We start from the raw sequence: 72,089 nt of genomic DNA, 5'->3' as shown, positions 1-72,089 counted from the left end.
ATGTATGTATCTATGTATGTATATATGTATGTATGTATGCATGTATCTATGTATGTATGTATGTATGTATGTATGTATGCATGTATCTATGTATCTATGTATGTATGTATGCATGTATGTATGCATGTATGCATGTATGTATGTCTCTGCTATATGTGTGCTTATGATGTATGATGGATTGTGTCATCTTGCCCTCCATTCCTTCCAATGGAGTGTTTCTATATATATTCTTCAATTAGGAAGGAAAGGTTATGCCCTTTCTAGCGGTCATTGGCTCTTCAAAAGGGGTGCCCTTTCACAATGTCTTTTCTACTTCTTAACAGAGTCGCTATTTGTATTTAATCATTGTTAATATAGACAAATTCATGCTATTTTTGTTTATGATTTTTTTTTTTTGCTTATATCTACTCTTACAACTCAGAATCGGAATAATATTGCAATGGATGGATACCCAAATCATTCTCAACATGCCTCTTATTTATACCTTTCAATTAACACCCCTTCATCAAAGGTTGCAACTTTCCTAAGCAAATCGGCTAGCAACAAGTTTAATTATATAATTTGTATTATTCCCAAAACTTGTCCAAAGTTGGGTGCTTCATAATGGAGGTCAGCACTAGCAAAGTAAATTTAATCTAATTTAAAACAAAAATAGGTTGGTCATAAGTCTGATTTCATTCATCTTGACTTGAGTCAACCCTCCTTGAACACCCCAAATATTAATTGGCTTTATCCTTAGTCATCCCTTTGCATTTATTTAATCATTTGCACTTAGCTACATAGATTTGTGACTGGGTTTAAAACTCTTGTGACCAAGGGTTTAAGATAGTTGCAACTAATGGTTTAGGATTGTTGTGACTAAGGGTTTTAAAACTACTGAGACCAGGGGGCATGATAGTCTACCCTTCCCAAAATTTCTTGTCCTCAAGCAATGATAGTTTTAACCAAATATTTTTTAATGTGAGGATCCCTAACTAATCCTTGAATATTTGTTGTCCCAATGTTTTTATAATGTCATAGATAACATTATAGCAAGAACTAAAGATGAGGATTGGAAGCATGACACACATCTATGACCTTAAATGCAATGTTCCTTTGCAGGTGAATTCATATCTCTTTTGGTTCACTCTAGTTATTCTCATAGTCTAGATCAACTATAAATAGAAAACTCATGATGATAGGTGTATGTTTATATTAATCATAGATATACACATCATGTATGAACCAAACATGGAGCGCACACATAAAAACATGAAGCATACACATGGATATATGCAAACACGGAGCATGCACACAAATACATGTATTGTTAGATTCCTTCTTATTTACTAGAATGCATCCATTGATTTATCTTTACCCTATAGGCTGGTAGGATCATTCTCTGATACCACTTGCAATGTACCATTTTTGGGATCACCTTATTCTTTGCCCTAAATTCACAAATACAAAATGAAACAAGAGCAAAACATAGAGGTATAATCTTCACTCAAGAATAAGATGAGATAAGCTTGTTTTGGAAACCTGCAAGCAAATTAGACAACAATGTAGATATTACTCATGAAATATATCCAATTCCAGGGTTAGGAAATATATACATATCAATCTACACAACAAATCTCAATGTTTGCATGGAAACTCAACCATAATGAGGATTGTGTTGGGAAATATGATGAGGTGCCCCAATTGTCCTCTACCCTAGGCCCAATAGTAGGATCTTATCCTTTGTGGCCTCACGTGGTCCTTAATTGATGGTCCTTAACCATCATCATTAGGTGGTCTACCTAGTGAGGGCTTTACAATGTTCCCCTCCATCATGTCAACCTCTCACCTCTTAAGATCATTTCACTTCAATAGTTGAAATGTGGAGATAATAAGGGAGTTGCAATTGGGTGCCCTTGACCCTCAACCCTAGGCCCAAGGTCAAGACCTTATCCTCCTTGGCCTCATGTGGTCCTTAACCAATGCTGCTTAACCATCATCATGAGGTGGCCTCGTGGTCCTTAACCATCTTTATGAGGCACCATACCTAGTGAGGAATATTTCACCATTCCCCCTCCTTGCACTCTCTTCCTTCCTTCCACATGATCAATAAGTGTATGGATATTTAGATTCAATCATATATATAGACACACACACAAGCAATATTACTTCTTCATACCACAGTAATATGTACTATATTATAACAGATCGCCTTGTTATAAATATTGTAGTCACATAAATTTGTCCAATTAAATTAAATGAATATTCCCTATTTATTTGATTAAAAATCCACTAGCCATCAGTTAATTAAATTAATATTTAATTAATTCACTATTTAAACATTCTCCTATTAATTAAATAAATTATTGAATTTATTATAATTAATTCATTAAACCAAATTCAAAATCAATTAAATGAATAAATCATATTTATTTCATTTAATCCCATTTTCCTCTTTTAAATAAATTAAATAAAACATTTATTTAAATCATTTATCCCCCCCACTTGCATTTTCCTACAAATGCAACTTGCACACATTTATTGAAATAAATGAATTTTATTTTAATAAAATCCTATTTTCCCTCACCCACCAAATCCGCTTGCAAGCCTAAACCCCTTCTAGATTCTTCTAAACCCTTCCTAATTAGCCTAATCCATCCCCTAATTATTGTCACATTCATAAGCAACTTGAAGTCACTTCTCAAAGACTTCAAAGCCTTTGAAAATCATTAAATGCTTTGTGTGTTCAACAAGTTAACCTCCAAAGTCTTCCAAGACCATTAATGGCTCTTACATAACCATTTATGGTTTATTCAACTTGCACTCATGTGTCTCCTCAAGAATTTATTGCTTTGACCATGGTTATCCCTTTTGCCTTTTCACAAGAGTTTATCCATTGGATAAAAGCTTTATTCTTTGATTAAAAAAATTATTCATTCAACCTAACCTTGACCTTAACTCCCAAGTTAACTCTCAGGTCATGTCAAGCATTTAATGCTTATTCCCTCTCCTCTCAACCTATCTCACATTGACACTTGTCATCCTGGGATTGGGTTGAAAGCTTTCACATGGATTGAATATCATTCAATCTTGACCCTTGTTGAGATTACTCAATATCAACCATCCATTGCTCCATTTTTCCTATAAATAGAGCCCATTTCTTCATAATCCAGATCCTAAAAACTTGTATGCATCTAAGTTATAGAGAATTTTAGAGAGAATTTAGCATAAATCACTAATATCTTGTCATTTTGGTTAAAAATAAATCATTTTAGCATCATAGCATTTAGTATTAGCTTTTTATTCACATTTAGAGTAAATACTTCAATCTCAAACCTCCATAAGCATCCATAGTGCAAAAAGTTGTTGAGAGCTACACTAGTTTGGAACTTGGAGAGGAGAGGAACAAAGGAGAAGGAGTTAAGAGCATGTTAGGAGGCATTTGGAAATGTCTCACCATATTTACTTTCCTAGTTAAATATTCTCTCATGCTTTTGGTATCTCTTTTGATATGCCTGTCTAGGATAATCTTTTGTGGCTAACACTAACGTTTTTCTCTTGTATGTGTGTGTGTTGTCATCGAACAGATTTTCTAACCCTTTTTGCAGAGCATCATTTGGTGAACCCGACGTGAATCCAAACACCCAAAAACATTAAAAAAAAAAAAACACAACTAACTTGTTTGCGTGTTGAGCTTGACACACAGGTCGTGCTTTAGCGCTTTTGATCACGTTGTAGCACTATTGCAACTTGACCTTCTAGTGCTATTGTCTCAAGTTTGGTGCTATTGACCTTTATTTAGCGCTTTTGTGATTGTTTTGGCGCATTTGTGATCATTTCAGCGCTTTTGTCTTTGTTGTCAGAATTTTTCTTTTTCTGATGTTGTTTTCATATTAGCGTCTTTGTGTTAAATAGCGCTTCTGTTTGCACACAGAATGGCATTATTGTAACAGAACGTTGTAAAAAAAGGACCATGTAACTGAAAAGTAATTTTTCTTAGGCTTGTGGAAGCCCTCCCTATTTTGGATTTTACTAACCACTTGTTCCTTGTGCAGGTCTAAACTAACTTCATTTACTTGTTTAAAAATGAAAATTTTACATTTGGTGCTATAAAATTGAACAAACAAATTTTCATTTCTTGCAAGTTAGGACACAATCTGTTTTGGTGCTATAAAATTGAACAAATTCATTTCTTGCAAGTTAGGATACACTCTCCTTTTGGTGCTTAAAACAAGACAAAAACAAATTTCCTTTTATTGCATCAAACTTAAGTAAAACTCACAATCCACACTTCAAATTTTGGTGCAAATAAAAGGAACAATCCATTTGTCTCATTTTGCAAGTAATTTACTTCATGCATACATGTTTCAAATTAAGTTGACCAGGATTTAAAATTCTAGTTTACTTAAACACATTGCTTTTGAAGTTAAAAAGAACCTCATGGTTGTTGGAGCAACATCTTCAAATAGATAAAAAATCATTGCAATGACAAGTTGAAAAGAACAAGTGTATTTTTTGTTTGGCACACTTGTGCAAAGTTTGTCGAGTGGTCCTACTTCTAACACACACTATCCTCTCCCTTAACTTTCATGGTCCTAGGTGCAAGAGAAAAGTGTTAGTAACACTCATATTTTATATTTTTAAGAGAGGTCTGCCAAGAGACACATCACTCTTGGGAACGACCTTGCACGGTAAATCCTTCAAGCCGCTATAGAAATCAGGTGAGAGAAAGTTGTAGCCTTGGGTATAGTTGTTCCTATAGTGTAACTTGTCGAAAGGACAAATGGGCCCCGCCACAAGTTACAAGGCTCTTAGGTGAGTCACCGCAGAATGAACTTATGTCCAAAGACATCAAAAATTACTAAACACCTTTAAGTAGTAGCCCACCCATTCTATTGGTTGAGGATATTTGTGATACAATTCAGTGCAAGAGCATAGATGGTTTTGCTCCCAAGATACTCACCATACATATTTCCTTGAGTAGAAACATAGCTTTTTGAAAAGTCACTTGTAGCTTGATGGAAGTGACGACTCCCCCATCATAGGGATCATCTATTTGTTATGCTTGTGCAAGACTTAGTATATCACATCCTTACCTGCTATGGCAAGATTCATAAGGTATGTAGTACCAAAGTCAAAGAAATATCAAGATGTGGGCTGAATTTATCGCAACTGGCCATTTGACCTTAGGGATGAAAAGTGTTTGAAGTGTTTTCATTTTGAGTCAAGACCAATGCAAATTGAGCCGACTTCAAGCTTTGAAAAACACCTAAAAATAAACTTAAAGGAAATGATCATAAAAAGTCCAAGGAGTGGGTTGATCTAGACCCAAACTTATTTGTGCCTTTTGAGACAACATTCTTGTGTTTGTGTGCTTGCTTTGTTTTCTTGTCAAAGAATCATCCTAAAAATAAAAAATTCAAAACAAGTATTCATCCAACACAAACATTTCCAAAAAGATCAAAAACAAAGAGCAAGAGTATCAAACTATATGACCATTCTTCACATCTTGAGAAAGAAGAATCTTCATCAACACATCAACTTGAAAAGAAGACCATTAAGCTCAAAGGATTTAATCAAAAGGAGGAAATTCTTCTATCTAAATAGACAAATCTTTGTCTCTCATAGAGCTTTTCTACGTCACATGTGTCTTTATCTTCAAGGAAAATCAAACGAATTTGATCAAGAGTCATTAAACCGCAGAGCTTTTATGAAATATAGAGCTTTAAGTTATCACAAAAACCAAGGAGGCAAGATCAACCCCGACTTCTTTCCAGACATTTGTATCACATACAATGTAGCTCGAGAAATGCCACCAACTCCTGAAAGAGAAGAGGAAGAATTTGTCCCATATGTGACACAAAGCTTTTATTGAGGTTAAACATTTCGTCCATTATCATATCCATATCTCATCAACTCCATCCCAACTCTCCACACACTCAAGAGGTTTATGTCCTAAGTTCTATTTTCAAAATTGCTTGAATCACACACAACAAATCACTTTTTAGAATGTCTCTACATCTAGGATAAGCTCTTCCTAAGAGACATATCTATGCAGGTTAAAACTAGTCTATGAGTGAATCCTTTCATTACTAGGTAGTTAAGTCTGTAACACATCTCAGATTTCTCTAAACCTTATCATATCAAAAACCTTATAAAAAACAACAAGCAATTCAAAAAAAAAACTTTGGTAGCATCTACCTTTTAAGTGCTAGAGATCCATATGCAACACACCACACCAACCATAAATCTTTCATTTCATCAACAACTCATCATCATTTTCACCCAACTTCAACAAAAACTTATAAACAAAATGGCTCATACCAGGTCACGATCTAGACAACAAGAAATCGAAGAGGAAGAGGAGGAAAATATCAATGAGTTCCAAGAAGCCCTTGGAGGAAACGTAAATGATGACAATCCAGGCACTCCTACTCCTGCGGTGATAGAAAGGGCGCAACACAACCCTCTCTTCAATAGGATTTTTGATGAGATACTCAAGAGTAATGTTGATGCTCACTTTTTAAAACTTGCTCAAAAAGGAGCCAAACTACCCTCTGACTTTGATCTTGCACAACTAAGACAAGCATCAGAACGTCAAAGTCATAATGAGGATGAAAGAGGTCAAGAGCACATTAGATACAACTTTCATCAAGGTAATCCTCAACCTCCTCCACCTCCAAATGAAATATAAACGTTGCAGCAACAAGTTGAAAATCTCGCCCAACAACTTCGTAGTGGTGTAAAAACCAATCAATTTTCACTCAATGACATTTGTCCCTATCCCTTTGACAGGAATCTTCATATGCCACCTTTTCCGCGAGGGTTCAAAACACCCAAGTTTGAAAAGTATAGAGGAAAAGGAGATCCTCGTGATCATGTTAGAGAATTCCATTCAGCTTGCCTCGAAGTGGCATATGAGGATACATACCTAATGCACCTTTTTCCCCAAAGCTTGGGAGGAACAACCACATCATGTTTTTCCCAATTACCAGGTGGCATTAGGACATTTGAAGAGTTAATCTAGAAGTTCTTGGCACATTACTCACACAACATTGAACGTGATATCACCATGGCTGATCTATGTAACACTAAACAAAAACCAGGTGAACTATTTTTAGTCTTTCTGCAACGATGGTGTCAAATGTCTAGCAGACGTTCTCTTTAGTTACCTAAACAAGAACTAGTGGAAATATTTATTTCCAACTTAAACGAAGAAATGGAATTTCACTTGGATGTAAAAGACACAGACTCTTTCAATGACATGATCACCAAAGGCTTAAAATGTGAGCGGGCTCTCATCAAGAAAGGACTTATCAAAATCTACAATGAACCAAAGGATAGCCCTCGTCCATGCTTCAATAGTGAAAAACCAAGATTTTGGAACAAAAACAAAAATATCATCAACGATGGGGTTGTGGATGCAAGAACTATCAAAAGTGCCCAACCTATAGTTCGATTTACAAGATAGAATCCCCCACCTCAGACTAACACAATTGCTCCTCCAAATCAAGGCCGCATCACATCTCAAGATGAACCTAGACCGCGTCAACAAAAACCAAAGTGAACATACACTCCCTTAGGGGAACCCATCGAAACAGTATTACGACAACTGGTTTCTCAAAATCTGGTAACCCTACCCAAAACATGAAATTATGAACCTCAAGTCAAACCTTCGTGGTGGAGAGATACTGAACATTGTGATTTCCATCAAGGGAGAGGGCATAAGACAAGCAATTGTCACAGATTAAAATATCTTATTCAAGATCTTATTGACCAAGGTGAAATCGAAATCGAAGGACATGACCCAAAAACAACAAATAATAATCATCTTATGTTTAAAAATCCACTTCCATCACAAGATCAAAGGGGTCCTTCCACTTCAGGGAGAAACACAGATGCCACCAATTATATGCAAGCTACATATAATTATACTGTGAATCACCTATATGATGCCAGTGAATAGATTGCAACTATAACCATCAAAAATCCCAGTTCCACTTGCAATGTTGTTACACGTCGCAGCAAGATTACCATAAAAGCAGCTCCACATGGCACTCCATCTATCCCAAAGTAGTATAACCTTGTGGAATAGTTAGACAAAATGCCTGCATTGATATCTATCTTAGAGCTATTGCGCCTATCTCCATCCCAAAAAACAATCTTGGATCAAGCTCTCCAAGAGGCGTCAATCCCTGCAAACCTAAATACAGATCAGTTCCAAGCCATGGTTGGAAATCTAAGATCATCACCTTGTCTCACTTTCTCTGAAAGTGACAACTCCTCCTTCTAGCAACCTCATAACGCCTCACTCCACATTGAAGGGTTTATCAACCAACATAGGATCAAGCGAGTCTTGATCGACAATGGAGCAGGGCTACATATCTGTACTCTACAATTAGTCACAGCTTTGGGATATGCAATAGAATCAGTGGACCCCGGCAACAAGATCACAATCAAAGCCTATGATGATGTCGATCGTTCATCCAAAGGAGTTGTGGTACTACCAATCCGAGTAGGCCCTGTGGTGAAACACATTATCTGTCAAGTCCTAGACCTTCCTTTACGATACAATATATTGTGAGGAAGACCTTGGATACACGTCATGCAAGCTGTTCCATCCACCTACCATCAGTGTATCAAGTTCCCACATAATGGTGTAGAGATCACAATCTTGGGCGATGCAAATCCCTTTGCATATTGTCATAATATAAGTCATCAACCAGAGATTACCGTTCCTAACAATAGAGAAGCCATCTCCTCCACATCATACATAAGTCCAGCCTCTCTTGCCAGTTCAAACACCACTATACCTAAGAAAAAAAAGCTCAAGATGAAAATAGCAGAGGAAGGTCCTAGGGAATACAATTTGAGCCAACTCTTTTGTGTTGGACAAATGCCCACTTCTCCTAGAACACATGGTAAACCTCAATGGTTACTTCAAACACCACTGATCAAGCCAGCATGTACTTTGATGCCTTTCATCCTGGGAAAGAGTCAAGAAGAAGAAACAAGAGATGAGGACTTAGCAAAATGGATCTATAAAGATCCCCTCACCACCAATATTCCACAAGCTAAGCTTCCCACAGATCAGTATGGCAAAGGCCTTCTCATTATGCAAAGAATGGGTTATGATGGTCAAAGTGCTTTGGGACCTTGCAAGAAAGGATGACATGAACCGCTACAACCGGAATTAAAACCCAAGGATAATACAGGACTAGGCTTTCAAAAGGAGATCTTTCCTAGGCTCGGATTCAAAGGAAAACCCAACCAACCTTTATATCAGCCTATTACGAAGAGGTCACCTTTGATTATAAAAGCAGCATCAAACACCATAGCAACTCCCCCAGTGAGGCTAAAAATCCCAGCACAACCACCTACAATACCCATCATCCCACCAATCAAACCAGTGATCCCATCAGCAGCAACAATAACATCAATAGCATTGTTAGCAGTAGCAACTGTATCAGAACCCACAGCAGTATCTACGACACTAGCAGTTCCAGCAGAAGCCACAGAGTCAACACTACCGATACTCCCCGTATCGGATTCATTGATCCCCATAATCCTTCCTGCAGCATCGATCATTTCATCTACAATGGTACATTAATCAATCACACCTGCAGTGTTTAACTCAAAGGACATCCCAGTATGGTATAGTAATCGGATATTGGAAAGTGACTCAGAGACCGACTCACATGAATGGGAGTTTGATTCCATACAACTTAATACTTCAGATGAGGAAGACACATCATTACCTCCACCTCACAAAGACATCCCTATTTACGGAGAAGTACAAATAAATACCTCTTGGGTTCCTGAGCTGGAAACATCTTCCACAGACCCTACGTCACATCCTACGCCAGATTTTGACAGGGAGAGTACCATTAGCGACCTTCACCATAATGTCTTAACCCTCACTGACACATCTAACAAACTCAACATAATTGATGAAGTAATGCCCATTATCCATCCTGAACTCATCAAATGGAACCAACCTAATCCCCCATGTCTTGACCACTTCCAAAAAGATGAGGCAATCATTGACTTTTTGGAACTACGAGATAACATACCAAATGGGGATCACAAAGTCGGATTTGCCATTTAACTTAATAGCGCAGCATACTTTGGGGCGGATGCCAAACCTTTCAGCTGCAAAAATATAACAATAAAACATGGATCTTCTAGTGAAAACCACACCGTGGCACTGTTTGATCCAACAAAAGTAAAAAGAAAGAGCGTATCCAATGGTGAAAACCTCTTTGAGGCACTAGAGGATGAAAGGTTTGACATTCTCCCTGCTAGTACACAACAGGAATGATCAACGATTCTCATTGAGGAAACAAAAGAATACAATGTAGGGACTCCTGAAACTCCTCACCACATACATCTGGCATCTCTTCTAACTCCAGAGGAACAACCTAAATTTATAAAGTTCTTCCAAAAGTGTCAGATCAACTTCGCATGATCATATGCAGACATGCCTGGGCTTGATCCTGAGTTAGTCATGCATCACCTCACCATAGCAGAAGGAGCCAAGCCTGTCAAGCAGAAACTTCGTAAGATGCATCCTCAGATTGCGATATTAGTCAAAGCAGAACTCAAGAAACTCCTAGATGTTGGTTTTATTAGACCAATTGATTATGTAGACTGGATATCCAACATTGTGCCCATCGGCAAACCAAATGGGGGCATTTGTATCTGTACTGACTTCAGAGATCTTAACAAAGCATGTCCTAAGGATGACTTCCCCCTACCACACATCGACATAATAGTGGACCTAACAGTAGGACATGCCATGCTTTCACTTATGGATGGCTTTTTAGGATATAATCAGATAAAGATCACACCAAAGGATCAACATAAGACGGCCTTCACATGTCCATGGGGCACATACTGCTAGAATGTAATGCCTTTTGGTCTAAAGAATGTAGGAGCGACCTATCAACGAGCAATGACCACCATATTCCATGACATGATGCATACTATAATGGAAGATTATGTTGATGACTTACTAGCAAAATCACTCACAAGAGAAGGTCATCTAGACATATTAGATAAAATATTTGATAGACTAGAACAATATCATGTTCAACTCAACCCAAAGAAATGTGTCTTTGGAGTAACCTCAGGGAAGCTTCTAGGATACATCATCTCAAGCAAAAGTATTGAGGTCGATCCAGCAAAAGTCAAAGCAATCATAGACATGCCACCTCTAAAGAACATCAGTCAGCTAAGGACATTACAAGGACGACTACAATCCATTCGAAGATTCATTGCACAACTAGTAGATAAGTGTCACCCATTTACACACCTGCTACACAAAAACATCCGCTTTCAGTGGGATGCTAGATGTCAGCAAGCATTCCAGATGTTTAAAAACTATCTCATAAATACACCATTGTTGATCCCACCAGATCCGGGCAGACCTCTATTACTCTATATATCAGCAACAAGTACCGTATTGGGTGTACTATTGGCACAACACAATGCAGAAGGAAAAGAGTGTGTTGTTCACTACATCTCTCGCACACTAGTTGGCTATGAACTCAATTACACACCTATTGAGTGAGCTTGCCTAGCAGTAATCTTGGCAGCCACTAAACTAAGGCACTATCTGTTGACACATAAAGTACAGCTCATTGCGAAGATCGATCCACTCAAGTACTTACTTAGCAAAGCAGCACTGACAGGCCACTTGGCCAAATGGGTTATGATTCTAAGTGAATTTGACATTGAGTATGTAGACCGTAAAGCTATCAAAGGTCAAGTTATTGTAGATCAGCTGGCCGATGCACCACTCATAGGCGATCATCCTCTCATTTCCAATTTTCCAGATGAAGAGATATTTATGATCACAACAACACAACCATGGAAATTATACTTTGATGGTTCATACACTAGGCATGGCTCAGGGGCAGGCATCCTGTTTATCACACCTCAAGGTGACAGCATCCCGAAGTCTTACAGGCTCACCTTTCCATGCACAAACAACATAGCAGAGTATGAGGCCTTGATCACAAGACTCAGGCTAGCCATACAATGGAAATTGCAAGAACTAAAAGTATATGGCGACTCCCAACTGGTCATTCAACAAGCAACTGATGAATATCAGACTAAAGATGACAAACTCATGTCGTACAAACAAATGGTGGACAAATTAAAGGCATCATTCACTACTATCACCTTTGAGCAGATACCAAGAGATCAGAATCGAGCTGCTGATGCTATGGCTACCATCGCATCTCTCCTAGATCTTCCACATAATTCAACACGCTATGAGTTCTTGGTAGAACAACTTTGGATTCCTGCTTATGATATCCCTGAATCTGAGATGATATGTCGCCTTATCAGTTCTGAATCCCCGTGGTATGGTGAATTCTACACCTACCTCTGTGATCACACCCTTCCTCCTAACCAATCGGATAACCAACATAAAACCTTCATTCTCCAAACCGCTCGATATACCATTATTGTTGAAACCCTATACCGACGCAGTCTTGATGGTACTCTCCTTCGATGTGTGGAACTCATGCAAGCGGTCTGTCACTAGCCAATAAACTCCCGTGCACTGGATACTATTGGCCATCTATAGAAAAAGACTCCTACTACTTTGTCAGAAGTGCAAAAAATGCCAAGTTCATGGAGACCTGATACATGCACCAGCACAGGAGTTGCAACCAATCACAACACCATGGCCTTTTTGTCAATGGGGACTTGACCTTGTGGGTAAAATCCATCCCTCTTCATCTAACGGCCACAAATTCATTATTACTGCCACCGAATACTTCACAAAATGGGTCAAAGTTGTTCCACTTACCCAAGTCACCAGCAACCAGATCGCCTCATTCATCCTCAATTATATCATCTACCGGTATGGTGTACCCATGTCCATCATCACAGATAACAGTCTTCCTTTCAAAAATCAGGATGTCTGTGAGCTCTGTGAGAAATTTCACATCCAACACCACTTTTCCACTCCCTATTACCCACAAGGCAATGGTCAAGCTGAAGCATCAAACAAGAACATATTGAGAATCCTAAAGAAGACAGTCAATGATGTTGGTTGTGACTGGCATGTTCAATTGAATCCAACATTATGGGCATACTGCACTAGCATCTGAACCCCTACAGGCGCAACTCCCTACTCACTAGTCTATGGCACAGAAGATATCTTACCTATCGAGGTTGAGATACCATCTCTACAGGTTTCCTTGCACAATCTCATCGATGATGAAGCCTACAGAGTATCCCGTCTCCAAGACTTAGAGCTACTTGATGAGAAGTGACAAGCTGCATACAATCACCTCAAAGCCTATCAACAGCACATGAGTAGAAGCTATAATCATCGAGTTAGACCTCGTACATTCGAGGTAGGTGATCTTTTTCTTCGAGAAAATCCTCATAACCAACCTAACCGCGAATACCAGGAAAAGTTTGAATCAAACTGGTTGGGTCCATATGTTATCACTGCTGTATTTGGGTCTGGGGCATATTAGTTGGCTACATCAGAAGGAGAACCACTAGCAGATCAGATCAACAACATGCACCTTAAAAAAATTTATACATAAAGTTATATCGAGCATCAGGCTCCCATACATATCGACAAAAACACCAAAAACATTCAGATAAAATGTCCTGAAGAAATTACAAAAAATAAAAAAAGTAAAGAGAAAAATCATGCATCCAAATAGTGAACAACCACTCTGGTGGCACCTTGGGTAAGTACGATGGTGAAAACTTGGCAAACAAGTGCCACTCGTAAAGGCTATGGCTCCATTATCTTTCAGACTTGTTGCGATCACATTCATATCATTCACTTGTCCATCCATCCAAACCATGGCTTGTCATTGATCTGCAATTAAGGATAGTACTTCATGTGTCTTGCATCCCACTTTTTCAGAGTCATGCCTAAAACTGGGGGCAATACCCTTAACCTATTTGATGGAAGTGGATTCTGCATTACTTGTGATTCATTGATTCTTCATTCCAAACTATCTCACAAAATACCAAAAACATTCAAAAATATCTCACAAAATACCAAAAACATTCAAAACTATCTCACAAAATACCAAAAACATTCAAAAACAACCACAAGATCCAAAAACATCGGAAAACATCAAAAATACCAAAAACATGGCAACACATTGTACATACTCATCCGAGCAAATACCAAACAAGCATTGAAAAATACTCGCACGATGATCACTTCTCAAAATTGACCAAACAATCAACATCAACACTCAAACTGTCTTCAACAATGATACATCCTTCCTTACCAAAACAAAGACAAGATGACATTTTCTTTGACAAGAAAATTATGTTTTAAGCTATCAAATACCTAGTTGATTTGTGGATTATTCATTTGTTTATATATATCAGGTTCCTACAACATTGTTTGTGTATCTTCTGCGATTTCTTCCGATGAAGTTCTGGGGCATGTACTAATGGTGTCTAGGTGGGAAGTTCACTAAGCTATGTGATCATAGGCAAAATACAGTCATAGATCACTACGGCTTGCTGACTATAGCGTATACCTCGACCATATGAGCATGAACCATTACCAAGGATCCATATTCTTTATTCTTTATGTATATACTGTCTGCTTATAGGTACAATGCTCTTTCTTTGGTTCCTCCTACCTCATCCAAATTGGATAAAGGTTTTTGTCTCTTATTATGGTATGAACTTGTCTCAGGATATGATCAGCCCAAGATCAAGGAGGACAATCCAAGTCATGCATGAAAGGAGATGATCCTTGTCTGTTCCGCAAGCAATACTCCGGTCCACTTGACCCATTATATCAAGTTGTTTGTATTAACTTGCTATATCAAAATCCATGTAAGGAATACTTAGGTCATCTTGAATCATTATGTCAAGTTGCTTGTATTTCCTTACAACATTTTAAAAGCTCGATGATGAAAAATAAAGCACTATGGATCGTCATTTCATCTCATCTATTTATATTGCATTCCATTGCATACTGTCCATCCATTTACTCACTTATTTACATAAGTTTGCATGTCAAATGTGAACAAAGTTAAAAATGAGCAATTGTGCAAAAATTGAGCTGGTTTTGGATACGATCGCGACAGAGTACTCTGATACATCATCAAGTGCACCATGCAAAGTCTAAAAAACAACCTTGCATTCCTCTATCATCATCCCATCATCATCTCATTACATTTTAGTTGCATTTGCATTATTCTTTAGCCATTCATTAGTATGCATTTAATATCATTTAGTTGCACTTACCACATATAGTTCATTCTCATTTCCTTACATTAGTATCGTTGTATCCTTTCATTATTACCCTCATAACATTTAGATTCACTTGCATAGATAATTATACTTATTTTGCATTTCCTACCATGATTACTCATTACTATACATTCATTTAAACATCCATTAGTGATCATCATTTATCATCATTTCCACACTTATGTATCATACATTTGTTTAGGTTTTCATAAATTGCATACATTCATTTATCTCTTCAATAGTTAAAATGCATTCATTCATCCATTTTATCTCACTAAGGATTCATTAGATTGCATTTATTACCCCTAAGGCACAGTTATTTTTATTAAACATGAGTTGCATTATCATCACATTATCATTTTTCCTTCATCATATTTAGGCATTTAGAATCATAAAACATTGGTTCCTACATTATAGCATATGCATTCATTTAGAAATCATCATTTAAACATTTGTACTTTACATTTGTTTATCCATGTTACATTTATTTTTAACCATCTAAATGCATCTACATAAATAAATCATTCATTCAAAAGCATTACATTAACATCATTACATCTTGTTATCATTATCCCATCATTGTGCTAATATAAGGTACAAACTACTATCTACACCATCATAAATCATCATTTTGTTATGCACACATAAGCATCATGTCATTGCATACATCTAGCATTTTATCCCAAAAACCATCAAAATGCATGCATACATAAAACCTATATCCACATGATTAGCATCCAACATCATACAACAAATGCATATAGACATCATGTAAAGATAAATCATCATAAAAATATGCATATAGGAATCATCTCATAAACACATACATATAGAAAAGTACAAATCACCATCAAGCATAAACATCCATAACATGTCATCAAAATACATATCATCACAAAAATATGGGATCTCCTCATATATATCATCTCATGTATAAGAGTATAATAAAGTCTACAAAATCAGCTACCAAGAGCCATCCAAGACATAGTCCAAAATGACAATATAAATACATGCATGCAAAATTCTCTCTCAGATGCCACTCTGACCAGATGCTGCACCACCATCACCACCTACTCCCCCACTAGTCCCTGCACCATCCGATCTCTCTCTCCGTGGAGGCCCCATCATACCCCCACTAGCTCTTGCACCACCTGACACCTCTCTCCGTCATGGACCCATCACACCCCCACTGCTTTGCATCCTCTAAGACCACTCTGATCTGGCCTGTCGTATCTGTGAATAGCTCAGTGCTCGCTGACTAGCTGGTACCACCTGCTCATATAATCCCCGCCAATACTCTATCTCAGCCTGTGCCCGTCCAAACTGTCTCATCACCTCCCCAGTAGGACCCTGTGCTCCTATTCCAACCTGGACTCTCTCTTGCAGCTCCGCTAATCTCTCCACCGCACCATCCCTCTCCCGCAGCACTACAGTCAGCTCCGACTTTCATACAAATAGCTGCACATCTCTAGCTGCAACCTCCGCCTCTAGATCCTCTACCTATGTCTCGGCTGCTATCAGTCGAGTCTGCAAATGTAATATTAGATGATCCCGAAGATCACCACCCCCTATGGCTCCCTCCCCTCTATCTATCGGTATCTCCCTCTACATACCTCGACCACCTAATCTGACTTCTCCCAGCATCAACGGTCCCTGTGATATCCGCAATGGCAAACCGCCTCTCCCTCTTCGCTAGACTCGACCACCTAAAAAACCTCCTCCACCACCTCCACCATCCCCCCCTCCTCCTCCTCCACCGCCACCTCCTCCATCACCACCATCCCCTCTACCTCCTCCATCTACCATCGCATATACTCCTCCGATACCCCTACATCTACCACCCTCGGTCGTATATCCCATGGCCTCGCCTGTAACATCCAGAACTCTGCCAATGCCTGATCATAGGGTAGTACTGGCCCCCATGCATATCTCTCTCGTATTACCCTAGCATACTCCCCTGATCCCCTAGGCACTCCATGTTGTCATCCAAATTGTCTCATCACTTTGCCCGACACCTATCTCTCTACATGGTAGCATGTCCTCCCAATGAGGAATCGGGTCATAAATACATAAGGCAATGCCTCCGCATCATCCTCCCAGGGCTCACACTCTATATACGGCCTCCAAATAACTGTATCCATGTCATCTAGCACCCGCTGCCACCACTCTAACTTCCCTAAGTGGGGCTGACTCATCATACCGCTATACATAAACATATAGGACTGGTCAACTGCCCAGAATCTAAGACTCACTGGTCGAGTAACTGGTAAGTGCTCCCATGCCCATATATGCAGCAACATCACTCCCACTACCAATGAGCCCCTCCCGTGGTACACTACCTCATGCAGCTCCTGATACAGGTGTGCTAACATGTACGGTCCTCAGGCAAATCGGGTCCCCTCTGTCATCATCTACTCAATAACCTGTCCCCAACCAACGGCCAAACCATGTGATCGTCTATCAGGACACAGTAGCCCCCCAACAATCCCTGACAACATTGTTGGTAATGGCTTGTACAAAGCAGCAATATCCTCCCAGGCTATGGAGCCATCATCAATATAGACATCCTCATCGAAAAATCTTTGTACCGCCAAGGTACCCCACGCTCTATCATAGGTGACCAGCTCCCCTTAAATCAGAATATGCAGGATGTGCCATACATCCTCTAGTGTCACTGTCATCTCCCCCTACGCCAAGTGAAACGTGCATGTCTCACTATGTCAGTGCTCTACCAAGGCTTTCATCAAACCGTGATTCATTTGAATCACGAGCATATGCATAATGTCGTACAGCCCAGTCGCTGCAATGTAATCAATCTCGGCCTCTATCAGCCGATCATGCAACTCTTGTGTGGCGGGATGTCTCTCGCGCAACTGTAAGACGCGCAGATCCTCCTGCACAAGTGCATCAACCATCATCATCAGTTGTTTTGTTTCAAACTTTCTAAAGTTTAAACCTAGACTATCAACAGATACTTTGATCCAGTATCTTCGGGTCTCAACAAGTAAGCAATCATGGCACACTTAGACTTCAACAAGCATTTATCCTAATGACCTAAGTCTCATTAGGGTTGCTATGGTTCAAAACAACTCTCACTCCACATCTCCATCCATTCATCATTGTCATCTGAAGATTATCTGATCAAAACACTGGGGCATCTATCTTTCTACACAAAAGCGTTATTTCCCATACAAAAGCGCTATTTCCCACCAAAAGCACTAATCACCTAACAAAAGCGCTCAATCATCTATCCCACAACGCTTAAACTACAAAAGCGCTACAACATCTAGACAATAGCGCTGCTTGACATCAAACGCGCTCAACCAACTAGGCAATAGCACTCAAACAACAATAGCGCTATACTAACTATGTAAAAGTGCCACTCCATAGCAAAAGCGCTCAATCCAACATACAAAAGTGCCCAACACACAAAAGCGCTAAAACAACTATTCAACAATGCTAAAACTAACAAAAGCGCTCAAAAGACTACGCAATAGCGCCATTACGATACAATAGCGCTAATTCATTGGACAAAAGCCCCAAAACATAGTTTCAACGCTATTGTCTCGACTCAGCTTGGACTCAGCCAAAAACATATAAAAAATGCATAAAATTCAAAATTTCAAATTTGCATACCCTTGGTCCATAGTCATCTGGCTGCTGGAATCGTCGGACTCGCTCAAATCGGTGCTCTGCTACTGGTACCGGCATCCTGACTACTGTTTGTTCCTCCAAAATGTCACTATCAGAGCTCTAATTTCACTATGGTTGCAATAACAAATGAGCATGTTTTCACCCCTTTCTCTCCATATAAACCCTTCATCGTACCCCTAACTTTCCCCCGCTCACCGTCGTGGTCCCCGTGAACTTCCCGAACCTCCCATTTCTCCATTTATCTCCGATTTCTTCTATTTTTCACCAGTATTACTAACTTCTTCTCTTCTATCACCCTGCCAATTTTCATTCTTTTTCGAGAGATCGCCTGATTTTTCAAAAAAAATCGGCCCATCTCTCAAGGCAACATACCACCCATTAAATTAATATTTTATGGGGCATTTCTTCACACCTATTTTTCTTTCTTTGAAACAAGGCGATAAACCGCACCATCTCAAAAAGAGGCAAATGTAGTCACATAAATCTGTCCAATTTAATTAAATGAATATTCCTTATTTGTTTGATAAAAAATCCACTAACCATCAGTTAATTAAATTAATATTTAATTAATTCACTATTCAAACATTCTCCTATTAATTAAATAAATTATTCAATTTATTTTAATTAATTCATTAAATCAAATTCAAAATCAATTAAATGAATAAATCATATTTATTTTATTTAATCTCCTTTTCCTCTTTTAAATAAATTAAATAAAACATTTATTTAAATCATTTATCCCCCCCACTTGCATTTTCCTACAAATGCAACTTGCACACATTTATTGAAATAAATGAATTTTATTTTAAATAAAATCCTATTTTCCCTCACCCACCAAATCCACTTGCAAGCCTAAACCCCTTCTAGATTCTTCTAAACCCTTCCTAATTAGCCTAATCCATCCCCTAATTATTGTCACATTCCTAAGCAATTTGAAGTCACTTCTCAAAGACTTCAAAGTCTTTGAAAAATATTAAATGCTTTGTGTGTTCAACAATTTAACCTCCAAAGTCTTCCAAAACAATTAATAGCTCTTACATAACCATTTATGGTTTATTCAACTTGCACTCATGTGTCTCCTCAAGCATTTATTGCTTTGACCATGGTTATCCCTTTTGCCTTGCACAAGAGTTTATCTATTGGATAAAAACTTTATTCTTTGAATAAAGAATTTATTCATTCAACCTAACCTTGACCTTAACTCCCAAGTTAACTCTCAGGTCATGTCAAGCTTTTAATGCTTATTCCCTCTCCTCTCAACCTATCTCACATTAACACTTGTCATCCTGGGATTGGGTTGAAAGCCTTCATATGGATTGAATATCATTCAATCCTGACCCTTGTTGAGATTACTCAATCTCAACCATCCATTGCTCCATTTTTTCTATAAATAGAGCCAATTTCTTCATAATCCAAATCCTGAAAACTTGTATGCATCTAAGTTATAGAGAATTTTAGAGAGCATTTAGCATAAATCACTAATATCTTGTCGTTTTGGTTTAAAATAAATCATTTTAGCATCATAGCATTTAGTATTAGCAAATTCACATTTAGAGTAAATACTTCAATCTCAAACCTCCATAAGCATCCATAGTGCAAAAAGTTGTTGAGAGCTACACTAGTTTGGAACTTGGAGATGAGAGGAACAAAGGAGGAGCTAAGAGCATGTTAGGAGGCATTTGGAGATGTCTCACCATATTTACTTTTCTAGTTAAATATTCTCTCATACTTTTGGTATCTCTTTTGATATGCCTGTTTAGGATAATCTTTTGTGGCTAACACTAACGTTTTGCTCTTGTGTCTGTGTGTTGTCATCGAACAGATTTTCTAACTCTTTTTGCAGAGCATCAAATATAATCTTGCATTTTCTAGTGCAAATGTAATTATGCTTTGATTACTAACATAATCCTTAAATTTTGCTCGCAAGCCTACTATATATCTTCTCACAAGTCTAATATAATGATCTTCAAATCTACACATAAATCTCCTTCAAAAATCTGCTATAATTTACTCTCGAATCTTGTCTAAACAAAATCTCCTTCCAAGTCGACTATTAGAGTTTGATTCTTCATTGCTTCAGATATGCTCATGCATGACAAGATAACCCCGAATTGCTTCTATTGTTTGTTTGATTGTCTCTGCTATATGGGTGCTTCTACTGGATTATCAATTGTGTCCTCTTGCCCTCCTTTCCTTCCAACAGAGTGTTTCTATATATATTCTTCAATTAGGAAGGAAAGGTTATGCCCTTTCTAGCAATCATGGCTCTTGAAAAGGGGTGCCCTTTCACATTGTCTTTTCTACTTCTTAAATAATTGGTGTTTGTATATAGTTGTTAATATAGACAAATTCATGCTTTTTTTGTTTATGATTTATTTATGCTTATGTCTGCTCTTAAAACTCAGAATGATATTACAATGGATGAATGCCCAAATGAGTCTCAACATAACTCTTATTTATACCTTTCAATTAACATTCCTTCATCAAAGGTTGCAACTTTTCTAAGTGGGTCATCTTGCAACAAATTTAATTAAATATTTTTTATCATTCCCAAACCTTGTCCAAAGTCGGGCACTCAATAATGGAGGTCAGCCCTAGCAAAGTAAATTTAATTTAATTTAAAACAAAGACAAGTTGGTGATATAAGTCTGATTTCATTCATCTAGACTTGAGTTGGCCCTCCTTGATCACCCCAAATAGTAATTGCCTTTATCTCTAGTCGGCCCTTTGCATTTGTTTAATCATTTTCACTAAGCTATATAAATTTGTGACTGGATTTAAAACTATTGCGACCAAGGGTTTAAGATTGTTGCGACTAGGGTTTTTAAACTACTAAGACCAAGGAGCATGACATAGGATATGTTTTTGTCGATAACTCTCAATAACATAATCAAGAGTTAGAAATTGGCAAGGTTGCTCATTTAGGATAAGTTTTCTATCATCTTTAGAGATGAAGAACAAAAGTTTTTGATTCCCCTTTTGGCATCACTTATATTTGTAAAAGTCTGATTTGGTTGACCCAACATTTGCACAATATCATGGATATCTCTTTGCGTTAAAGCAAGGGTGATCTTAACACGTATTAATATGAGGATTAGAAGCATGATACACATCTATGGCCTTAAATGCCATGCTTTTCTAAAATGAATTTATATCTTTTTGGTCCAGTTTCGTTATTCTCATATTCTATAACTAGACCAATCAAAGGGTTCCTCTTTATTTATAATAGACCATACATAGAATAGATATCTAGGATTGACCATACATAGAACAACTATCTAGGGTGAATGGTAATACAAAATAGAGATCTTGTGATGTTAAGAATGTACTTACTAAATCCTAATTGTTTGTGTGACAGTTGTACCTTAACACAATTGTTCGAGAGAAGGTGTAATGTTATGAGTTTGACTGTTTAATATTCATAAAGAAGCTTGACATAGTGACAAATCACTATGTACAATCTAGTTTTGTACTTTATTAGGTTTTAGTACTTGTTTCAATCTTGAACATGATCTTAGTGATGTTTCACTGTGTGATAATGGTAAGCAGATTTGGGAAATGATACTCATTGTTTAGAGTTAGAAAATGGAAGGGCTTCAAGAATGAAGATTATCATGTATGGATTATGACTACAATAGTGGAATATATAATACCCTGAATAATGTTTACTCCACCATTACACATTGTTCATGATTGGTGTACAAAGATGTCTAGATTTATTGCTCCATAAGTTGTGGGATAATTATGTCTAAGTCAATAGTTATGAGACCTTATGACAATTGGTGAGATAATTTTTCAAAAATGTATAGAGGTTGTGTCATTTAAAGAACATGAAAGATATTTGATCCTAATAGGTCTAGACAATGTGAAAAGTTAATAATGACTACACTTGATGTCAATATTGTCTATATAAAGAATAATTGATACTACTTGAATTTCTTGTTGATACATTGGACATGACTAAATTACCATCTAACTTAGAGACTGGGATGTCTTGCTTTGAAGAAGAGATCCAGATACATTAGGAACTTCGTACTACAAGATTTTGGTAATGCCCAATATTTTCCCTGTACACATGATGCTTTTACATTACAACAAATTCTATAAGCTTGCCAAGCTATGTATTTGAACTTTAGGCAATAAGGATTCAATCAGGTGGATTTCAGAAGAGGACTACTAATGCTAGTGATAGTAGTATGAACAAGAATAATGGTAAAGATGATAACTTTCTAATGTTCAACTTATTATTAGTCACGAGGGGGAGGGGGGGAACATGCCCTAAAATATTACATCATCATTTTCTATTAAATTCTAATTGAAATGTCCCCTATCGGGGCACACCTGATTTTTGCCCAAAAGTAATAATTCCAACAATACAATTTGTTTACAAATAGTATTCTATTACTAAATCATATAATAGCTATTGAACTTAAGAGTCAATGAACAATTAACATCAATGAAATGATAAACAACATCACCAATTTAGATCCATTCTATATTTTCACTTCCACCAACCAGCCATATTAGGGATTGGAGGGGAAAGCACGATAGGGTGCTTGGAAACTATTTGTTGTGACTAAGCCCAAGGGGGAAAACACCCAACCAATATAATTATCCCCTTGGCCCACAAGTGGTCAAACCTCCAACCCATCCAACTTGGGGTGGTTTGTTGAGACATGGACCAACTAGGACTCTAACCTAGGACCTTCCATACGCTGCTGGAGTGCTCTACCACTGAGCTACTGGCCCCTCTTGGACCAGTCCATCGTCGATCCGGGTGTGGCTTATTTCCAACACCAACACCCCCCCTTAAGCCACACCTCTCGTGTGCTTGGGGCTCCTAGCCTGGACCTGGCTTTGAAAATCAAAAAGAGAAGATAACTCCCAAAACTATGTCCTCTACTCAGCACTTACAAGCCATGCATCAAATAAGTCTAACTCTTGGGTGATTGACAGCAGTTCATCCAGACACATTACAAGGTTTAGAGAAGTGTTAGACTCCATGGCAGAGGATAATGAAGAGGAAGTAACCATCGAAGATGATTCCTCACATCCAGTTAGAGGAATTGGTTCCTGCACCATCAAACTGAAGAAAGGCATATGATTGCAACTCGAATGAGTATTGTATGTCCCCGACATCAAGATAAATCTAGTCTCCATATCAGCCCTAGAAGATAATGGATACAGAGTAACCTTCATGGAGAACAAGGTGTTGGCTTGGCCAAAAAATTCTTCCATCAAGAAAGCTAAAGTCATTGGTCAAAGACAAGGCTATTTGTATGAGCTATGCACAGAGCCCAACCTAGCCCTGATTCACAAAGCAAAAAATGCAAATGAGGTCTGGCATAGAAGACTAGGCCACCTGAATTATAGAGCTTTGTCATCTATGGGAAACCTTGTCATAGGTTTACCTAAGTTGCAACAATATCATTCAGAGGCATGCAAGGGATGTGCCCTAGGTAAAAATATCAAGGGTGCCTTCCATAATAGTACTAGGAAAACAAGCAAAGTATTAGAGTTAGTTCATTCTGATGTATGTGGACCTATGTCCGCTCCCTCTCTAGGAGGATGTTTGTATTATGTAATATTTGTTGAGACATGGACCAGCTAGGACTCTAACCTAGGACCTTCCATACGCTGCTGGAGTGCTCTACCACTGAGCTACTGGCCCCTCTTGGACCAGTCCATCGTCAGTCCGGGTGTGGCTTATTTCCAACACCAACATGGTCCACTTACATTGTGGGAACCAATCTACTACCTCTTCGTAGCATATTTCCTTCTAAATCACAAATATAATTGCTTGTAGGATGACAAATTGATTAATCTATTAATTATAGGAATTTAGATATATTGATAATTCAAATTAATAAATAAATCAAATATTCATAAGAGATATAATAGACAATAGACTTCACGACATTTTCATACCAAATACTTGCTTAAATAAAAAGGTTGCTTTCCCTGAATGCAAATTATGTATATGAATTTTGATCTTATTGGATCTCTTAATTCATTATCCCTTGCAGTAATTAATTATTCTAATTCAAAGCTAGAATAATTCTCTTAAATTTTGTACTTTACTTATTTCATATGTTGATTTTCTTATCTGCTATTTTTTTCTTTTATTCAATCAAATATGATTCCACGATGTCTTTTACCCAATGGAAATCCTCCTTTTATATCTTCCTTTTGCATGTGGTCATGACCTTTTAGTTTGGAGAGATACAACCCTACAAGGAATTGTTGTCCCTTTTCAAGTGTTATGTAACGGCTACGATTAATTAAGGTAATCGACTAGCAATTACAAAAAGGTTGGTCGACTAGCATTTAATAAGTGTTATTCTTCAATGACCCGAACAGTATTTAGGAGCGTATGATTCAAGGAAATATTTGTTTTTCCTTCTTTGTTATTTAGTTACCTTCTTATGATGGGGCATGACAGATACACTAGCAAGGGATATAATACTAACCTCTCCCCCTAATTTCTACCTAACCATGTGCACATTCCCTAATTCATAATTGAGTGGGGTTAACCCACTTCAAATCCAACAAAATCTCATCCTACATACTCAACCTTTATCTATATCGCCTTTTGAAAAAGACCCCGTGTACATGGAGACATGGGCTCTTTCCCTCAAAGACATAAAAGGGAATAAGAAATTCTCCAATTGTTCCTTTTGAGTAAAGTAGACAAAAATTGCCTTTTTGGCAAATCTTCTAAAGGTACTCCTATGTGTTGTGATGTATTCACACATCGCCCCATTGCAAATGGGGACCCCTACTTTTTGCTTTTGGGGGTTTTTAGAGGTTTGTCTGTTAGCCTTTGCCTTTTGAGTGTTGTCAGGGGGATTGCTGGATAGAAGGCTTTGCTTGAGCAAGGGTTAGTCCACGGGGCCCCAGAATTAGGGTTTCTTTGAGAGTCTTCCTTAGGGCCTGGTTTTGCTCTTGTAGCTAATTATGTCTTGCTTGGTGAGTGAGTATCATTCTTCAAGGTCCAAGACTAGGTCAAGTTGATGAGTGATGAAGTCTGGAATGTCCTGATCCTGAAATCTGGTTGTCTGGAATGTCCTAATCCTGAAATTTGGCTAAGTCTGGAATGTCCTGATCCTAAAATTTGACTGTCTGGAAAACTAAAGAATCCTCCAAAAACTAGATTTTGCAATATAACTCCTGGAGGTTCGAAACCACTCTCAAACATCCTGACAGTATATATGGAATATAACTTAAAGTATAAGACTTAAATGTTATATTCCATAAAATGATCTTGATAGAGAGACCAAAATGTCAAATTTCGCTCCTAACCCTTCCAAAGGGTCCAAAGCGAATTTCGCTCCTGACCCTTCCAAAGGGTCTAGGGCGAAATTCTCCATAAGACATTCTACTTTAACCAAAACCTAGAACTAACGCATTCCCAGGCTTGATTGAAGGTAAAAACGCTTGTTTGAATGAAGAAATGTGAAAATGAAGTCAGGATCTTGGCCAAGAATAGGGATTTCGCTCCTGACCCTTCCAAAGGGTCCAGAGCGAAAATCCTTGAAGACCTAAAATTCTCACTTATCAAGGCCAAATTTCTAGTTCCTAAGGCATGTTTGAAGGTATTTTTGAATGTTCTAGCCTTGTCAAGATTGAAAGATGAAGGATTTTAGTCAAGAAGATGAATTTTGCTCCTGACCCTTCTAGAGGGTCCAGAGTGAAATTCTTGAAAACACTCATTTTTCCTTTAGCAAGAGTCAAGACCAAGGTGGAGATGCATGAGGAAGGATCTATGTTTGCCTCCCAAAGAGGATGAGAGTAGGAAAAGTCAAGGATCCAACCTAAAACATGATTTTTGCTCCTGACCCTTCCAAAGGGTCTAGAGCGAAAATCTTTGTAGCTCTCATTTCCTTTCAAATTTTGACTAAGTGTTGGTTTCTAGGGCATGTTGGGGAATGAATTGGTATGTTCTTGCCTTGAGATAGAGTTGATTGATTTTGAAGAACAAGATTTTGGCCTAAAGGAGAATTTCGCTCTTGACCCTTCCAAAGGGTCCAGAGCGAAATTCATCATAAACTTCATTGGCTACCTTGTTTGACCTTGAAACCTTCTTCCTCAGGTGGAAAATGATCTAAGTTTGCTTCTTGAAGTGGTTTGAAGTTTGAAATGTGAGTAATCTAGCCTAGAATGAGATTTTTGCTTCTGACCCTTCCAAAGGGTCCAGAGTGAAAATCCTCCTAAAGCTCATTTCCTCCTAAGTTTGACCAAATTTTGATTTGCAATGCATCTTGAAGGGAAGGATGGACATCTTGTGGCCTTTGGAAATGTTTAAAAGCATTGAAATGTAAAGGATTTTGGACCAAAAGATGAATTTCGCTCTTGACCCTTCCAAACGGTCCAAAGCAAAATTCCTAAAAACACATATATTTCCATTAAAGGAGGTTTAGTCCTTGGTTTTTTATGGCGTGGATGGAAGTGAGATAGCATGTATTTTCCTCTTGAGGTTGTTTTGAATTGGAGAAATGAAGAATTTAGCCCAAAATCTTGATTTTCGCTCCTAACCCTTCCAAAGGGTCCAGAGTGAAAATCTCTTTAAGATGCATTTCCTTCCTTATTTGACTAAAATTTGATGTCCAAGGCATGATGAGAAGGAGAATGAACATGATCTTGCCTTTAAGAGTGTTTGGTAGCTATGAACTGAAGGATTTTAGCTAAGAAAGGAAATTTCGCTCCTGACCCTTCGAAAGGGTCCCGAGCGAAATTCCTTACAAGCCTACCTTTTGACCTTTCTTAGGCTTAAAACCTTGTTCCTAGGGCGAAGAAAGGTGAGATTCTACCTAGCAATGAAGTTTCAAGTTGAAAGAATGATGATTTTTGGTCAAGAATGAGATTTTCGCTTCTGACCCTTCCAAAGGGTCCAAAGCGAATTTTCTCAAAACCTCTCTTTGCTATCAATTTTGTGCTAGATGAGTGAGGGCTAAGGTAAAATCAAGAAGGAGATGCCCCTGAGAGTGACTTCAAGTTGCTAGAAATCATCAAAGTTGAAGGAATTGAGCCAAGTTAAGATTTTCGCTCCTAACCCTTCCAAAGGGTCCAGAGCGAAAATCTCGAGTTCACCTACTTTCTTTGCAAGGCAAGATTAAAATTTTGATTTTTATGGCCTAGAGAGGAGTGAGGCGAGGTGTCCTAAGTCTTGGAGGTGATTTGAAGTTGAGAGGATGGAGAAATAACCCTAAAACAAGATTTTCGCTCCTGACCCTTCTAAAGGGTCCAGAGCGAAAATCCTAAATCTACATATTCCTTTCAAATTTGTGCCAAACCATGCCTAGACCAAGGTGAAAAATGCCCTTGAGATTGCCCTTGAGTTGATTGTTGTCTCCAAAAATGATGATTTTGGGCTAGAGGAAGAAATTTGCTCCTGACTCTTCCAAAGGGTCCAGGGCAAAAATTCTTTAATCACCTTTTCTCCTTGCAAAATCAAGTCAAACTTGGGTTGGATGAGAGAAGAGAGGTGTTTCCTTGCCTTGTGAGGTGAATTCAAGATGAAATGATGGATGAACATGCTAAAAAACTTGAAAATCGCTCCTAACCCTTCCAAAGGGTCCAGGGCAAAATTGTGCAAAACCTATCTTTTCCCTCAATTTTATGCCAAATCTAGTGTGGATTAGGATCAAAGAAGGCCTTAGGAATGACTTTGACTTATCAATGATTATCAAATTTGAAGGAATTGAGCCAAAAAGTGATTTTCGCTCCTGACCCTTCCAAAGGGTCCAGAGCGAAAATCTTGAAACCACCTATTTTCGTTGCAAGTCTAGTCAAACGTTAGGTTTTCATGGCTTGGATGGGTGCGAGGAGACATGTTCTTACCTTTTGAAGTTAATTGGTGTTGAAAAATGATGGAAATTGGCCCAAACCAAGGATTTCACTCCTGACCCTTCCAAAGGGTCTAGAGCAAAAATCCTAGGATCACCTACTTTCTTTGCAAGACAAGTTAAAATTTTGATTTTTATGGCCTAGATAGGAGTGAGGCAATGTGTCCTTAGTCTTGGAGGTGAATTGAAGTCTATCAAATATGAGGAAATGAGCTCAAAACAAGAAATTCGCTCTTGACCCTTCCAAAGGGTCCAGAGCAAAAAACACTAAAACCATCCTTTTCTCCAAATTTTGTGCTAAGTCGGGCCTAGACTAGGGTAAGAGAAGCTATTTGGAATGCCTTGGAAAGATGTTTGATCACCAAAGATGCAAATTTTGAGCTAAAATTGGAATTTCGCTCCTGACCCTTCCAAAGGGTCCAGAGCGAAATTCTGGATAGGTCCTGTCCCTGGCTAGTTTTTTGAGCGAATTTGGCTTTTTAGGCCTTGTGGATATCAAACCAATGTTGCCAAGTTGGGAAGTGGATTCAATGTGAGGGAATCCAGATGAAATGAAGTGAAGAAAGTCAAATTGGGTGTGAATAGGCAAGCAAAAAGTGAATTTCGCTCCTGACCCTTCCAAAGGGTCCAGAGCGAAATTCATCAAAATCACTCTTTCCCCATTGTGTCAAGACAAGATTTTGATTCCTATGGCATGATTGAGGCTGGAGTGAGATATTCTTGCCTTGTAGGGTGAATTGAGGTAAAGGAAATGCAAAATAAACCCTAAAGAAGGAATTTCGCTCCTGACCCTTCCAAAGGGTCCAGAGCGAAATTCTTATTATCACCTAATTTGCCCATGTGAGAAGTTAAAAGGATGGATCCCTAGACTTTGTTGGACTAAAACAAGCATATGCTCACCTTCCGGAGGATTTTGGAGTGAAAAAATGGGTTAATTGAGGCCTAATCAAGAAAATCGCTCCTTACCCTTCCAAAGGGTCCAGGGCGAAATCCTTAGGGAAGCCTATTCTTCACCTTGTTTGGGCCAGGCAAAGCGCTGGTTGTGAGGTAATGTTGAAGAGAGGTCTAAATTGGGCAAAATAGCAAATTTCGCTCCTAACCCTTCCAAAGGGTCCAGGGCGAAATTCTAATAGGGCCTGTCCCTGGGGAGAATCTTGAGCAAGCTTCATTTTGATGTCTTCTTGTTGATGATTTAAGGTATAAAATGCTATGTTAGAATAAATATATTATGTGTCCTTAATCATCTTATGGTTTGTCTTGCAGATGAAAGAAGACCAGGCTAGGGCAAGGACGACCTCCTTCAGTCCAGCATCAACAAGGACGACCTTCTCCAGTCCAGCATCATCAAGGATGACCTTCTCCAATCTAGCATCATCAAGAACGACATCTTCCAGTCCAATGTTCCAAGGAAAGGTACACCATCCATCCTGCACATTGAAGACAAAGGAGGTTAAAGCAAGGGTTCGTTGAAGAGGCAGACAGTTTCAGAAGAGTTAATTAAAGTTAGCTTCTCAGCATCATCAAATTGAATATCTACCAAGTTGCAAGTGTCAAACAAGGTGGCATCCCAGTCATCACTCCTCCAATCGGATTGGTCCACCTCAGCGTGTCAAGATTCAATGTACTTGACTCATCAAAGATGGCACAAAATTCGATGTACCTACCCCGGTTATCCATTGGTCGAATATTCCAAAGAAGACGTGTCCAAATAATGCAATTATTTCATTGGCCAGAATTGAGTTTGTTGTAACAAACCCTAATTAGGGTTTTCATTGTAAGATCTCGGCCATTGATTTCAAATTGATCTGAGCCATTGAATTGTATTGTAGGCGCTATATAAGCCCTTGCTCCTCATTTGTAAAAGCTAATAGTTAATAGTTAGTCAGTAGTTAGAAGGTGAATAGTTAGAAATAGTGAATAGTTAGTTGATAGAATAGCAATTAGAGTAGAATAGAAAGAGAAGGCAAAGATTGTTGCCAAGATGTTGTTGTAAAAGGCTTGTAAAACTTCATTGAAGAAATGGTGAAATCTATGGGTCGATTCAACAATTTGCTTTGTGTAGTCAACTGGAATCATTCAGCTTAAGCTTAACTTCAATTGTCGATTCTTCACTGATATGCATCAGCTTGATGGTGTCTATGTCTGTAGCGACGATCTGAACATCATAAAGATTTCCTCTGAAGATCGTACAAATCTTGTGGAGATGGTCCTGGGATGTCAAAACAAGACTTAGTTAGAATTTCACCAAAGATCATTCATTGCTCCTACATTCTTAGTGTCAAAATTAGATCCTTCCCTCGCCCTCATCCTTTTTTCCTTTTTTTCAAAAAAGGTCTAGGCTAGTGAAATCCTGTGTTTCCAGTAATATTCAAAGCAAATCAGACGTTTAGGTCGTCAAGTGTAAGTCCCCTTGTGATTCCAGCAAGATCACATCATACCACAGAGAGCTTATCCACACGTAGAGATCCTACATAACAAAACCTTGGAGTTACTCTGACTGATCTTTCGGCGAGATCTTCAACAGTCAAGAACTTTGTTCAAGAGAGGATAAGATACTTCGGTATTTTATTCTGTGTTCGCATGTGCATAAAAAACACATCAACACTATGTACAGTATATCCTCACATTCCATCTCAATGCTACTTGGCACAATCTCCTTGCTTGAGACAACTCAAGCCATCCTAGCCCTTGATCCTCAAACTCCATTCTACCATTCCATTTCATTTTCTCCCAAATCTATAAAACCTCCAACATAATCATTTTTTATAACTCACAATTTCATGAATGTGCCATTATGTTGCCAAAATACTGATGTAAGCACACATCAATCATTTGGGCAAAACAATTACATCAATGAGTCTAACATAGAATTTTCTCGTTGAAATTTTATGTTTGTATGATTTCCTTTGCCTAATCTAAGTGTTTGTTTGGTGTGTTTGATCAATTTATTGCTATTATCGTTCACATTGCCACAATTTATAGCACACGATATTATTATTACAAGGGAATACCAAAGCCAAGTATTGTTCTTGATTTGTTATTCTTTGATTTGAGCAAATTTCAAACATATCATTACAACAAGAACCAACTTATAAAACTTACCAAAAATCAAGTAGCCAATAAATGTTTTAGAAGCAAGTACATCAAGAGAGATGTTTTTAAAAATAATGGGACCATAACTGAAAACATCCACAGTCAATGCATAGACATTAGAAACTATAGGAAATGTTGATATTATTGGTAAAGAGAGCCATTATGCCAAGGATATTCATAAGCAAAAGTTTGGCATGGGCACTAATCTGTTCCTTAAAATTTCTACTAAACTTAAGAATGCCTTTACCTAAAGAAGCACACTCTATGAAGAAACTACAATGACGTATTTCAAGTATCGTGATTGGAACATATTCCAAAAGATGGAAAAAGCTTATAACAAAGAAAAACTAAGAAGAATGTATTTGTTGGCTACGATGAGCTTTTAAAGCAAGACAATTGAATGACGATCATCCAGTCACATCTTATATCAATAACAGAAACGTGGATTAAAAGCAAGAAGAAAGATCAATTCCTTGAGTTTCACATCCCAATCTTTTAGTACATACCTTGTACGCCAAATATCATGCTATTATCTTAAGCATTATTTTCACAATGGATTATTTAGAAATAACTCATTTGTAGAATCGTCAACATATGGAATTAACATTTCCCTGTTTAAGGTTATAAAGAGTCTGTTAGATTATATTTTCTTATAATCTGATTGAAGTATAAAGAACCAAGGTATCAAAATGAGGAACCCTCAATTGGGGGCTCTCTTACTTTAACATGATCATGGCTACTTCGGTTATGAAAACTTTGTGTTTCTCCATTTTGATGATCTACATCTCTTTAAGATTTACTTTTGTTTTTAACGATATGTTTCTAATAGAGTAGTCTTGGTTTTATATTCTATGCTCTAAGGTCTGGGACATCGTGTTTGTTGTAATCTTTGGACTTTCATGTACAGTTTTTGGAATGTGTTTTAACACATACAGTTTTCATCACAGGGTTGTGAAATCAAACTTGAAAAATAGTCATTACATGACAGTAACACATTAACAAATTTGTGAAATGGAATGAGCTCACGTGGTAAATAATTGGGGGCTTTCACAGCTTCAATTCATGTTCAAATACCAAGGAGACATGCTACATATTTAAATACACACTCGTTAATTTTTTTATGAAGCAAAACTACAACATCCAACTCTGGGTAGGAGTACACCAATGGGCAAGCCCAGGTGCAAGTCATGGCATCTAAGCCAAACTATGCCCTGCAAAAGAGAATTTAGTATTTACCAATTCAAAAGCATAGTTAAGAAAAAATTTAATTGTACTAAGATATTAAGGTGGATATATCAGTATATCCATTGGACAAAAAGTTCTATATTTTCTTTGCTACAGAAAACAAGATACCTTTTTCTTACAAATAAAAGCTTCAGTGGTAAATGATACATCCAGTAAGATTACAACTTTGAAAGAACGCTCAACCTTGGCCTTTTTAGATTAGCTTTTCCTGAGGTAACCAAATTACCAACCGATTTTGGAAGTTACCCAATGTTCAATACTTCTATAGCAGAAGCTAAGAACTACAAGATGCTCTTTCCCAATTATTTTAAAAGACCAAATGCATACCCTCATGGCAGAGAGAAATAAAAACAGGGGAGGTTTTTCACTGTAGTCAAACTTTGGACTGTACAGGCAAAAGCATGCAAGTTTGCTACATGCTATACAGGTTCGACATTCTGAATTAAAGCTTCTTCATATCTCAAAACAATTCCTTCAATGCTTGCAGGTAGGAAAAACTTCAACCACTGGCATCCTGTAGATATTGGCTCTGATGGGGGAACAATTGTAACAACATTATCAATATGCCTAACTACACCCATTACGCTGATTGTACTTCCTTCCTTGACATATCTGTTAAAGAAACAATATCACATGCCACAGTTATTATAGGCCAGCCATATACCTCAAGAAATAATTACTTTTACATAATGTTCAACTGAAATAATGATTATTTCCTAACAGCAGGAGAAACCCACTGAATTCATTTGTGACCATAGCATTTGAGTAATGTTTCTTCCACATATCATCTAGCTTCCTTTCTCGCAAAAGAGCACAAACCATTGGTGGGAAACAACACATCATAAATCAAAGACTCGTCTACATTAATTGAATTCATAATGATAAAGATCAAAAGGTGAAGAACAAGAAATGGTTATCAATTTCAATGTGGTCTCTGTGGTTACCAAATTTCGAAATCTGGATTTATACGGGAGGGGGTTAAAAAACCCAAAAATTTGGAAGACTGGAACAGATTAGGAAAGTCTTGTTCAAAGAAAAGGTGTATATGTATATGCACAAAAATTATTGTAACAAACAGTAAACCTATGCAGACATTTAACTGTTAGGTAATGGAGAGCTAATCAGCTAGGATGTGGGTTAGTTGAGAGACGAAATTCTAATTTTTTAATAATGATAAAATATCCAGATCAGATCAGACCTTCAATATATCTGAAAAATCCAGATCTGGTGGGATTAAGTAAATATGTGATTCGCTTGTCACTAAGATAACAATTGTTAAAGCTATTGAAATCATTGGTCATTCAATTCATGGACAAAGTCACCACTCAACTGGCAGGTGTGTGTCTGCACTCAACTTGCTTTAGCTTTGAAGGTGACATATATGAACAAAGTCACAAAAATAAGGTATAGCAATGTGATCACCAAAGCATCACGATAACTTTACAGAGTGAAAACACACGTTGACCTATACTTGCATACAGATACCCATCAACAACATAAAAACCCAAGTACTAAAAGCACTTGCTACCAATAACCAGAAACTTAAGAAAGTCAGCTGACAAACATCTTTAACATGATAAGTACTAGCTTGCAAGTACTCTCAGGACAAATGGGTGCACAAACAAATAAATAGAAAAAGCCTTTCAAAATGATAAAAAGGAACCTCAATACCAAAATGAAATTGAACAAAAAAAACAAGATCAAAAGCATTGTAAACAAAATATCCAAGATCCTCAAAAGAAAAGGGATTGAAACAACCTTCAAAACTATTTATGTCTTCAAGAAAAGCTTTGATCAACTAAAAAGAAGTTAGGCCCTACACAAAACGGTGGAGCATACATGTTGGAATGCTCATATGGTAGGCCATACATTGGTGAAACTGGAAGGTCTATGTGCACCAGGATTAAATAACATTTTGGGTGTCTAAGATGCCACTGGGTTGAAGAATCGGCACTAGCAGAACATTCCCTCACAACTATACATGAAATTTGCCTTGGTGAGGCAAAGGTATTGACCAAGGCGAATCACAATAAAACATTATTTAAGAGTGACAAAAAAAATTGAAAGGCGTATGAATAATATCAACTAATATGATGGTTAGAATTTGTGCGACACATGGATACCCATCATCCAAAACCCTAAAAAAATTCTTGGCCATAACAAGGAATAAAATAAATTATTGATGGAAAATTATCACCTTGTCATCTGATATTATAACAAGAAAATCCTTGTGATATAAATGTCCACAACATTCCGTTAGAAGATCCCACAATTCTTAAGAGAAGTCTAGAAGATAGACCCAAAACGTCAGATATCAAGATGCTAAAACATAGCTGATTCCAAATATATAATATCAAAAACAATTTCTTCTACTTATTTCAAGTATTTTTCTCGAGCCCTAGACTATACCTTTGGAAACGCCACTTTCAAGTTTAACTTACATTAAACAATCCTAATACTAAATGAACTATCTGTAACTCCTTTCATTTATTGGCATGCCATTCTCACAATTGCTTTAAGATCCTTGTCTGCATATTCTACCGATGAAAAGTAACACTGAAGGCATTTAGTAAGATTCTGTATTTCAAAATTTCTTCCCAGATAAACTTTTCTTAACGATTCATTCAAGGATAGAAACAAATAAATAGAATCATCCAAACACGAATAAACTAGAGTGCAAAAAATGTGAAAATTAAGTTATAAAAATGGTTTCTCACCCTTCTTTGAGACGCATGAGGCGATCATCACTTGAAAGATTTCTTTCCCTCAGCCAATTTATAAGATCAAAGGACAACTCTGTTTTCTTCTGGACAATATTGATGATGGTAGTCTCATCAATATATGGGGTAACTTTTGCACCATTGCCAGCTTTGACCAATACTCTTGTGCCCGACTGCAAGTCTGATATGTAGAAATCTGTGACATATCTCTGCCACAATCAATGTAATCAAAAAAGTCAAAATAAATACATTTTTTACTTCAATGGGACCCTAGACACACACCAGAAAGCTTAAAGTTTATATGTGAAGAGACACAAGGAACTATAGAATCTTGCAAATTTCCATATTAAATATTTTGCAGTTACAGACGTATTGTTATTGATTTTGATTACAAATTGCAAGAAAAATCTGAGTGCACAAATAAAGGTGGGTGCACTAGGTAAAAGACATAAATAATTTTTGATAATAGAGCACTGGTAGAGTTAACAGTAATACAAAAACAAATGTTAACATAACTTCTTCCACTTGAAATAGAATCGCAGCTCTTAGAGCATTCATTTTTTCCTCAATCCTGTCAATGCATCTGTTTATTTGTCATAACCCCAACTATAACACACTATCCTACTTAAACGAATCAGAAAATTTTCTTACACCGTAAGACTTCACAATTTTCTGATGTCCTAAATCAAACTCAGGCAAGCAAGTTTAAGAGACACATAATTTCAATTTTTGGAAGAATGATTTTTTTGTACTAATGCAGATGAAGAGTCGCAGATCCTTATAACCGACTTCCCTAATAACTTATTAAGTGATGAAGCATTAGAAATAAAACAGTGATGACATAAGGAATTTACTAATTAACTTGTCAAGGACCCAATATAACTATCATGCTGACCGATTCAGAATTTATATTATGGCCAAGTCAATAAGTTTCATTTGATCGACCATTCTAAGGACAAAGATAAGTTTAATAGGATGTGTTTACATGATGTGTCATAGAGCCAGTATTCACTTTATTCTGACAGCTAAATCCTATGTTTAAGATATAATAACCAACTATACAAAGGTGGTCGATATGGAAAGCAAGCATTGAAGTCAGCGACTAAATATAATGGTAGTGATTCATGTGTTAAATAGTGATCCCTATTAAGTAACTGTTGATGTGTATTTTGTACACGACCAAACACAAAATAAAATACCTAAAGGTACCTTATCCTCTCTTGAATAAAGCTCCGGAATGCTGAAGATATCGCAGAAGGATCAATCGGAGAAGCTTCAAGGTTCCTGTTATGTAGGATCTCTACTCGTGGATAAGCTCTTTGTGGTATGATGTGATTTTGCTGGAATCACAAGGGGACTTACACTCGATGACCTGAACGTCTGATTTGCTGGAATCACAAGATTTCACTAGCCTAGATTTTGAAGAAAAAGGAAAAAGGATGAGGGCGAGGGAAGAATCTAATTCTGATACTAAGAATGTAGGAGCAATGAATGACCTTTGATGAAATTCTAACTAAGTCTTGTCTTGACATCCCAGGACCATCTCCACAAGGTTAGTGCGATCTTCGGAGGAAAGCTTTATGATGTTTAGATCATCGCTACAGGTATAGACACCATCAGGCTGATGCATATCAATGAAGAAGCGACAATTGAAGTTAAGCTTAAGCTGAATGATTCCAGTTGACTACACAAGGCAAGTTTGCAATCAACAAATTGCTAGTAGTATGGATATACAAATTTCACCATCAATTAAACACATTTCTTCCACTCATCTAATAACATGAAATCAAATCTGAGAAGTATAAAGACCATGCAAATTGTTGAATCGACCCATAGATTTCACCATTTCTTCAATGAAGTTTTACAAGTCTTTTACAACAACATCTTGGCAACAATCTTTGCCTTCTCTTTCTATTCTACTCTAACTACTATTCTATTTGCTATTAATCATTAACTATTCTAACCTCTATGAACTAACTATTAACCTTCTAGCTATTAATGACTAACTATTAGCCTTTACAAATGAAGAGTCAGGGCTTATATAGCGCCCTCAACACAATTCAATGGCTCCGATCAATTTGAGATCGATGGCCGAGATTTTACAATGAAAACCCTAATTAGGGTTTGTTACAACAAACTCAATTCTAGCCAATGGAATAATTGCATTATTTGGACACATCTTCTTTGGAATATTCGACCAATGGAGAACCGGGGTAGGTACATCGAAGTTTGTGCCATCTCCCATGAGTCAAGTACATTGAATCTGGACACGCTGAGGTGGACCAATCCGATTGAAGGAGTGAGTACTGGGATGCCACCTTGTCTGACACTTGTAACTTGGTAGATATTCAATTTGATGTTGCTGAGAAGCTAGCTTTAATTAACTCTTCTAAAACTGTCTGCTTCTTCAACGAACCCTTGCTTTAACTTCCTTTGTCTTTGATGTGCAGGATGGATGGTGTACCTTTCCTTCGAATGCTGGACTGGAAGAGGAAGTCCCTGATGATGCTGGACAGGAGAAGGCCGTCCTTGATGATGCTGGGCTGGAGAAGGTCATCCTTGTTGATGCCGGACTGGAGGAGGTCGTCCTTGATGATGTCTGCTCTTCTTTCATTTGCAAAACAAATCAAGAGATGATTAAGGACACATAATAAATTCATTTCAACATAGCATTTCCTACCTTAAATCATCAACAAGAAGATATCAAAATAAAGTTTGCTTAAGATTCTTTCCAAGGACAAGCTCCATAAAAATTTCGCCCTGAACCCTTTGGAAGGGTCAGGAGCGAATTTTGCATTCCTAGCTCAAATTCTTCTCACCTTGTGATCATACTTGCTTAGATACATGCCCAAGGACATCCTCATTCTCAACCAACACCAAGCTTGATGTAAATTTGGGGCAAAAATGGAGGTTTTAAGAATTTCACTTTGGACCCTTTGGAAGGGTCAGGAGCGAAATTCAAGCTTTAGGTCTTAATTCCTCATCTCCTTCACTTCAATTCATCCTACAGGGCAAAGAAACATCATTTCAACCTCAACTACGCCTTAGGACTCAAAGTCTTGACTTGACACAAGGAGAAAATAGGGATTTTGATGAATTTCACTTTGGACCCTTTGGAAGGGTCAGGAGCGATTTTCCTTTTCTAGCCCAAAATCATCATTTTTTCAATCCCAATCTTCTTTGCAAGGTGAAATTTCATCTCTTTTCGCCTTAGGAACAAGGTTTTAAGCTCAAGCAAGGTTAAAAATATATGCTTGTAAGGAATTTCGCTCTGGACCCTTTGGAAGGGTCAGGAGCGAAATTTCCCTCCTTGGCCAAAACACTCATTCCTTAACTCCTTCAAACGTCCTTAAGGGTTTCAATATGCCCATTCTCTCTTTCAACATGCCTTGGACATCAAAACTTGGCCAAATAAGGAAAGAAATGAGGTCTAGGAGGATTTTCGCTCTGGATCCTTTGGAAGGGTCAGGAGCGAAAATCTCATTCTTGACTTGATCCTTCATCTTTTCAACTCCGATCTTCTCTGGAAGGTAACAAAACATCATTCTTCACCCAGGAGACAAGGTTTGTAGTCTAAGCAAGGTCAAAAAAATAGGCTTGCAAGGAATTTCGCTCTGGACCCTTTGGAAGGGTCAGGAGCGAAATTCACCTTCTTGGCTAAAATCCTTCATTTTGTCAAAGCTTTCAAACATTTCCAACGTCCAAACATGTCTACTCTTCCCTTCAAAATGCCTTGCAAATCAAAATTTGGTCAAATAAGGCAAGAAATGAGTCTTAGGTTGATTTTCGCTCTGGACCCTTTGGAAGGGTCAGGAGCGAAAATCTTGATTTAGGCTTTAATTGCTCATTTTTCAAACTTCAATCTTCTCCTAGAGGCAAATATAGATTGTTTTCCACTTGAGGAACCAGGTTTTAAGCCCATTCAAGGTAGCAAATGAGGATTATAGTGAATTTCGCTCTGGACCCTTTGGAAGGGTCAGGAGCGAAATTCCTATTCTTGGCTAAAATCTTCATCTCATCCACCTTTACTCACCTCCTAAGGTCAGAACATGTCAAAAATCCCCCAAACATGCCTAAGGAACTATGAAATTGGTCTTGACAAGTGATAAATTGAGGTGCATAAGGATTTTCGCTCTGGACCCTTTGGAAGGGTCAGGAGCGAAATTCCTAATCTTGGCCAAAATCCTTCACATTTCTACGTTCCATCACCTCAAAAGGCAAAGACATGTTATTTCCTTCCCAAATTCGCCCATGGAACAAGGTTGGTATCCAAAACAAGGGAGCAAATGAGGCTTATGAAGAATTTCGCTCTGGACCCTTTGGAAGGGTCGGGAGCGAAATTCCTATTTTTGGACAAGATCCTCACTTTTCAAAACACTTCTCAAGGCAAGAACACATCAAGACTCACACACAATGCCTAATAAACCAACGCCCATCCAAAACAAGGAAGGAAAATGAGGGTTATAAGGATTTTCGCTCTGGACCCTTCGAAAGGGTCAGGAGCAAAATTCCTCTCCCAGGCTAGAATCCATCATCCCAAGGTCTAAAATCTCCTCTCCAAGGCAAAGTTGCATCAAACCTTCTCAAAAGTCTACAAACTTGGTCAAGCTAAGGAAAAAAAAAGAGGAAATATGAATTTCGCTCTGGACCCTTTGGAAGGGTCAGGAGTGAAATTCACCTTAGGCCATGATCCTGACTTCATTTTTTCGCATTTCTTCATTCAAACAAGTGCTTTTGCCTTCATTCAAGCCTAGGAATGCATTAGTTCTAGGTTTTAGTCAAAGTAGAATGTCTTATGGAGAATTTCGCTCTGGACCCTTTGGAAGGGTCAGGAGCGAAATTTGACATTTTGGACTCTCCGTCAGGATCATTTTATGGAATATAACATTTAAGTATAAGATGGAATATAACATTTAAGTATAAGATTTCTTATACTATAAGTTATATTCCATATATACTTTCAGGATGTTTGAGAGTGGTTTCGAACCTCTAGGAGTTTATTGCAAAATCTAGTTTTTGGAGGATTCTTCAATTTTCCAGACTTGGTCAAATTTCAGGATCAGGGCATTCCAGACTTAGCCAAATTTCAAGATCAGGGCATTCCAGACTCGGCCAAATTTCAGGATCAGGGCATTCAGGATGACATCCCAGACTTCATCACTCACCAACTTGACCTAGCTCAAACCTTCAAGAATGATACTCACTCACAAAGCAAGACACAATTAGCAACAAGAGCAAAAACCAGGCCCTAAGGAAGACTCCCAAAGAAACCCTAACCTGGAGCACCTGCTGACTCCCCTAGCTCAAGCAAAGCCTACCATCCTATTGATCCCCCGGCGACACTCAAAATGCAAAGGCTAACAGACAAACCCTAAACACCTAGAAAACAAACCCTAGAAAGCAAAAAGCAGGGGTCCCCATTTACAATGGGGCGATGTGTGAATACGTCAAAACAGTAACAAACTAAAACAAACAGTATTTGTATGCAGCAATTACGATCATATTACACACTGCTATTACATATAAGAGTAACGATCTGATTGATCTGATTAGTAACCAAGGAGCAGCAAAGGTATGTCATTAAGCAGCCATCTTATTCTTTATAAAGCTGCGATCTTAATAGTGATTAAACAACAACTTCATTAAGTTAACAAGGCAGCAATTAGGTTTGGTTATGCAGAGGCATCACCATTAAGAAAGCTTGTGACCATTCTTAAGGGTCAACATCTCTCAAAGGTTCTTTCTCTCCATAGAGACATACAGATATAAAATGTAGAAGACCACATCAAGTAGGGGGCATCGAAGAAATAGAAGCATAAGCATTCAGAAGAGCCTTCAAATTCAGATATAAATATATTAACCAGCAGGCTAGATATCTCTCTAAATAGTGTGGTATGAGATATAATGCATCACGTATTGGCTGAGTCATTATTGAAGAATATTATATTGCTGCTGTTGTATATACATTATTGTTCTTGTTATAATTCTGCCTATGCATAATAGAGTGGCTGTAATAATTCCTTAAAGCTTTATCCAATCTGACATTCCATTGTGGAGGGAAGATACGATACATACAAGGAGGGCAAGTAGCCGAAGATCCATCTGGGTTAAACAGGAGGTAGAATGAAGGATATGCTTCCCTGCCCCTGAACTCCAAAGAGTTAAGCAGGAGGCAGTATGGCGGTTGTACTTCCATGCCCCTGAACTTGTTGGATAGGCTCAAAGGTGCCTTGTATGATCTCCCACGGGTGCTCCATTAAGGCAATGAATTGTTTGGATGGAACTTCAAAGGCATCTATTGAATATCTTGAAAAATGTAACTCTATATGTACATTATTAAATTTTATGCTTGTTTATTTTGGGATACTAACCTGGTTGCAGGCTCAAGATTAAGGTACTTATTCGACAATACACATCTCCAAGCATCATCCAAACCCTAATTAGGGAAATTTATGGCAAATTGAGTAAGGTTCCTGTAGGGGGCATTACATTATTCAATAAACCATAAGAACGACACCACTAGTTCTCCTTCGTGTTAGATTGTTGGCTGTAACTCTGTCATATTGGAAAAAAGTTTGCCTTTGTAGTGGTTTGTCAGTTGCATGTCTGTCATATTGTCAATTGATGTGAACCACATACATATAGATAACCAAACTGCACTCAGAAACTGCTTCAAAACCCACCAAACAACCACAGGATTTTTTAGCAAATCACCATTCTCACAAATACTTTGGAATCTATATATGGTGACATTTTAATATAGTGGCCAACCTGTGTTCATGCCACAAGTGAAACTGTACAGAAAGAGTCACAAATGCATTTTTTCATCATATTTTAAATTTTTGGCAAAACTTATTATCCAAATCGAGAAAATTCCTGAGTTTGACCTTTATAATCTAGTTGGCAATATACAATGGTCAGATGCCAACAAGAATAGGAAGTTAACAACTACTAATGGGTTAACAACTTTGCAATTGACTACAGTGGATTAAATATGAATCAACTCCCCTTAAAGATATGGAAACAAGAAAGGACGGTGGCAGACCCAAGACAAGTTATTAAGAAACCATGGAGCATATTAATGAAATTCATTTGTTCAAGCAAGGTGAAGAAAGGCTGCACAAAACTTGACGAATTCAAGAAGTGCAGTACATTATCAAGCCGTTTTCGCATGGTTGTTTGGCCACATGGCTATCAAACTAGTGGAAAGAGGTATCACCTGCTGACTGCCAAGCAGTTTCAGTGAATCAGACAAATTAAAGTTGCAAAAGGTCCAAATGTTTCAAACAGAATATAATTTGCAGGTAAGTAATTATAAGTTAATTAGGTTTACATGACTTGTAAATTATGAAAATTAATTTCAGTTCTCAATTGCATTATAGAATAACACAAAAATAACATAAAAGAGGCATAAAAATCCAACTAAGCCAGAAAGAAGATAACTCCTAATATGCACCTCAGATCAGGAGAGTTACACACAAAATAGTATGTGTTTCTGGGACTCGGGAATGTGAGTTTTGCTTCTGCTCAATGTACGATTCTGATTTTCATGTGTACGTATGAAGTTATGAACAATTTAAGTGTTTTTCATACTAAGCTTAGACTTGCATACAAAGAAAAGAAAAAACCATATTTCGTACATGCAGAGCATCCTTATAGGATTTGTATCGCAAATAACATACTGACCTCTAAATATGTCAGTTCCCAAGAAAACTGCCGATGCTTAGGGTTTACAGAATTCACTTTCCATCCCCGGTACTCATACAGGCCTGTTGATGTGTAGATGCATCTAGAAATCTTTTCATATGATGACTCAAGAGGGGCACTTCCACAGCTGACAACCTGAACCAGGCCAAAGAGAACAGTCAACTGGCATTCTGGAATTCTATGACAAGCAGCTCTTAAATCATGGTCGCAACTCAAAAGAAACTAAGCTATAGTAATTGATATACGAGAAAAAAAATAGTCATTGCACAACTTGTCTTACAAAGCCAAGCTTTCTTCCTTGAAGATAAACAGCTAAACCGGCTAAACTTACAAAAGTAAGAATATAGAAAGAATATAACTATTCACATCCATGATATGCTAACAAGAAAAAGAAATAGATATATACTCTAATTCTATGAGAAACGAAGTTAAAAATAGAAGAGTGAGAATTCATATTTATAAAGCAGGTAAATCAATGCCACCTGCCATGAGGTACGCATCCTGATTAGATATGTTTTGAAGGTGTTCAACAAAGAGGATCCCACGAGGGCCAAAAGGATACATTTCAGAATGTCCTATTCCAAGTGAAATCTCTAATATTGTTCACCAACCTCTCAGGTAAAACCCTAATGCCAACTGTGCTGAGATGGTATTACTGGGAATTTACAGTTTGCAAGTCTGAGGCGAGTCCTCTGCAACTGCCTGGCCTGTGGCAACCATTGTGTACTCACTGCTGGAGAATTCATCTATAGCAGAGCTCGGAATTGGAATGTCCTGTAAGGAGGCTACCACTATTATTTCCATTATCTAGAGAGGTCTTTGCAACTACTTTTTGATTGAAAAATTTGCCCAGGACTTGCACCTGGCTTTATCCATTTGGGTACACCACACCAAGAATTGTCTGTGATTGTTTACCCAACTAAGCATCCAACATATGTCCATATGAGCATATAACATGTCTCAACTATGAAAACCCTGTGCTGATCACATTTGAAAGTAAAAAAGAATATTGACCTCCAAATACAGAGCAGCAATTATTAACCTCGTAACTCTCGATGGCCACTGGAAATGTGGAGCCAGAGGTTTGCCTGATCAAAAATTTGAGGAAGCGTATATGCGAAATGGCAAACTCCCTGGATTCTCCACAGAAAAAATTGCCGCGGGTGAATTTGTATAGTGGAAATTTCGTGTACGATGGATAAGCATTTGAAGCCTAGGCTTCGCAAGCTGAAATTTAAAATGGGAAGTGTCTATATACATAAAAGCTCGTTTCTCCCCCCCAAAAAAAGCATAATTTCTAGCAGTGTTCTGTTTAGATTCTTAGAATCAAAAGTCCATTTTGATTTTCTTTAAACAAAATACATATCTTCACTAGCATTCCGAAATCAAATTGCAATGAGTACATTGTATGAATTAAAACTGCTTATACTTACCCCAGTGACCTTCACATACTGCCCATCCGTGGCTCTCTCCAGCTCTGAATCAGAATAACCCAACAAAAAAGCAATACCTGCACTACTTCCTCTCCAAGCATTCCATACCAAAATCCCCACAACAGCTACAAACAAACCCATCAGAACAAACAGCAATGTACCATTGTGAACTGCCACCAGAATAAAAGCGCCCGCCACAAACCCTATCACAAACAATGGAACCACCACCCCAATCACAACCCTAAAACCAGTCCTGTTATAACTCCCAGAATAATCCTCGTATTTTAAATGGGTAACAGACTGCTTGTCCTCTTTGAGTTCAACTTCTCTCTTTGACGAAATGTTCTCCATTTGATACTTTTCAACCCAAAATAACCCCCACTACCATTTATCTCGACTCACAAACTACTCATATTACCTGCATCTGGTTTTTTCCATGGCGTTCTGTTGAATAATATACTCCAGAGTTATCTATGCATACTACCAAACTAATAAAATAGGTAGAAATTAGGAATAAGGTGTACCACGTACTACATCATGTAACAGAAACAAAATAGCAAAAAATAAGAGGAGGATATACCCTACTGTGTATATACCCACTTACAATAACACAATATGTATTTGAATATCTGATGAGTATATACGAGTACAGAGAGGTTATATTCAACAGTCAATGGCAATACTATCGACATCAAAGTGTGATTTTTTTTCTTTCTGAACTTTTTATAGCGATCAGAAGATTAACAGAAATCTTTTCGTAATGGACATCATAACTTCGTTTGAAATCTATTACCTTTTTGACGATATTCCTAATTGAACACCTGTTGGGGAATGTGCTTCAACTTGTTCGAAAAGAAAGGCGATTTTGGCGCAAATTGTGGAAATCACTTCAAAATTATATTTGGAAGTGGGGTTTTTGCAGACAAAAAGGCGAAGCTACTGTTGTGCCGTTGGTTTTTGAAAATGCAGAATTTATTAAAAAAGGATTTTAATCCGTAGTCCATAATTTATTCTTTTAAAAAGCCGGCGCCTTTTTAATTTAGCTTTCATCTTATATCAAACTAATTATTAGGTTGTTAAAATTTAATTTTATTTAATAATTAATTTGTAAAAGTGCATTGATTAGACATGGTTAATTTTAATATGGTAAATAGCTAATTTTTTATCTTTTTTTTAATCATTTTAAAATTTTATGGTACAAGTAAGTTTTGTATAATTAAATAATATATTTTATTGATCATTTCGGTTTTTTTTTGGGTCGATAAATGCTTTTTATTGGAACTTTGAACCATTGGGTCACAATGGGGGACCCCATCCCTAAATACATTATCTTGTATGATGAGGTATTAACACCTCCATATTAGTTCTCTGAAATCATCTCGCCTTATCACTTTGTCCATCCTTATCACTCCATAGACACCTTATCTCTCCATTCATTCTCCTTATCACTCCACTTGCGACCTCCTATCATAATTGCTCCTTATACCTCCCACTCCTTATCTCTTCATGCATTGCCTCCTCACCTTATCACTCCACTTGACGACCTCGCCTTATCTCTCCACGATTCTCATGCCTATTTGTCGCAAGAACATCTTCTATTTTCCTGCTTCGTGCACCACGCCCGTCTGCATTAGGAGGGGCATTAACACCCTGCCAAACATTTTGACTACTCGATCCACGAGCCCAACATTTGTATTCCTTTGCACACTGCACCATCGTGGCATGTGGGGGGGGGGGGGAGGGGGAGGGGGGGTTGCTCACCGATAACCTTCCTTTCGCCAAATTGCCCTGCATGAGATTCGAACCTATGTTGACGTATCAACACAGCTTGCAGCTTACCACTGCACTACAGGGTGAACCTAATCATTCTTTAACTAGATGCATTTAAGATATTTATATTATTCAAAATATATAAAATATTAATCTTTTTTGTAATCAATGAAGTAAATATTGACTTTAAGCTGGAATAAGATAAGTTATTATTGTTGTTGCCTTTTTTTTTAGTCAATGCTAGCATTTTTCAATTGTCATTCTTTTGTGCTTATTAAAATTTGAATTTAGTTTACTTTTAAATGTAAATCTAGTATTTTATGTATGTGTGGTTTAAAAGTTCATTTTGTATGCAATTGCCCTAGTCATATAACCAAGTTAGCATATTGGTTTTATGATAGTCCAGTATAAGGTCTTGGTTGTTATGATTTTATATGATTGTTTGGGTTTCTTCCTTCTTCGAAAGGTCTCTTTTGTAACTTTTCATTGTTCAATAGCAAAAATAAAAAGAATTCAACCACCAATATTATTATTTTAATGAATCCCACGTTTCTCTCACACAAAAATATAAAAAATAATAATTAATTAATTAATTAATCTTTAAAATATTATTTTTATTTCCATTTTTTGATCTATAGTGAAAAGAATCTTTTGTTAGCAATAGAAATACATTTTATTAATCCAAATACATCATATAAATAACATTTATTGAACACACACACACACATCATAGAAATAACATTAACTAAACATCCATGAAAGATTTCATATATATATACACATCATAGAAATAACATTAATTGAACATTCATAAAAGATTTCATATAAATACATCAAATTATACTTATAGAGACTTTGAAAATGGGGTAAATAATTTTGCTACAAATAACACCATTTAGCAACTACTTCTTTTAGGGTTGCTCAAATTGAACTTTGATGATAAGTTCAAAGGTAATCTTGGTTTGGCTAGTAGAGGAATCATCATTAGAGGTTCTAAGGTTGTTTATTACATATAAGTTATCTTCTCTTTGGTCATAAAACAAACCATGAAACAAAATAGTAGTGTAGTTATAGTGTTAGGTTTCAATTTTGCATTTAGGAAAAATATGTAATGAGTTATTGTTGAAGGTGATTCACAAAATGTTATAATTAGTCTCAAGAATCAAAATTATCTAGCTTGGAAGCTTTGTATGTTGCTCAAGGAAGCTTTGGAGCATTGCCACACATCACTAGTATCACCCTTTGTACATTATTTTATGGAAGGTAGTTGGGTGATTGGAACACTTGCCAATGAGTGTGTCACTCAAGACGACTCCACCATTTTTAGAGATTTTAGTGATCTGTGACCTTCATTGAAATCTTCTTGAATAAAAAATCCCCTTAATATTTTGTGGTTGCCTACCCAACCCATTGTCTCGATGTGTTTTTCCCTAATAGTTATGATATTTTCATAGTTCATAGTAATACTTACAATATTTTGGGGTTTAAATTTTTTGAGATTTTTAACATCTAAATAATATTTTAGATTTACAAAATGTTATAGTTGGTCTTAAGAATCAAAATTACTTAACATGGAAGCTTGGTAGGTTGCTTGAGGAAGCTTTAGAGCATTGTTAACACATCTCTAATGTCTCCTTTTGTATATTATTTTAGGGAAGGGAATAGGGTCATTCAAGACCACTTTCCACCATCTTTAGAGATTTTAGTGTTTTATGGCATTCATTAGGATCTTATTGAATGAAAAATTTCCTTAATGTTGTGTTGTTTCCTATCAGACCTTTTTGTAAGAGTATGTTTTTCCCTAACAACTATGATATTTCCATTTAGTCCATAGTATACTTACAATGATTTTAGATTTTAACATCAATACAATAATTCATATTCACAAAAGTAATTAGTGTTAAGAATTAAAATTTCCTAAGTTGGAAGCTTTGTAGGTTGCTTAAGGAAGCTATAGAGCATTGTTTTGATTAAGTAAAAGCAAGTTTTTGAAAGGAACCCAAACCTTTTACAAAGCAAGATATATAGAAAGAGCTAGAAAACACTGTGCCTGATCACTTCAAAAACTAAAACAGATCCCAACCGAACAAAAAGGAATCACAACCCACAATACATAACATTACATAAAAAAAACCAAGAAAAGACAACATTTAGAAAGCATAGCGACAGCAAAAAGACAGAAAACGAGACAATTGTCGAGACAGAGACAAAGACAGTTATATACTTTTCATGATATCCTCAGCATGGACAACCATCTGCTTCATGTTGTCCATCGAAGTCTTTAACTCCTCCAGCTCATGACCTTTGATGTCACCCTTGATCCTAGTATTGGCTTTGGTCCTCTTCTCATGGCCTTTTTTGTCCGGTTGTTCCTTGTCAACATCCTTCTTAGTGTTGTTCTCAAATTTATTAATCAAGATGTTCATGTTATCCACTGAAGCTTTGAGGATCTGGAAGTTTTGTTCTACAATCTTCTTAACAGTGAGTTCCATCTTATCAATTATGCTACCCAGATTGTTCATAGCAATTTCCATCCCTTTCGCCTCCTTGTTTTCTTACATCTCTTTAACCTTTTTTTCAGTGGCAATAATTTTACCCACCATGCTTTCTATGGCTTTTGCATTATTAATTGCGACTGCCGATTCTTTAACATTTTCCATCAAGGGTTTCTCTCCAATCGTAGCTCTTTTGACAGTTGGCATATCTTTCTTCAAGCTATAGAGCATTATTAGTACATTAATAATGCCTCCTTTTCTAAATTGTTATAAGGAAGACAACGGTGTCATAACCAAAATTATTTCCCTTATTTTTTAATACATTTTAAATGTAGAAGTGCAATAATTATTTTTACTGAATTGTCAAGTTATTCTGAAATACAATTTTATTATGATCATTTTATTTATTGATTTTTATTATGTAAGTTTTTTTTTTTTCATTTATCATGATAATAGAATTTTATAAAAAATAGTTAAAAAGTCTTTGGTAAGAAGGTCAGAGTTTAATTTTACACTAGCTAAGAATCAACAAGCCCAAATGTGTCCTTAAAACCTGTTTTTCTAATTAATCAGAACAAGCCCAAATGTGTCCTTAAAACCTTAATATAAGTACAGATCCAATAGCCAACAAGATGAGAGGGGGGGGGTGAATCATACAAACTTAATCATTAATGAAAACATCAGATTCAACCTCGGTAACATATATCAATCATATAATAAAACTGTCAAACATGCAAACTCAAAAGCATATGAACAATATAAACCTTATAATACCATATTTAACGTGGAAACCCAAATAGGGTAAAACCACTGTGGGATTTTGGACCCACTAAGAAATATACTCTTCTAGAGTATGCTCAGTTAAAAACCAATCATGTTAAAGATTACAAAACACATTGCTAGATGTGACCCGGTCAAGGGATTTCCCTCAGATCTGTTAGGATCTTCACTTTGTTAGAAGTGACCTTGTCAAAGGATTTCAAACACTCATTTAGAATGTCACCTTGTTAGAGGATTTACATATAAGACTGTTAAGTCCACTCGGTTAAGAGATTTCCAATCACTTTCACAAACTAATAGTAATACAATCTTTCGGCAACTTCACATCTAAAATGCTAAAGCAGATTTCTTATTTGTTCAATACAATCTAGACATAGAACTAATATTGTCTATCTGTTGGGCATCAATACTCTGTTATTCTAACAGGTCTTCAAGCTTCTATGCTTGGTGATTACTATGTAGCATCCCTATGCATACACTTGCCCGCATGCATTGTTTACCAACAATTCCTTATTTATAAACAATCATCTAACCGCTTAATCTCCTTGATCACATTTCTCATGATCAATCATAGCCATCAGATCTTCAATCTTGTCCAGGTTCATTGTATCTTACGATCTGAAAAATGTTTTACCCCACCTCGGAACTTGCACAATCATCTTGGAACTTGTGTTAGGGTAATGCGGTTCAATCTGAGTTGTAGATCTTCTTGCCGACTTTCCATTGCCTTAGATTCGTTAACAAACTTTTTCTATGGCTTGCCAATCATTGATCCACTCTAGCTCATCAGCATCTTTCATTAAATATCACATGTAAACATTTAATGCATTCTGTTATAGCTCGATTACAACTCAATGAATACTAAACTTTACTCGGTAGACATTTTGTCTTCATTAACCGACTGCGATAACCTTAGGGTTTACCGACTAGGTTCCTTAGGGTTTACTGACTAGGTTCTTTGCTTGATAACATAGTATAGTATTACCCTTTACATTTTACAACATATGTATGATGTTATAACGATCTAAAACATCAAGATCTCATCATTGTCTGACTCGGTAGAGTTGCCCATTGAATAACTTATCCCTTTATTCATCATATTCTTTCCTGTGTCTTTACCGACTTCTTTATAATCTTCATATCATATTTATTAAGATATGGCAACATCATACTGAATTAGAAAATCAATTTCTTGACATCAATGACAAAATAATAATATCAAGACAGTAAGACATCTTTAATCGGTTATGTCCATAATCATCAACAACCTTCTCAATATCCTTGTTATATTGCCAACACAAATGTGTAGCATTTGAATGATATGGGCTTAATACCTGTCAAGACAAAGACAAAGACAAAGATGTTAGTAAGGATCTTATTAAGAAGAATGTTTAATACCCAGTTGCAATTTGCTCTAAAATGCTCTATGTTGGTAAAATTGATACTTTCCTTGTATCGATGACATTTCACTTCCTTAATCTCTAATTTAATATTTATGAAGTTTTGAATACATAAAGTTGTCATATAATGAGCAAGTGGTTTTGTCTTATGATCTTACAATTTTGAAATGATGTTATTTCTTTGTGTATTTAAGGCTTTTCATTGAACGAAAAGTTAATAAGTAGATTTATATAAAATTTATCTAGATACTAAATTGACAATATTAATAATTACTTGTTTGCTAAACTAGCAAGTCTGTCCCCTATAATGACTCTTTCAAAATTTAATGATAATTTGTTTGGTTATCAACAATCGATAAATAACACTTCTTATCTTTGAATGATTATTTGTTACTCTTACTTAGCTAACAAATTCAATTTAATTATGATAAAGGAATTTTATGGACGTAAAGGTTAAACATGGCCTAGAGACTTTGGTAAGGTGTACATGCTTATATCAATAGAAATGTTAAACACACTAAAAACATGGAATTGAAATACTTCCTTTAAATTTGAAAAAGACTTAATACTGTGTTTGATTTATATCACCTTGTAGTCTAAAATGTTAGTAGTATCTAAATTCTTCCTAAATGAATTATAGAAAATTTGTGAATTGATAGGTTTAAAGAACTTTATTGATTTTATAATAGTATAGCGTACACGGTAGCTTCTCATTAAAATCTTGAGTCAAGGATATATTAAAAACGGCCTAAAGAAGATTGAATTATGTTTTTACTTGTGCATTTCTAGTGTTATTAATTATGTCTTGTTCTCTTCATGAATTCGTGTATGGCAATAGTTTTTCACTGGAGATCCAATTAAATGATTATTTGCAATTATGTATGGAATTCAAATGAATATGCATAAGTAGATGCTTATTTGTTTGACTTCTTTGTATTCTTATTTGAAGTCTCGAATGAGTGCCGAATCTAGAGAAGCAAAGAAGGGTAGGTTTCTACTTCTAATCTACTTGTCAATAGCCGACTTGAAATGTATTTTGCCAAATCTTGCTAATCATTATTAAATATTTAGTATTTGTATATTTTCTTTGTCTATGTCATATCATGATATCGATACATTAGCATTTTAGTATTCATTAGAATGTTAGATACATCGTGTTGCACCACATTCCATTGCTCCGTTCTGGGATTGCTAGGCATCCTCACGTAGGGTTAGGTATTCTTCATTCATAGGATTTTGGGAAAGCATATGCTCATGGTTGGGTGGTAAAGCACTTCGATGATGTTCTTGCCCAAGGTGTTTTCACATGGAGGTCGCATGTGTGGAGTAACTTTTAAAATTGTTTCATTCATGTACTTTGTGTACCTAATGTACTCAATCATTTGGTCTTCTTGAAAGAAAAATAGTTTCCTAATGTATTGCTAGCATTTGGAGCTTATGTATTTAGACATTCTTGTCAAAGTCTTAATTTTTTTCTCTATTCATGTATCCTTATGCAAGTTAGTTCAATTTATGTTTATTATTTGTGTAATTTGATATTTTAATATTGCACAGTTCTTTACAAGCAAGGTGGTTGATACACATTCCAATGAGCGTATCGCTCAAGATGGGCCTTCTCCAACCTTTAAAATATTTTAGAGATCAATTGCCTTTATCAAGATCTTATTGGATAAAATATTCCCTTAATATTGTGTGGTTTCCTACCCAACCCTTTATAGGAATGTGTTTTTCCCTACTAATCATATTTCCACAATCCATAAATACTTACAATGTTTTGGGATTCAACTATGTCAATATTTTTTGTGTAAGAATATGTCTCCTACTATCGCTTCCTACGATTTCCTTGATTATCTTGAAGACCTTTTATTAGCAACCTGAATTAGATTTTGGTGCAGGGGAGGGTGTTTATTCTACCTTAGGTATGGATGGCTCTATTATTAACATCTTGGATAGGGCTCTTTTAAGGCATGTGGGATTCTTATAAGTGACACCAAATAGGAAAAAAACCCAATTAAATATCTAAGAGCTTGGCAACTGCCTATAATTCAAAAAATCCATTCAAAGCTCTATTAAGTCCCTCAAAATAAAATTATGCGATGAGGTTAAAAAAGAAATAGTTGAAAGTGAAGAGTTCTTTACAGAGCATGGATTGATTGGTAAGTTCATTTGTTTTTCACCCAACCTCTCTAATTTGCACCTTTGGATGATCACTAAGCCCTAGCAACCTACAATGAAAGAAAAACTTGAGATTTATACCAATGCAGGTGGTTTTTTTATGGTGGTATTTGACGATATTGAAGACTGAAACACAATTCTTTGCTCTATATAGGGTTGGGATCGACATCTGCTCATGTTGAAACCATGACATTGTCTTTCGACCCCTACATGAAATCTTTTTCTGTTATGCCTATTTGGGTTCATCTTCCTAATTTACCTCTCCACTTCAGGTTGACTCATGCTTTGCAACTACGGGATATGATTTAGGCTCTTACTTGGCTATTGATGATAATTCTTCTAATTTTATGCACACAATTATTTCTCACATTTTGGTGGGTTTAGATACTTCAAAGGACTCACCAATAAAAATAATTACAAAGGTAAATGATTACAGTTGAAATCAACCCTTGGATTATAAGGGGTTGCCTTTTCATTGTAGAATATGCTACAATTTCGGCCATATAGCTAAAGATTTCTCTAGCTCTAAAGTTAAATTCAGCTTGTCAAGTCACATAGTGGAAAGATGTGGCCCCTCAACATTACACCATTTTGGGATTTGTGAGTGAACTTAAGAGTCCACATGAGTCATAATTCTTGGACAAAACCTTAACTCAACAATATTATTGTCAAGAAGGGGATAAATCAAAAGTAAATACTTCATTTGAGTCTAGAAATGGTTTATAAAAATTTATGGGCATGGGTGAGAAAATTCCAACAATGTTTTGGTTCTTCTTTTCCTATCCATAATGAAGAAGGAAGTAATGACACATGGGAATTGGTGAAAAAGAAAAAGAAATATTCCAGGAAAGGGGACGTTGCTTGCCAAAATATGCACCTACACTCCCATGCCCAAAATAATGTTAATACCTGCATTTTGAAATAAATTGTTGTGCACCTATGTTTATGGGTGGGATACATTATTTTTTATGACTCACCATTTTGGAGCTGCCCAAATCAAAATATTTTTTATTCATACTCTTATGGGAATGTCCCCCTCAAGTCAAGCTTAATGATTAAAAAAAAACTATGTCAAGATTTTTAACATCAAAAAATATTTTGGATCACACTCTATGATCTATCATCAGATTGAAGAGATACTTTGAATGGATCCTAGACAAAGCTCATTTTAAGGGGGAGAACCTAAAATAGAAAATAAGTTGGAGAGGATAAAGTGAAAAAAAAATGGATAAAAAAAGTGTAGCACCAAACTAATAAAAAAGTTCTTAAAAAACTACAAATGAATTAAAGAGAAACCATGAGAAGTAAAATAAAAAAGGGAGAACATAAAATAAAATATTCAAGATTCAATTATGAAAGTTAAAAACAAGAGGCAATAAGAAAATTCCAAAATTGTCAATCCAAGGAGAGAGAAATGATTAAAAAAAGGTTTAGCAACTAGATGAAAAAGACAAGGGAGAACTTGGAATGAAAAATAAGAATTTAAGAGGACAAATAGGAAAAACTGAATAAAAAGAGTGCAACACCAAACTGGGATTTTTTTTATTAAAATAAAAAAAAGAAACTAAAGAAAAACATTGAGAAATAAAGTTATAAAAGAAAAAGTAAAACAAAATATAAAGAGGCAACCATGTCAATAAAAAATTCTAAAATTATCAATCTAAGGAGAAAGAGATGAAGAAAAGAAAAGATGAAGGGAAAAAAAGAGGATCTAAATAATTAAATAAAAAATATAAGGTTAACAATATGAAAGAAAAAAACTAGGGTGGATAGGGGAAGGCCAAAAGGAAAGGAAGGGAAGATAAAGGAACAAGAATTGGAAAGTGGATGAGGTTTTTGGAGAAGCAAGTATTGGATGCAAAACCAAATTTAAGTTTCATCCCTTGTCTTAGTTTAAGTTAGTAGGTTGGTTTTCAATTTTAACCATTATTTTAGTTTCATTTTGAAATAGTTATCTTCTTTGGTCATGACTTTAGTCTTCTCTATGAAAATGCGGTGTTTGGATTTGGAGGAGTGTCTGATAAGGGAGATTTTGATAACTTGTTCATGTTTGATGTTAACATCATGCTCCTTGATTCTCATGTTGATTGTCATTTGATCTCCCCAATATAAGGAGTCCAGCAAAAATATGCAATCTTATAGACTCTTAAGTTTACACAACATTCTATAGGGCCTTTAGTTGTAGGAATGAGACTTTGGATGGAGGAATGAAGTTTGAAGGTGCATTTTAATACCTTTTTTTTAAAGATAATTTCATGATAATTTATAAAAATATGCATTAAATATATAGGATGGTGACAATACAAGAAATACACATGTCCAATTATTTTTATTTAGGACTACAATAGAAAATTAGTCTTGTTTACATGCCTTGGCCATGTGCTCAATGTGATACCCATTTATATCATTATTTTGATGTGCCACCTCAAGATCCTTCCGTAATGAGAGGAGGTTCTAATTACATTTATATTTATGATTTGAATTCAATCCCTATCATGTTGCATGTGTTAACATGTACCATTTGTTGGCATTTGATCATTTAATCTTAACTGGTAATTGTTTGTCTACTTGGTATAACTGGTACATGTTTGATTAGATTGTTGTATGATGATTATGTTGTATGTTTTCATTGATGGCAATTATGTTTTTGCAGTCATCTAAGTCCTATAGGTCAACCGGTAATCATAGACAGTTTTATCAGAACCGGTATTTAGGACTTTAACCGGTAAAAGATAGACAAAGTTATATTCCAACAACGGGTACATGAAATCTATGAAGAATGAGATGATTTGGTTTGACAACATCAATGAAGGATGGTAGATGAAGTTATGTTCATGACCACACATGATGATTTGATCAGATGAACGAGAATTGTTTGACTGAACAAACTAGTTGATGAAGACTTAACCGGTAGTGATGAAAATCACTCAGATCGGTAAAACGACACAAAATTGGATTTGTTATGTCAGTGGCTAACATAACTAAGACGTACAATGCAATATTGTCTATATGAAATGAACCTAGGGAATTGTAACAAGGTTCTAGCCAACCTAATGATGATTTTAAATGTGTGATGAGGTATGAAGGGATATATGTGTATGAACTTGAAAGTGTGAAAGATCATTAGCGAATTTTGTATTTTTGATAGTGCGATGATCAGAGGAGTTGAAAGATGAAGTTTATGTGATGTTGTAATGTTCTGAAGTGGATCTTATCAGACACTGAAGGTGTTATACTAAGATCATTTGTACTTGTTGTCTTCCTAACAGTTACAGGAAGAAAATCCTCTTACAAGGTCACTCCTAACAGGGTGCAGTCAGATTCTAATAGTTCAGATCATTAAATCCTCTAACTAGGTGACACATTAACTTGTGTTTGCAAATCCCAGTAACTTGGGTAGCTCCTAATAGGGTTGTTCCTCACAGGCCTTTTTGTAAAGCTCTTAACTGGGCTTAGACACTTTTAACCGTGTGCCCCTAACCGAGTGTTGTAGACCTTAACCGATCAGATCTCTATATTGCAGATAGTGGATCTTGTGGGTGCTAACTCCCAACGTGGTTTTTCCCATTTGGGTTTTCCATGTATAATCTCTTGTGTCATGTGGTTTATGCTTTATGTGGTGAAATTAAGTTTTAACTTGGTGAAATTGATAATCAGTTTTATATTATTTTTACTTGCACCGATTCACCCCCCCTCTCAGTGCCTTATAAGTTCATCAATTAGTCTCAGAGCTTAACTTCCTTAAGGCTTAACTGCTTGGACGGGATCTCTAATCCTAAGGTAAATATGGGGGAAGGAATGAGTTACCGAGAGATGGCTAAGGAACTTGCAAAAACAAAGGAAGAGCTAGAAACCCTAAGAGGCAAGTATAAGACATCACTAGCTAAAAGGAAGGAACTGGTCGAGCAATTATTGGAGATCAATGAAAGAAACTCTTCTAATGAAGCAAATATAGATACATTGGTTGAGGAAGTGAAGAAACTAAATGGTGAGAAGCTTAACCTAAGGAGAGAACTTGAAGCCCTTACAATTTGCATGAGTCAAGAACTTGAATCTAGGAGGGTAGCTAAAGACAAGATCAAAGAGAAAGATCATGATATCCTTAAGATAAAACAAGAGAATAGAACTCTTTATGAACACTGGCATGAGGAGAAAGAAGAGAAGGAAGAAATCAAAACAAATCTTGATATAGAAATGTCTCTTAGAGAAACTCTTATCAAGAAAAATGAAGATCTTACTAAAGAGCTTACAAAAGCTAATGAGAAGCTTGCAAAATTCAAAAAGAGTTCTATCAAGTTGGATGAATAGATCTAATCTCAGAGGATGAAAGGTGATGAAAGGTGATACATATGGGTTAAGATACAATACATTTGAAAAGGGAGAACCTTCTGGTATCAAGAGCAACATGCATGAAGGTAAAACAACTCTTAAGGCTCATAATCCTACTGGTAAGAAATATTACAAACCTATTTGTTTTAATTTTCATAAACCAGGACATACTGCTAATGTTTGTAGAAGCAGATTTGATGCTAATACTGTTTATAGACCTAACACTAGATATGTGCATAAAAAATTTGAAGGTTATTGTTATACATGCAACATGTATGGACATAGATCTATTGAATGCATGTACGGAGCTAATTATCCAACACCTCATATGAATCCATGAACTAATGGTGATTGGAGAAGGAATTCCATTGACCAAAGAAGCACTAATTGGCAAAGACCTCATGTTAACCGGTTTAGTCCTTATGAGATGGAGAAAATAATTAATGTGATTTGTTCAATTTGCAACAATTTTGGACATGTGGCAATGAACTGCAGAAGAAGAACATGTAGAGGCAATGCAAGACCTTGGAGAGCATCTAGAATGGCATGTTATCATTGTAACAAACTGGGACACATTACCAAGTTTTGCAGAACACAGAAGAACCAACCAGTGAAACATCTTGTAGACCGGAAAGGAAAGAAGAAATTTTATATTGAAGAAACCAAAGTCGAGATGAATAGAACTTGGAAGAAGAAGAGTGACGACAAACTAGCTAAGGAAGCAATTTCTTCACCTAGTGTGGAGAATCCATCACCGACAAACTAAGTTGTTTCTACAACTTGGGGTGAGCTTAATGTCAAATCTTGAGATGAACCCCTAGATAAAGTATTGTAAGTTGAATTTGCATATTCTGATGTATTTTGATATTTTGATATGTTTTTGGATCATAACCAGCAAATAACATACAGTTTTGCAACCAGTAATATGCTTTAGAGTGTTTTAAGGTGTTTTAGAGTTTTGTCGGTAAATGCATTTATTGTGGTAGATAAAGTAAAAATAAAAGGAACATTTTAAATTTTATTTGTCATATTGTGATCTTGAGTGCATTTGGCAAGCTAGAAAAGCAGATAAAAGTTTGTGCTAGCAACATTCAAACCATTTACCAACAATCTTAAGTGATCGAAGTGAAGTTTGAATTGGTGACTGAGTATTGAAAGTTTTTGATGGTTGGAAACCCTAGTACCGAAGCAAAAAATGTATTTATATGAGAAATCCTACTCTTTTCTTGGTGATTTGCATATTTGAAATGGATACACCTCACCTTGTTGATGTGACTGAGAGGACAAGACTAGAATTTAAAAGACATCCATATAAGTCTGAGGAAACAGACCCTGTCGGTGCCCTATCTAGTGTACCATATGGAGTTTTGCATTTTGAGGATGTTAGATCTTTTTATCATTGTGAACTAGAGGACATGGGTGTATTAGTTATCTATGAACAATATAGATCATTGTGTGATAACAAGGGCATATTGAAAGAACAGTTTAAAAGTATCATCGAGAAAGGGCTCCATCATGTAGTTAACTTCATTGATGATTTTGATAGTGAGTTAGTTAGATTTGTTTTGAGTCACATTCATGATCAATTTATTTGGTTGGATCGACCACATAAAATAACCAAGGAGGCCATTCATGCAGTAACCTGGTTCTGCTCAACCGGTGAACTACCCTTACTTAGATCAATACCTAAGAATGACGCTGAGAAGCTGACAGGACCAAAATGGGATGGTAGAGCCATGATAGTAAATAACATCAATGATCCAGCTATGAAATATGCTTCCACAGTGATCAGATACTAGATTTATTATTCTAGCAGAATGAACAGTATACCGGCAACAACTATTCATACTGCCTATCGGATGATAAAGGAGAATGTTGACTATGATTTGGCAGAGGCACTAAGAAGTCAACTGATGGTGAATTTAGAAGCTGTGAAGAAAGATAAGAAGCTGAGATTCAAATTTGGATAATTGATTTTGAGAATGTTCTTCTATTTCCAAAACCATTTCCCTAGTATTGGAGATTGTCAATGGATTGAAGGTACCCCTGGACTACTTCAGATGAAGAACAACATTAGGATAGTGAAGGATAAGTTTGATAATATTTCATGGGGTTACTTCAAGGAATTTCAAAAGAAAATGCATGCTAGAGAGTGTATACCGACATAAGTAGTCAACCGGTATGAGAAGACAATTTGTTTTATGGTGGATATCGACACTTGTATGATGGAAGCAGTTATCCCTAGAACCGCATGGGTATTACCTATGGGATATGAGATAGACAAGGATCTACTCATTGCTTATGTTGATAATCTATTAGAGAAATCGACGGATACCACTGCAGAGAGATTTGGGACTCACAAAGAAAAATCACTACAAGTCCACTATGAGCTGCAGAGACCGGTAATTGCTAAGAAGGTAAGGAAGGAGGTTGAGTCTTTTGCTGAGCAGGTAGGTTTCACAAAAGAGAAGATAGCAACAACAAGGGCTAAGCACGCAATAGAGAAAGGTGAAGCGTCAAGTGCACTTACCGATACCCCTACCAGTTCCCCTACCGGTAAGACTAGAGTTGCAAAAGCCAAAGCAACATAAAAGAATATGGAAGAAGACAAATCGGTTGAATCACAAAGAGGGAAACCATCTAAAATATAGTTTCAGAGGAAGAAAAAAATTGTTTATCCATCTACTGAACCAATTCAAACAAGAAAGAGGAAGAAGCAACAAGCCCACAAATCAAAAAATGATGAAGAGGCTACTGAATCAGGGGAAGATAAAAGAGCACTTAGAGCAAGTGTTAAGAAGCCTAAAGCAATCGGTAAGGGAAAGTCACCTAAGAAACCATTTACATTAGAATATTCTTTCAATATAATGGTTCAAATAATTAAGGAGTATGGGATATATAAAGGTTTGAATACATTGTTTGTTCATTTATCTAAAAATCAACAAGGGGAGATTGAAGATGCAGTCATCTTCAGTATGAATAAGTATAGCAGAGCCCTTATTGACTTGCAAGGGAAGATTCCCAATTCTTTGTATAATCTTATTGATGCAAGGTGGCAGGCAACCATTAGCCAAGACAAATAATTTATTGATTATATCTTTAAGCACCTGCAACCGGAAGCAAGTGAAGAAGAAATTGAACAAATAAAGGTGAAAGCGAAGACATCATTCAAATCTAAGAAGAGATTAACAAGAATGTTAATTGGAGAGGTTGAATCAGTCCAAAAGGAGACTGAGATTTTGATTAAGAAGGCTTTAGGTCTCATCCCGGATGAAGATGAAGAAAAATATGAACAAGTTAAGGAGGATAGTTATCAAAGGCCAAAGTCAAAAGAACTTCCTAAAGGTGTTAAGATCACATATTTTGAACTGGATAACAAGTATATGTATGATGATCCGATTAATACTGAACCAATATTCATTCCTGATGATAATACCGAAGATAATGTTGATAATACTATTGATCATATAGATGTATCAGATGTTGATGTTCAAATGTTTGAACAACATGATCAACAAGAGGAGCAAGTGGAGAAGAAAATTGAAGAACAGAGCTCTGATGAGCCATCGGTGAACACACAGCCTGCTGATAATCAAATTCCATCAGTAATTGTAAATGTTGATGACAGTCAAAAGGAAAAGACTGATGAGCAAGTATCGGTGACTAAACGAAATGTGAAGACACAACCACCATCGGTGACTGAACAAAAAAAGATAAGGAGGAAAAGAAAGAAGATGAAGGAAGTAAAAAGGAGGAAGATAAGAAAATAGAGAAGGTGGAAGAAGAGAGGAGAACAAAAGAAATAAAGACAACTCCTAAGGTTCCTCCTAAATCCAAACTGAAGAAAACAATAGTTGATGATGATGATGATGATGATGATGACGACTCCGTGAGCATTAAAGGTCCTATTGATATGGACAATTTGAGTTCTTCTCAATTGATGTAGATTGCAACAACAATACAATCTAGAGTGCCAAATAAGATAATGAAGAACAACAGAGAGAGGCAAAGACAATCAAGGAAGCAGTTGATATTTTGTCTAGTCTCCTACCCCAGACTAATATTGAAATTTTTGTCACTCCCATTGACAAACTTGGATAGTTGGTTACCGATGCCAGAGATCAACTCAAAGCTTTTGAAGATGCAACATATATATCAGTTGAAAAGGATTACAAGAAGAAAAGGGCATAAATCCTGATGTCTGAGATAGACAAAGGTAAGGTAGCACTCATGGTTAATGAAGACCTATTGAAGAATGCACTAGAAATCGGAGGAAAGATTTTGGCTACTATTTCTAAGTTTTCACTGTTTTGTGCTGACTTGAAGGAGAAAAGGGAAGATGTTGAGAAAGAGCTTGAAATATTGAGTGAGACATTTAGGCCACTAAATGACTCAACTATTCTTTTTGGTAGATCATTTGTAGACTTACATCACAAACTTGAGATGTATGAACATGAGTAGGTAAAACGGGTTAGATCACTAAAGGAGCTCCATACTCAACTAATTCCTAAAGTTGAAATTTTACAATGAGCATATAAGGAGTTGAAGGCTATTTTGGCTACACCTAAGATGCACACAATTGATGCAATGGAGGAATTAGCTGAGAAGATAAAGACACATGTTGAGATTACTGACACACTAATAGAGACATGGGATAATGATCTCAAACAGTTGAAGTTTCATTTTAGTGATGCTTTTTCTAAAATTGCTCTGTAAAAACTTTATGACTCTTATATTTATGCTCTGATGCAAATTTTGATGTAAAATGTATATATATTTCATATATTTTATTTTTTTATTTGGCATTATTGTTAAAAGGGGAGTAATAGTCAAGAGTCAGTCAAAATTTTATATGCAATATAAAGAGGGAGTAATAGGAGTAATTGCTAAGGGGGAGTACATGTCATACAGTCAATTTTTGTATTGCACACTTAGTCGACAAAATTTTTCCTAAGTATTGCCATCAATGCCAAAGGGGGATATTGTTGGCATTTGATCATTTGATCTTAACCGGTAATTGTTTGTCTACTTGATACAAATGGTACATATTTGATTAGATTGTTGTATGATGACCATTTTGTATGTTGTCATTGATGGCAACTATGTTTTTACAGTCATCTAAGTCCTATAGGTCAATCGGTAAGCAGAGATAGTTTTATCATAACCGATATTTAGGACTTTAACCGGTATAAGACAAACAGAGTTATATTTCGACAACTAGTACAAGAAATCTATGAAGAATGAGATGATGCAGTTTGACAGCAACAATGAAGGATGGTAGATGAAGTTATGTTTGTGACCGCACGTGCCGATTCAATCAGATGAACGATATTTGTTTGACTGAACATATTAGTTGATGAAGACTTAACCGATAGTGATGAAAATCACTCAGATTGGTAAAACAACACAAAATTGGATTTGTTATGTCGGTGGCCAACATAACTAAGGCGTACAATGCAAGATTGTCTAGATGCATTGAACCTAGTGAATTGTAACAAGGTTTTAGCTGACCTAATGATGATTTTAAATGTGTGATGAGGTATGAAGGGATATATGTGTATGAGCTTGAAAGTGTGAAAGATCATTAGCGAACTTTGTATTTTTGATAGTGCGATGATCAAAGGAGTTGAGGGATGAAGTTTATGTGATGTTGTAATGTTCTGAAGTGGATCTTATCAGACACTAAAGGTGTTATACTAAGATAATTTGTACTTGTTGTCTCCCTAACAGTTGCAGCAAGAAAATCCTCTTACAAGGTCACTCCTAACAGGGTGCAATCAAATTCTAATAGTTATGATCATTAAATCCTCTAACCAGGTGACACATTAACTTGTGTTTGCAAATCCCAGTAACTTGGGTAGCTCCTAACAGGGCTGGTCCTCACAGGCCTTTTTGTAAAGCTCTTAATCAGGCTTAGACACTTCTAACTAGGTGTGCCCTTAACTGGGTGTTGTAGACCTTAACCGGCCAGATCTTTATACTGCAAATAGTGGATCTTGTGGGTGCTAACTCCCACCATGGTTTCTCCCATTTGGGTTTTCCACGTATAATATCTCGTGTCATGTGGTTTATGCTTTATGTGGTGATTGCATACTTGGTGTTATTTCTTATATGCCTATTAAGTTTTAAGTTGGTGAAATTGATAATCAAATTTGTATTATTTTTACTTGCATTGATTCACCCCCCCCTCAGTGCCTTATAAGTTCATCATCATTCCTACTCGTCGTCATGACAAGTTGTTATTTTGACATATTATGCATTGCTTGTGTGGTTGGTTGTATACTACTAGGTATATTCACATTTCACGTTTCAGGCCAACTTATTAGCAAAAGTAAATTTGAGTTTTTCTAGGTAAAAATTAATTTTAGTCAAACATATGGTCTATATAGATTCATTATAGATAAGTTGTATATGGACCACAACTTTTCCAATTGGAAGTGTCTACTGAATGTATATTTTATATCACTTTGGGTCTAATTACCCCAAAAAAATTTGAGAAACTCGATGTTTCAACAACTCCTACTCTTATAAATAATTTTTTTTGTGAAATGTAAAAATACCCTTTCACAGACCTGCAAGTGAATATTCCAAAATATATCTCTTTTAATATTTTAATGATTTTTATATTTTACATTTTAGTTTTATTGAAAGTAGGTCATCAACACTTAAATATAAGATTGATTATCTTGACAAGAAAAAATACTAAAATTTATTTAAAATTTTTGAAAAAAATATGATGCACTAGAGAAAAGAATCTATGTCAAGATGATATAATTATTTTCTAATTTGGATAAATAATGAATAAAAAAGGTGGCTGCAAATGGAAAGAGTTATATTTCAGTACAAACAACTTTTCAAATTTATTGAAAAATATATATTTATAAAAAATACGAAAAAATATATCCATGCACTAAAGTTTCAAGTTATCGATATATGCAAAAAAATGAAGAAAAAAAGGTCAATTTTATTAAATAAAGTGTGGTAGCTTGTGTAACTTCAATTTCAACATTTTATCAACAACTAAATTATAGTGTTTACTTTATACAAAACTATATTAAATTAATTTTTTAAATTTTTATAAAAATTACAAACATAAAATACACAAAAGAATATATATTTTATTAGTGTTCATAATTTTAAAATTCAAAACATATATTTCACTTTCTATTGATTCAATTTAAAAAGTTGAATCGACATTGGCCTTTTCCTTTATAAAATTGTGACACAACTTTGTACTTTTACCCCCTAGTTAATGATAACTAGTTATTTTTCAAGCTTGTATATATGTTATTATTCAATTGCTAAAGACCCTTGTCGATAAGAGAAGGTGTTGAATCATTGCCTACACAAAAAAGTTATTATTCAATTGCTAAAGAACCTTGTCGATAAGAGAAGGTGTTGAATCATTGCCTACACAAAGTTTTTAAGTGTCTAATCTATAAGGCTCTAATCTACGAGACATGCTGTGTTACTTCATGTTTCAAAAAAATAGATGTCTAGTGATATTTTCAAGATCTTGAATTCATCAAGATAAGCTTTACTCTAATATATTTTTTAAACTACTTCTTTAGTTTTGAAGTTATAGGTTTTTTCAAAGAAGAATTTGAAGATTGATTTTCAACTCCAACAAATCAAATTACAAATTTTCATCTATCAATGTGATTTTCTCAAAGAAAATACAAAAAACTATTTTACTTCAAGAGATGATAGGTTGTTTTCATTCATATTGTTCTTTTAACCTTAATGGTTGGGAGGTAGGCTTTATGGTATTGCACTTGTGTTGGTTGCTATATGAATTCATTCGATTGTTGTTTGCATTCTAATTTTTCATCAAACATAAAAGTTTTAGAGTCAAGCTTTATATGTTATTGCAGTTGTGTTGGCTACTATTTGAAAACAACTAAGTGTAGTGTTAATTAAGAATAAAGAAGAACATAGCAGAATCTCACTCAAAGTTTATTATTCAAATACAACTAACTTCAACAAGATCCTCTAATTATGCTAACGTAAATGATAGCAAACTAAAATTGTTGTAAAGCTAATTTATTATAAAGTATTGACAACTAACTCAAAATTTTGACACATGTTTATTTCGGAGTGTATATTCCAATACCCCTCTTAACGCTACGACACTAAATTGACTAACAAAAAAAATAATTTAGGAAATACATTATGCAAAATTTATTATTTGAAAAAGTTCTTATTAGTATGAATTCTTCGACTTTCTCCTCAACTGTAGGTATAGTCACCTAGCTATCATGCAAGTTCCCAATGTCATTGGACACCATTTGCACATGAAACATTGTGGTCACGTGATGAGTCATATTTTTTGAAGCTAATGATAGCACAAGAGCAAATAGGAATGGCCATGTGGAATAACATAAAAATTAGCTAGATTTCACGTCATTCAATAAGTGATGAAGGGTACAGGCCCACATTGACAATAGGACAAGCATCATAATCACACATATCATGACTTGAAGTGGGCTAGTCTTTTGAGTCTTGTGATAATGTGATAGCCCGCCATGTGGAAAAGTGGGGACACCTCCTCTGGCTAAAGAATGAAAGAGAACCAAGGACTGCCTTTGAAAATGAGACATGTTTCATGAGAGCACACTATCGCAACCTTGTAGTGGGCCAACCTTTGAGAACCTGCGATAGTGCAATAGAGTGTCACATGGATTATGGTGATAGGATGACTTTGGAATTCTTGAGGCTTATGTTCAATTATTGATAGATAGTTACATTAGGAAGAGGGGGTCAGTCACTTGATGGTGTCAAAGGCTTAAGTTATAACTTGAGTGATTGAAAACAAGCATCAACAAGTCAATGACCAAATAGAAAAAAAGAAATAGATTCGTGGGAGTTTAAGGATTTATCCAAGACAACATAGATAAACCCTACCAAATATAAAATATATTGCAAGTCTTTAATGGAATACATCAAAATCTCAACAGCTCTATAGTCAATACACATCCTCAGTGTGTCATCTTTCTTCTTCACAAGAACTACTAAAGATGCAAAGGGGTTTAAGGTATGTATTATGAATCCCATGCCAATAAGCTCTTTGATATCCTTGTCTATCTTCTTTTTATACCCTCTTGTATGGTGGTATGCTATAATGATAATAGGTTTAACCCATTCTTCTATTTCTATAGCATGCTGAAACCCTCTATTTGGTGGTAGTCTTGAAGGCACATAGTTGAAAACTAAACAATGGCTATCGTTTTTTTTTTTGAATATCAATATGATGCATACCTTTCTTTCCTAATGGAGACTTTGCAGGAAGAATAAATAAATTGTCTACCCATTCTACTTGGCCTCTATGAAAGGTTTACCCCATCCTCTTTACTATCACTACTTGTGGGGCTCTATTGGAGATCCCTCTAAGGAAAATTTTGTTTCCATCTATTGTAAACTTAAGTTCTATAGTTTTGTAGTTTTTTAAATAATCCCTTAGAGAGTATAATAATTGTATTCCCAAGCCAATCACATGAAATTCATCACATACCTTATGATCCCCTAGAGTGATAATTTGAGTTGCTTAATTACTCAATTGCATGGAATGGTGGATCCATCAACCATCATTACATTGAACCATTCAAATTGTTTTGCCTTTAATCCTCTCTTCATCATGAAACCTTCATTGATAAAGTTGTGGGTAGCCCCACTATCTATAAGAATAATCATCCTTTATACTACTAGCACTCCATGAACCTTGAAGGGGAGATATTTCAAGGCTCCAGAGAGGCAAACAAGTATACTCTCCTTGGAGTTTGTGTGTTATTCAACAATATGATTCACAAATTCTTTAAGTATCTTTGGGTCATCCTCTGACTCTAAATATTTATCTAACATCACCTCTATTTGTCCTTTACCCAATAATTTATGTCTAGGACTACATGTCTTTGTACAAGAGAAACACAACTTCTTCATCTTGAGTTCACTCATCATCTCATCCATCTTGCTTGGATTTGGGGGTAGTGCCTTAGGCTGAAGGACACTCTGATAAGAAGGCTTATGCTACAACATCGGTAGTACCCTTAGAGAAGATTTTATTTTGGTTATCGATTCCTCAAAAGTTAGAGCTCTTTTGATGAATTCTTACAAGGAGTTCAAATCAAACACTAACCAAATCCTCGAGTGATTTAGAGAGGCCTACAAAAAGAATAATGAGTCTTATTTTTATCACATATAGAACCATCATTGATAGATGATAAAATTCTACCAAATAGTGCTCAATTGTACCCTCCTACCTCAATTGTCATAGCTCCCTAAAATAAATCTTTAGATCCTTCCTATCAAACCTATTCATTTATCTTTGGCTAAAATATTTTATAGTAGTGATAGAGCTATCTATGTAGGTTGTCATTCCATGGTACCAACATTCATGGGCCATACCCTTCAAGTGTAAAATGTAAATGTAATGGGTTCTTCAAACATGAGATTTATGGAGATATAGGTTTTTAACTTATGTCTAGTTATGCCCTAGATAAACGATCACTTGATCCATAACATGTGGATATATTGATTTTTCCTAGGTGATGTTGAATATCATTACAAGATTGATCCTCATACCTTTGCCCTATGTTCTTATTTCTCTTCAACATCTGATAATACTCAATAAAAGTTATGGCTTGATGGATGGTAAAATCAAGGGTATTATATCTAGTATGGCACTTTACCACTTCCTTCATGGGTGTATATGTTGTTCTCTTTCTGAGAGTTATACCTTATTTATCTGTGCAAATTTATCTTTGAGTATCTTCAAGATTGGTTTAGTTTAATTTGCTAAATGAATTTATTTCAATTCCTTAGCCAACTCAATCCTAAGGACCTTCTTGAAGTGGTCTTCCTTATTTTGTCCCTCATAGCTGCCTCTTTCCTCTTTTCCCTTCATAAGTACATGATTTTTCTATCTTTTTTGCATGAACCTACATTACCACACACTCACAAGTTGCAAACAAAGGTGAGGGTGCTTTAATACCACTACAATGTCCCTTTCTAGGATTTCTATTTTAAACTCAACAACACACAAAAACTTGCATAGTTGAATCATAATACTATATTTGAATATCATTCTAATTTCCACAACAACGAGACTATTTGATAACTATTACAAAAATAATATAATACATTAATAGACAATGCTCACACTAAATTGTTGAACTTTCCCACTAATCCTTGAAGCTCTAATGCACTCCCTAAGTGAGAATGTTCTCAAATAACCAAACACTAATAAATTTATCTCAATAACACATAAACTTGCATAATTGAATCATAATACTAAATTTTAATATCATTCTAATTTCCACAACAATGAGACTATTTGATAATTATTACATAAATAATATAATAGATTAATAGACAATGCTCACACCAACTTGTTGAACTTTCCTACTAATCATTGAAGCTCTAATGCACTCCCTAAGTGAGAATGTTCTCAAATAACCAAAGGGTTTTCATCCTTTGATTCTAGCAATTATGGGATTTCATCCATTGATCATACTGTTCTATGGGTTTATGTCCATAGAATATCGCTAAACACAAGTGCTTAGAAGATACAATAACATAATATAGATAATTATAATTAAAAATAAATAATTTTTTTTATATGCCCCCTAACATAAATACCAAATTTTGGGTACCCAGACCAATCACTTTGTTAAATTTGTGACAACTACAATGGATTGAATCTCTCTCAATCTCAAGGTTTTAAAAAGGTTTGGTTGGAGGGATATTTTTAAACATCATGCAATGGCTTAAGAACATACATAAACCTAGGCAGTCTAGGCTTTCATCAAGGATTCCCTTAATATTATTTTCTTTTGAGGATTGTTTTATATCTCACACATATCATGAGCCGAAGAGATTTGTGGATGTTTTTGCAAGCATTGGAGTGTTTAGGCACTTGAATAATCATTGGGAATCCCATGACCCCTTACCCATGGAGGCTTCTAGTATCATCTCTCATGATTTTTAATGGAGTGGGATTTGATTTGCCTTTTAATGTCATTATGAATTGGTATTATTACACTCACTTTCGAAGTGTTTTTTTCATTTTCTCCTTCCTGACACTTTGGTGTTGGTATTTCTCTCTAGCATTATTGTTGTGGAGTTTGAGGGACTTGTATTTTGAGTGGGGTATCTATCTTTCCCCCTACTTTTGCTTGTCATTGTTGAATCTAATAATGGGTAGGGAAAAGAACTATGTGGAGCCCACTTCATGTGAGGGATATATGTAGGATGGTTTATTTTGGAAGATAATTGAATATGGGAATTTGGAAGCTTATATTCAAAGGCTACATGGTCATGACCCTAAAGTTTTAAATAAGTTTCTTTAGGGATGGAAGAACAACACCATTACTACTTATGGTAAGTAGTTTACCATTTTTTAGGACCTCATTTATCATGTAATTGGGTTGTCAAGGAGTGAAGTGAAAGTTTTCAAAGATAGGAAAGCTACCAATGATGCTATAAATCACTTTCTCAAGGAGAAAGAGAAGGAGAGACTTGTTAAGAAACCTGTAGGGGGTTTTAACGAACCTTTCATCAAGCTCATTTATGTTTAAGTTGAAGAGATCATAATGTGGTATGTCACTTTAGATGGAAAGTTTACAACCATTTATAGTTCCATTTCATTCTCCTTAAAACCATTTTCGACATAAAATGTTGGTGTCTTTTCCTTTTCTTCTGCTTGCTTCATTACAAAAGGAATTAAAAACCATAGGAATAACTCTAAATTACCCATCCTTCATGAGGAGTTGATTTCATTGATAATGGAGTATGTTAAAGACTTTTCCCCTAAAATTCCCAAGAGTTTTCCTAGAAAAACAAAGAGACAAATCCTCATGGTGACCCATTACTCAAATATGAAAACTGACACAGAGGATTTGGATACCAAGGATGTGGATTATGAGGAAGAATGAGAGGAAATAGAGTATGAGGATGTGTCTATGAAAAAAATTCTTCCCCCTTGGAGGATGATAAAGGCGAGAAAAATAATTCCATTAAAAGGAAAATGAGAGTCCATACTTCTTAGATTGGTAGCTCACATATTGGGGATGAACAAGTTGGGGAGAATGTTACTTCAACTGTTGATCAAATTAAGAAGGTTAAAATAAGGGTTGGTCAATAGAGGGAATTTTTCAAAGATAAAGATAACATGGATGGTCAAATAGTTGAAATAATACCATTCCTTGATGAATCGAGGAAGGGGAAAGGCACTATTGACCACTTAGTTGATAAAACAAAAATCCCTAGTAATTTAACGAAGGGGTAGGGCACAACATACATTAGTCTCTTAGTGATTTTCTCTTACCTCCATGCTAACAGAGAAGAGGAGTATGATGTCTTGGATTTTACATGAGAAGGTGTTGTTGGGCAATTTAAGTTATCTAAACAGTTCTTTCTTGAGATAAATAAGATAAATGTTAAACTTATAATCCATTATATGATTTTTGATAACAAAGTTGATGGGATCAACATGAAATCTTTCTCCTCATCTGAGTTTAAATACATTTATTCTAAAATGGATAACATAGTAAATTAAATCTCTCTTCTAAAAGTTGATTATGATAATAGGTACAATGGTTTTAAGGATAAGCTATAAAAGGTCAACCAAAACCTTGAAATGATTCACCAAATTAGCCAATGCACAATCCATAATAGTGAAGAAGGCATTAGAATCCCAACCAACAAGTTCAATGAGCTCATAACAAACCAAGTAATGGACACATTTAAGCTAGAGAGTCGAGGTGAGGGCTAGCACTTGAAGGGTAAGGGCAAACACATTTCCCAAGTTGATGAGAAAGGGACTCCTAGTTCATACACAAGGGAAAGTTAATGGAAATCATTTGTGAAGGAGAAGAATGATCTATTGGAATTTTCCAATCTATAGAGGAATTTTTTTAAAGAAAATTGAAGTTGTTGAACTTTTGAAGGAAATGCATTAAGTCTTTTTGTTTTCTTTGTTTTGTTTATATTTTGATGGTTTGTATGCTATTTGTTGGCTATCGGTCGCTAGCATTTATCTTTTTTATAGTGTTTTATAAATAGGGTTTTGGGCCCCTTCAAAACTCGTTTTATCCTATAATAAAAAAACATAAATACCAAACTAGTTAGCCTAGACCTCGACTAGTGCCAATGCCCAAATTTGAACTTCTACATGCTAAATCATAGATCAAACTTGTATGTATTATAA

At 36.1% G+C, this 72,089-nt stretch overlaps 1 protein-coding gene across 1 annotated transcript; it reads right to left on the bottom strand.

The window, feature by feature from the left end:
* Positions 1 to 33,084: 33,084 nt before the first annotated feature.
* LOC131067136 (uncharacterized membrane protein At1g16860) lies at positions 33,085 to 45,872 on the bottom strand. Its single transcript, XM_058002070.2, has 5 exons — positions 45,731 to 45,872; positions 44,938 to 45,381; positions 43,484 to 43,639; positions 35,795 to 36,006; positions 33,085 to 33,689 (listed from the first exon to the last, which is right to left on the bottom strand). The coding sequence occupies exons 2-5, from the start codon at positions 45,286 to 45,288 to the stop codon at positions 33,497 to 33,499; spliced, it is 912 nt and encodes a 303-aa protein (XP_057858053.1). The 5' UTR covers positions 45,289 to 45,381; positions 45,731 to 45,872; the 3' UTR covers positions 33,085 to 33,496.
* Between the last annotated feature and the right edge of the window lie 26,217 nt (positions 45,873 to 72,089).

Source organism: Cryptomeria japonica, chromosome 5 (genome assembly GCF_030272615.1).
Source record: "Cryptomeria japonica chromosome 5, Sugi_1.0, whole genome shotgun sequence".
Lineage (NCBI taxonomy): Eukaryota > Viridiplantae > Streptophyta > Pinopsida > Cupressales > Cupressaceae > Cryptomeria > Cryptomeria japonica.
Note: the sequence above shows the minus strand (reverse complement) of the source record. Positions and strands in the feature narration are given on the sequence as shown.

What these genes read in the sequence shown, in the direction of transcription:
- LOC131067136 (XM_058002070.2), bottom strand. Translation starts at nt 45,288, where the DNA reads ATGGAGAACATTTCGTCAAAGAGAGAAGTTGAACTCAAAGAGGACAAG. An exon ending in GGGAACTGACATATTTAGAG is followed by an intron (nt 36,007 to 43,483) that starts GTCAGTATGTTA and finishes TGATTGTGGCAG; the next exon opens with AGATATGTCACAGATTTCTA. An exon ending in CTCATGCGTCTCAAAGAAGG is followed by an intron (nt 33,690 to 35,794) that starts GTGAGAAACCAT and finishes TTTCTTTAACAG; the next exon opens with ATATGTCAAGGAAGGAAGTA.